Below are 72,089 nucleotides of genomic sequence, written 5' to 3'. Positions count from 1 at the left end.
CGTGTATTTCAGGGGTGCGCGGGAAGTTCCACACGCGAATAGCCTGGGCGCGCGTGTATTTCAGGGGTGCGCGGGGAGTTCCACACGCGAATAGCCTGGGTGCGTGTATTTCAGGGGTGCGCGGGAAGTTCCACACACGAATAGCCTGGGTGCGTGTATTTCAGGGGTGCGCGGGAAGTTCCACACGCGAATAGCCTGGGTGCGCGTGTATTTCAGGGGTGCGCGGGGAGTTCCACACGCGAATAGCCTGGGTGCGTGTATTTCAGGGGTGCGCGGGAAGTTCCACATGTGATTTGACAGTGTGGGTCCTCCCAGGTGTACCCTGTACACCCTCCACGGCCCCTGCAGGCAGCCCACACCACAGGGGACTACCCTGCATCCCTGGTCATGTCCCGCAGGCAGCCCACCCAACATGGGCATGCCCCCCAGCAAAGGCACATGTCTCCTTGAACTAATGAACACCAACTCATGTCCCCTTGCACCCCCACCCCCCAGCACTGTGGGGCACCTGCCAGCAGGCCCCCACCCATGTCCAACTCATGTCTCCCACCACCCCCACACCCCAGCCACCAGGGGCACCCTCCACCAGGCCCCCACTCATGTCTCCCACCACCCCCACCCCCCAGCAGTGCAGGGACACCCTCCACCAGGCCCCCACTCATGTCACCCACCACCCCCACCCCCCAGCCACCAGGGGCACCCTCCACCAGGCCCCCACTCATGTCTCCCACCACCCCCACACCCCAGCCACCAGGGGCACCCTCCACCAGGCCCCCACTCATGTCTCACACCACCCCCACACCCCAGCCACCAGGGGCACCCTCCACCAGGCCCCCACTCATGTCTCCCACCACCCCCACACCCCAGCAGTGCAGGGGCACCCTCCACCAGGCCCCCACTCATGTCACCCACCACCCCCACCCCCCAGCCACCAGGGGCACCCTCCACCAGGCCCCCACTCATGTCTCCCACCACCCCCACACCCCAGCCACCAGGGGCACCCTCCACCAGGCCCCCACTCATGTCACCCACCACCCCCACCCCCCAGCACTGTGGGGCACCTGCCAGCAGGCCCCCACCCATGTCCAACTCATGTCTCCCACCACCCCCACACCCCAGCCACCAGGGGCACCCTCCACCAGGCCCCCACTCATGTCTCGCACCACCCCCACACCCCAGCACTGTGGGGCACCTGCCAGCAGGCCCCCACCCATGTCCAACTCATGTCTCCCACCACCCCCACACCCCAGCCACCAGGGGCACCCTCCACCAGGCCCCCACTCATGTCTCCCACCACCCCCACACCCCAGCAGTGCAGGGTCACCCTCCACCAGGCCCCCACTCATGTCTCCCACCACCCCCACACCCCAGCAGTGCAGGGGCAGCCTCCACCAGGCCCCCACTCATGTCACCCACCACCCCCACCCCCCAGCACTGTGGGTCACCTGCCAGCAGGCCCCCACCCATGTCCAACTCATGTCTCCCACCACCCCCACACCCCAGCAGTGCATTTCAGGGGTGGTGGGAGACATGAGTTGGACATGGGTGGGGGCCTGCTGGCAGGTGACCCACAGTGCGTGTATTTCAGGGGTGCGCGGGAAGTTCCACACGCGAATAGCCTGGGCGCGTGTATTTCAGGGGTGCGCGGGAAGTTCCACACGCGAATAGCCTGGGCGCGCGTGTATTTCAGGGGTGCGCGGGGAGTTCCACACGCGAATAGCCTGGGTGCGTGTATTTCAGGGGTGCGCGGGAAGTTCCACACACGAATAGCCTGGGTGCGTGTATTTCAGGGGTGCGCGGGAAGTTCCACACGCGAATAGCCTGGGTGCGCGTGTATTTCAGGGGTGCGCGGGGAGTTCCACACGCGAATAGCCTGGGTGCGTGTATTTCAGGGGTGCGTGGGAAGTTCCACATGTGATTTGACAGTGTGGGTCCTCCCAGGTGTACCCTGTACACCCTCCACGGCCCCTGCAGGCAGCCCACACCACAGGGGACTACCCTGCATCCCTGGTCATGTCCCGCAGGCAGCCCACCCAACATGGGCATGCCCCCCAGCAAAGGCACATGTCTCCTTGAACTAATGAACACCAACTCATGTCCCCTTGCACCCCCACCCCCCAGCACTGTGGGGCACCTGCCAGCAGGCCCCCACCCATGTCCAACTCATGTCTCCCACCACCCCCACACCCCAGCCACCAGGGGCACCCTCCACCAGGCCCCCACTCATGTCTCCCACCACCCCCACCCCCCAGCAGTGCAGGGACACCCTCCACCAGGCCCCCACTCATGTCACCCACCACCCCCACCCCCCAGCCACCAGGGGCACCCTCCACCAGGCCCCCACTCATGTCTCCCACCACCCCCACACCCCAGCCACCAGGGGCACCCTCCACCAGGCCCCCACTCATGTCTCACACCACCCCCACACCCCAGCCACCAGGGGCACCCTCCACCAGGCCCCCACTCATGTCTCCCACCACCCCCACACCCCAGCAGTGCAGGGGCACCCTCCACCAGGCCCCCACTCATGTCACCCACCACCCCCACCCCCCAGCCACCAGGGGCACCCTCCACCAGGCCCCCACTCATGTCTCCCACCACCCCCACACCCCAGCCACCAGGGGCACCCTCCACCAGGCCCCCACTCATGTCACCCACCACCCCCACCCCCCAGCACTGTGGGGCACCTGCCAGCAGGCCCCCACCCATGTCCAACTCATGTCTCCCACCACCCCCACACCCCAGCCACCAGGGGCACCCTCCACCAGGCCCCCACTCATGTCTCCCACCACCCCCACACCCCAGCACTGTGGGGCACCTGCCAGCAGGCCCCCACCCATGTCCAACTCATGTCTCCCACCACCCCCACACCCCAGCCACCAGGGGCACCCTCCACCAGGCCCCCACTCATGTCTCCCACCACCCCCACACCCCAGCAGTGCAGGGTCACCCTCCACCAGGCCCCCACTCATGTCTCCCACCACCCCCACACCCCAGCAGTGCAGGGGCAGCCTCCACCAGGCCCCCACTCATGTCACCCACCACCCCCACCCGCCAGCACTGTGGGTCACCTGCCAGCAGGCCCCCACCCATGTCCAACTCATGTCTCCCACCACCCCCACACCCCAGCAGTGCAGGGGCAGCCTCCACCAGGCCCCCACTCATGTCACCCACCACCCCCACCCCCCAGCACTGTGGGGCACCTGCCAGCAGGCCCCCACCCATGTCCAACTCATGTCTCCCACCACCCCCACACCCCAGCCACCAGGGGCACCCTCCACCAGGCCCCCACTCATGTCTCCCACCACCCCCACACCCCAGCAGTGCAGGGGCAGCCTCCACCAGGCCCCCACTCATGTCACCCACCACCCCCACCCCCCAGCACTGTGGGGCACCTGCCAGCAGGCCCCCACCCATGTCCAACTCATGTCTCCCACCACCCCCACACCCCAGCCACCAGGGGCACCCTCCACCAGGCCCCCACTCATGTCTCCCACCACCCCCACACCCCAGCAGTGCAGGGTCACCCTCCACCAGGCCCCCACTCATGTCTCCCACCACCCCCACCCCCCAGCAGTGCAGGGGCACCCTCCACCAGGCCCCCACTCATGTCACCCACCACCCCCACCCCCCAGCCACCAGGGGCACCCTCCACCAGGCCCCCACTCATGTCTCCCACCGCCCCCACACCCCAGCCACCAGGGGCACCCTCCACCAGGCCCTCACTCATGTCTCCCACCACCCCCACACCCCAGCCACCAGGGGCACCCTCCACCAGACCCCACTCATGTCACCCACCACCCCCACCCCCCAGCACTGTGGGGCACCTGCCAGCAGGCCCCCACCCATGTCCAACTCATGTCTCCCACCACCCCCACACCCCAGCCACCAGGGGCACCCTCCACCAGGCCCCCACTCATGTCTCCCACCACCCCCACCCCCCAGCAGTGCAGGGTCACCCTCCACCAGGCCCCCACTCATGTCTCCCACCACCCCCACCCCCCAGCAGTGCAGGGGCACCCTCCACCAGGCCCCCACTCATGTCACCCACCACCCCCACCCCCCAGCCACCAGGGGCACCCTCCACCAGGCCCTCACTCATGTCTCCCACCACCCCCACACCCCAGCCACCAGGGGCACCCTCCACCAGGCCCCCACTCATGTCTCCCACCACCCCCACACCCCAGCCACCAGGGGCACCCTCCACCAGGCCCCCACTCATGTCACCCACCACCCCCACCCCCCAGCACTGTGGGGCACCTGCCAGCAGGCCCCCACCCATGTCCAACTCATGTCTCCCACCACCCCCACACCCCAGCCACCAGGGGCACCCTCCACCAGGCCCCCACTCATGTCTCCCACCACCCCCACACCCCAGCAGTGCAGGGTCACCCTCCACCAGGCCCCCACTCATGTCTCCCACCACCCCCACACCCCAGCAGTGCAGGGGCAGCCTCCACCAGGCCCCCACTCATGTCACCCACCACCCCCACCCCCCAGCACTGTGGGTCACCTGCCAGCAGGCCCCCACCCATGTCCAACTCATGTCTCCCACCACCCCCACACCCCAGCAGTGCATTTCAGGGGTGGTGGGAGACATGAGTTGGACATGGGTGGGGGCCTGCTGGCAGGTGACCCACAGTGCGTGTATTTCAGGGGTGCGCGGGAAGTTCCACACGCGAATAGCCTGGGCGCGTGTATTTCAGGGGTGCGCGGGAAGTTCCACACGCGAATAGCCTGGGCGCGCGTGTATTTCAGGGGTGCGCGGGGAGTTCCACACGCGAATAGCCTGGGTGCGTGTATTTCAGGGGTGCGCGGGAAGTTCCACACACGAATAGCCTGGGTGCGTGTATTTCAGGGGTGCGCGGGAAGTTCCACACGCGAATAGCCTGGGTGCGCGTGTATTTCAGGGGTGCGCGGGGAGTTCCACACGCGAATAGCCTGGGTGCGTGTATTTCAGGGGTGCGCGGGAAGTTCCACATGTGATTTGACAGTGTGGGTCCTCCCAGGTGTACCCTGTACACCCTCCACGGCCCCTGCAGGCAGCCCACACCACAGGGGACTACCCTGCATCCCTGGTCATGTCCCGCAGGCAGCCCACCCAACATGGGCATGCCCCCCAGCAAAGGCACATGTCTCCTTGAACTAATGAACACCAACTCATGTCCCCTTGCACCCCCACCCCCCAGCACTGTGGGGCACCTGCCAGCAGGCCCCCACCCATGTCCAACTCATGTCTCCCACCACCCCCACACCCCAGCCACCAGGGGCACCCTCCACCAGGCCCCCACTCATGTCTCCCACCACCCCCACCCCCCAGCAGTGCAGGGACACCCTCCACCAGGCCCCCACTCATGTCACCCACCACCCCCACCCCCCAGCCACCAGGGGCACCCTCCACCAGGCCCCCACTCATGTCTCCCACCACCCCCACACCCCAGCCACCAGGGGCACCCTCCACCAGGCCCCCACTCATGTCTCACACCACCCCCACACCCCAGCCACCAGGGGCACCCTCCACCAGGCCCCCACTCATGTCTCCCACCACCCCCACACCCCAGCAGTGCAGGGGCACCCTCCACCAGGCCCCCACTCATGTCACCCACCACCCCCACCCCCCAGCCACCAGGGGCACCCTCCACCAGGCCCCCACTCATGTCTCCCACCACCCCCACACCCCAGCCACCAGGGGCACCCTCCACCAGGCCCCCACTCATGTCACCCACCACCCCCACCCCCCAGCACTGTGGGGCACCTGCCAGCAGGCCCCCACCCATGTCCAACTCATGTCTCCCACCACCCCCACACCCCAGCCACCAGGGGCACCCTCCACCAGGCCCCCACTCATGTCTCCCACCACCCCCACACCCCAGCACTGTGGGGCACCTGCCAGCAGGCCCCCACCCATGTCCAACTCATGTCTCCCACCACCCCCACACCCCAGCCACCAGGGGCACCCTCCACCAGGCCCCCACTCATGTCTCCCACCACCCCCACACCCCAGCAGTGCAGGGTCACCCTCCACCAGGCCCCCACTCATGTCTCCCACCACCCCCACACCCCAGCAGTGCAGGGGCAGCCTCCACCAGGCCCCCACTCATGTCACCCACCACCCCCACCCCCCAGCACTGTGGGTCACCTGCCAGCAGGCCCCCACCCATGTCCAACTCATGTCTCCCACCACCCCCACACCCCAGCAGTGCAGGGGCAGCCTCCACCAGGCCCCCACTCATGTCACCCACCACCCCCACCCCCCAGCACTGTGGGGCACCTGCCAGCAGGCCCCCACCCATGTCCAACTCATGTCTCCCACCACCCCCACACCCCAGCCACCAGGGGCACCCTCCACCAGGCCCCCACTCATGTCTCCCACCACCCCCACACCCCAGCAGTGCAGGGGCAGCCTCCACCAGGCCCCCACTCATGTCACCCACCACCCCCACCCCCCAGCACTGTGGGGCACCTGCCAGCAGGCCCCCACCCATGTCCAACTCATGTCTCCCACCACCCCCACACCCCAGCCACCAGGGGCACCCTCCACCAGGCCCCCACTCATGTCTCCCACTACCCCCACACCCCAGCAGTGCAGGGTCACCCTCCACCAGGCCCCCACTCATGTCTCCCACCACCCCCACCCCCCAGCAGTGCAGGGGCACCCTCCACCAGGCCCCCACTCATGTCACCCACCACCCCCACCCCCCAGCCACCAGGGGCACCCTCCACCAGGCCCCCACTCATGTCTCCCACCACCCCCACACCCCAGCCACCAGGGGCACCCTCCACCAGGCCCTCACTCATGTCTCCCACCACCCCCACACCCCAGCCACCAGGGGCACCCTCCACCAGGCCCCCACTCATGTCACCCACCACCCCCACCCCCCAGCACTGTGGGGCACCTGCCAGCAGGCCCCCACCCATGTCCAACTCATGTCTCCCACCACCCCCACACCCCAGCCACCAGGCGCACCCTCCACCAGGCACCCACTCATGTCTCCCACCACCCCCACCCCCCAGCAGTGCAGGGTCACCCTCCACCAGGCCCCCACTCATGTCTCCCACCACCCCCACCCCCCAGCAGTGCAGGGGCACCCTCCACCAGGCCCCCACTCATGTCACCCACCACCCCCACCCCCCAGCCACCAGGGGCACCCTCCACCAGGCCCTCACTCATGTCTCCCACCACCCCCACACCCCAGCCACCAGGGGCACCCTCCACCAGGCCCCCACTCATGTCTCCCACCACCCCCACACCCCAGCCACCAGGGGCACCCTCCACCAGGCCCCCACTCATGTCACCCACCACCCCCACCCCCCAGCACTGTGGGGCACCTGCCAGCAGGCCCCCACCCATGTCCAACTCATGTCTCCCACCACCCCCACACCCCAGCCACCAGGGGCACCCTCCACCAGGCCCCCACTCATGTCTCCCACCACCCCCACACCCCAGCAGTGCAGGGTCACCCTCCACCAGGCCCCCACTCATGTCTCCCACCACCCCCACACCCCAGCAGTGCAGGGGCAGCCTCCACCAGGCCCCCACTCATGTCACCCACCACCCCCACCCCCCAGCACTGTGGGGCACCTGCCAGCAGGCCCCCACCCATGTCCAACTCTCCCACCACCCCCACGCCCCAGAAGTGCAGGGGCAGCCTCCACCAGGCCCCCACTCATGTCACCCACCACCCCCACCCCCCAGCACTGTGGGGCACCTGCCAGCAGGCCCCCACCCATGTCCAACTCATGTCTCCCACCACCCCCACACCCCAGCCACCAGGGGCACCCTCCACCAGGCCCCCACTCATGTCTCCCACCACCCCCACACCCCAGCAGTGCAGGGGCAGCCTCCACCAGGCCCCCACTCATGTCACCCACCACCCCCACCCCCCAGCACTGTGGGGCACCTGCCAGCAGGCCCCCACCCATGTCCAACTCATGTCTCCCACCACCCCCACACCCCAGCCACCAGGGGCACCCTCCACCAGGCCCCCACTCATGTCTCCCACCACCCCCACCCCCCAGCAGTGCAGGGTCACCCTCCACCAGGCCCCCACTCATGTCTCCCACCACCCCCACCCCCCAGCAGTGCAGGGGCACCCTCCACCAGGCCCCCACTCATGTCTCCCACCACCCCCACCCCCCAGCAGTGCAGGGGCACCCTCCACCAGGCCCCCACTCATGTCACCCACCACCCCCACCTCCCAGCCACCAGGGGCACCCTCCACCAGGCCCCCACTCATGTCTCCCACCACCCCCACACCCCAGCCACCAGGGGCACCCTCCACCAGGCCCCCACTCATGTCTCCCACCACCCCCACACCCCAGCCACCAGGGGCACCCTCCACCAGGCCCCCACTCATGTCACTCACCACCCCCACCCCCCAGCACTGTGGGGCACCTGAGAGCAGGCCCCCACCCATGTCCAACTCATGTCTCCCACCACGCCCACACCCCAGCCACCAGGGGCACCCTCCACCAGGCCCCCACTCATGTCTCCCACCACCCCCACCCCCCAGCAGTGCAGGGTCACCCTCCACCAGGCCCCCACTCATGTCTCCCACCACCCCCCAGCAGTGCAGGGGCACCCTCCACCAGGCCCCCACTCATGTCACCCACCACCCCCACCCCCAGCCACCAGGGGCACCCTCCACCAGGCCCCCACTCATGTCTCCCACCACCCCCACACCCCAGCCACCAGGGGCACCCTCCACCAGGCCCCCACTCATGTCTCCCACCACCCCCACACCCCAGCCACCAGGGGCACCCTCCACCAGGCCCCCACTCATGTCACCCACCACCCCCACCCCCCAGCACTGTGGGGCACCTGCCAGCAGGCCCCCACCCATGTCCAACTCATGTCTCCCACCACCCCCACACCCCAGCCACCAGGGGCACCCTCCACCAGGCCCCCACTCATGTCTCCCACCACCCCCACACCCCAGCAGTGCAGGGTCACCCTCCACCAGGCCCCCACTCATGTCTCCCACCACCCCCACACCCCAGCAGTGCAGGGGCAGCCTCCACCAGGCCCCCACTCATGTCACCCACCACCCCCACCCCCCAGCACCGTGGGGCACCTGCCAGCAGGCCCCCACCCATGTCCAACTCATGTCTCCCACCACCCCCACACCCCAGCAGTGCAGGGGCAGCCTCCACCAGGCCCCCACTCATGTCACCCACCACCCCCACACCCCAGCAGTGCAGGGTCACCCTCCACCAGGCCCCCACCCATGTCCCCCTGCCCCCAGGTCCTGACGGTACACAATCATGGCAGTAATGGGCAGCATACCCAGCACAAACACCCAGGCAAGGATTGCATCCACCCACATAGTGAATGCAATTACATGACACAACCCCAATGGCAAGTATGTAAATGAACACATGTCCGTCACACACACATACACAATGGCTGCAAGTGAATGTCAAAACCCATATCATGACATGTATGAAACCAAAGACAAAATAAGACAAGTGGAAGTAAAAATAAAAAATGTATTAAAGATTAAAAATAAGTAAACTAATCAAACATACAACTATGTGGATAATAAAATAAATGGTCCATGTTGGAGAACAAAAGTAAAAATCAAAAAACTAAAAAGGAATACAAAAACAAATGTTGACCAAAGCAATATCAAGTAGAAGCAAAAGAATGAAAAACCATTTCCACATGGTGAACACAATAATGAAAAAAAGAAAATGTTCCTTCAAAAAACAAACTAAATACAGGAATGTACCAGGGTCCATGAGCCCAACACCATAAAGGAAACCTACTACTACCTAATGAAAAAAATATATACAAAAAAGTGGCCATTGTCCGAGCGGTCCAAAATAATAAAAACAAATAAAGGAAACCTAACACTAACTAACTATATAACTATATACAAAGGCAGCGGGCAAGTCCTGCGGCTCACTTGTTGATGTTGCTGGCCAGGGCATCATCGAACTCCATGTCGATGTCCTGGAGGCGGGACTCTGTCCTGGCCCCGAGGTCTCGCAGGGATAACCCCATGTTCAGCTCAAACTCCCTGCCAGCTTCCTCGAGGCACTCAGCCCGCCTCAACGCCCGACCCATGGAGAACTCCGCCCTGACCATGGCGAGCCGCTCCTCTTCTGCCCGCTGCCGCTCCGCACCTATCCGCTGGACCAACTGCTCCCACACGGAAGACACCACCATCCCAGGGTTGCCCTGCCCTCCGGCCGATGCCTGCCCCTCTGATCTTGATGGCCCCGAGCCATGATGCCTCCCACGTCGAGCCCGCTGCTGCCTCCGACGCCACTGCCTCTGCCAGCACGACGGCATCCAGGCTGATGGAAACCACCGACGCCGTTGTGCACGTGCCCTGCCTGATGATGCTATCACATCTTCCATCTGCTGGGGTCCAGTTGCTGTGTTGTCCACCCCTGCTGGACCTCCGACTCCCAACTGTGGCAGGGATGGGATCCCCACCGAGCTGGCTGCATTGGTCGGGGCAGGTCCACAGGGGGCCCTGGTGGCATCTGGGCTGGAAGACGGCAAGGGGAACGACTGGTGGATAGCCTGCACAGAGGAGGAGAGGGCCGCCACATTGGCCAACACATGCAGGAAACCCCCGAACATGGCCGATCCCAATTGGGCCACGTCGGCACGGTGCACTTCGTGATGACGTGCGTGCTCCTCCCGGGAAGCACGCACGGCATCACAAATCACAGCCGTGCGCATCGCGACCCCAATCAGGACCTTCTCCGCACGGCCAGGGGTTCCCACGTCCGCAGGTGAAGGGGAGTCAGGTGACATGGACATCCCCTCTACCTGCGGACGGGCCTGGGACGGGGCATCCCTGCTGGTGCATGGTGGTGCACTCACAGGGTCAGGGACAGCGACATGCACAGGCCCCTCCACGGTGACCTGTGCTGCCTCCTGCCCCTGGCCCTGGACTGCACCACTTGCACCAGCAGGGATGCCCCCACCAGGCCCCATGTGTGCCCCAGTGGCGGCCTCCTCCTCCTCTGTGCAAACCACCAACCTGGATGGCTCCTCACCGTCTCCCACCGTAGCAGGCCCCTGTGGGGGCTCACCCACCCCTTCCGCTGCAGCCGTGGGGGCATCCCCGCCGCCTTGCTCCACAGCGCCGTCTCCGCCCTCTTCTTCACTAGCCGCTGCGTAGAGGGAGACAAAGAACACAAGCATCAGGGCACTGTACAATGGTCCCCTAGACAGGAAGCAATAGCAGATGAGCACCACTGTCAAAGTACACTTCCATCATGTCCCTCCACAACACATGGGTCAGTCCAGGCAAAACACACACAGTAACAGGCATGGTGCATGCCATGGACATTTCCATGCATGTCCAATGGACTCTTGAAACATTCAATGATATGTAACTCACATGCATCATGGCTCATGCCTATCACATGCACACACTTCACCTCAGTCACATCCATCTGGCCCCAAACACACCAAACACAGCGGATACAAGGGTAATTTGGCTGCTTCACTGAATCTGTGCATTGTCACACACATGTGTCATGCATCCATGGCATGCACAAGTCACAGACACGCAGGTCAGGCACACAGACATGGCTACCATATATGTACCTGGCATCAGCACCCATCCCTCACCCCCACCCATGTCCAGGTACAGAGACTGGCATGCTCTCATGTTCAAAATCTGCATAGGGCTCCCCATGCGGCATTTCAACACATGCAACAACCATGTGGATCACACATCACTGGTCGCACATGCATTACCATGATGTCCCTGCACACATACATGCATACATGGCCTATGGCACACATACAGGCAAGTATCATAGAACCAGCACACCGCAACATGCCCTGTCTCACACAGTAATGCTTGGACACTTACCGCTCAACTCCAGACGGGCCTCCCTCTCAAGGATCTGGGCGTGGAGCGCTGGGCGTACGCGTTCCAGGACCCTCATCTGGATGGTACTCATGCGGCCCCGGCCCCCCTCCACGAGGCGCCGGGCCTTCACAAGGGTCCTGGACCTCAAGTCCTCCCAGCGCTTCTTCATCTTCAGGACGTCGCGGGTTGCCACCCCATCCGCGTTGATGGCAACCACACAGTCGGCCCAGATCCTCTGCCGTCCTTCCTTGCTGGCGCGGGACGATCCAAAGAGGGCATCATACTGCCCCAGGACATGCTCCACCAGGACACCAACTTCGGTGACAGTGAAGCTGGTGCCCCTCTGCCCCTCTGGCCTGGGGTTGCCACTGGTGCCAGATGTGGAAGTGCCCGACATGGCAACCCCAGAGGCAGGTGTGGGTGGGCAACTGGGTCCTGGGGCTGGGCTGTGGAGCGATGTAATCCCAGTCGGGAGTCTTCAGTTCCAGCAGGGGTGGACACAGCAACTGGACCCCTGCAGATGGCTGATGTGCAGGCACCAAATGGCAGGGCACGGTGGCAGCAGGCAGGCAGGCAGGCAGGCAGGCAGCAGCAGATGGCACGTGGGAGGCTGCTCGGGGCACTGGGGGGCAGTAACTCGGCCTTCTGGGCAGGAGCGTGGTCTTCCGTGTGTTTTCGCGTGGCCAGCTTGATACGGAGTGATTTGGCACGTGAAAATCCTGCACGTCAGCGTGAAATCCGAGGAAAGGCCCTTAGCGCGTAAGCGCGTCAGCACGCATACGCGATTCTATTGCACCAGAGTCCCTCAACGCGTAAGCGCGTCTGTGACGTGACCCGCACGGGTGTTCCCCACTCAGCACGTGATGACGGGGCACACGTGGAAATACTGCACGTCAGAGTGTCATCGCGTGTAATTGGACAAAAGTGCGCGTACACGCGATTGGCCTATGTACGTGTATTTAATGGGTGCGCGGGCACTTACACACGCAAGTACGTCAGCGAACCTGTATCCCGTGGTGCGTGTGAATTTCCACATGCTATTGGACTGGGAACTGGATTCCAGGGGTGCGCGGGTCACACGCTCGCCTAGAACACGCGCAAAGCATAAATTTGCGGACTTTAACAATAACAAGCTCAGACGCCAGGATGAACATACCGTTCCTAGCAGCAGTGGCAGTGGGCTACCAAAGGAGGAGGAGGAGGATAGTCAGGGCCAGAATATTCACACCCAGAACCAGCCTTTTCGGGATGCCTGATGACCAGGTGTATGGGAGGTACAGGTTTCCACCACACATTATACTGGACCTGGTGAGTGAGTGGGAGGATGACCTCACATCACCCACCCTGTGCTCCCAAGCACTCAGCCCCCTGGAGAAGGTCCTCAATGTACTGCACTTCTTAGCCACTGGATCATTTCAGCGGACAAGTGCCATAGTGGGTGGGGTGTCACAGGCCACCCAGTCACGCTGCCTAAACCAGGTCTTGAACATCATCACTGCACGCCCATCAGTCCGCAGGCACATATACCTGCCCAGAACACCTGCAGAAAGGCATGCTTTCGCCCTGGATTTTTATGCTGTGGCACGATTCCCCAAAGTGCTAGGTGCCATCGACTGCACCCATGTGGCTCTACGTCCCCCCAGGGCATCTGAGCACATCTATAGGAACCGCAAGCACTGGCATTCCATCAACGTGCAGGTAGCATGTAATGCCAAGGGAATCATCACCTCAGTATATGCCAACTATCCCGGCTCCACCCACTACAGCTTCATTTACCGAATGTCCACCCTAAGCCAGGACCTAGAAGCTGGGCGGCATGGCGATACATGGCTGCTTGGTGAGTATGTATGCCACTGCACATGCATGCATGTTGGATACTGAGCAAGGTCACAACCCCACCAATGATACCAATCACCACCTCCACAGGGGACAGTGCCTACCCTCTCAGCCCACACATGATGACGCCAATTCGGAACCCCACCACGCCACCCCAGGTAAGATATAACACAGCCCACATTACAACCAGGGGCATAGTGGAGCGCACATTCGGAGTGCTAAAGTCACGCTTTCGCTCCCTTGACCGTTCTGGCGGGCAGCTGTTATACGCTCCCCCAGTAGTGTGCAGGATCATAGTGGCAGCATGTGTCCTGCACAACGTTGCAACACGCCGGGGCCTGGCCGTGGACATGGTGGTGGCCCCACATCCCCAACCACATGCACAGCCGCTGCGCATGGGAGGGGAAAGGGCACGGGGGGAGGCAGCCCGTACACAGCTAGTGGCTAATTACTTCACATAGAAATCACACCCCTGTGGAGTGCACACTGCCCTGGCACATTCCATCTGACAATCAATGATGACTCAACCTGACACTGATCCTGAATGTCTGGAGAATGAACCGGGAATACCATGTCAGCCTGAGATTGTTCACCTGGAAGTGTCACAATGTGTGCATCCCTACCCACACAGACACCACCAATGCAGTTTTGTGAAGTCACACATTGAAGCAGCTAAAATGAATACCCACTTGCAAAATGCAACAAGAGGACAGTGCCATGTCAGCCAACCCAACCCCAGCACCGCCACACGACACACCGTGCCATGTCATGCTAATTGCAGGTAAACAAAGTAATCCCCACAACATGACATCAGTCTCACTATGTACAGTGGCACTATTAGAAACCTGCAACACCTGAAATGCTCACAGCAATGCCGGACCAACAACATACTTGAGCACGTACTACCATTAACATGACATCACAAATGTTACATATTAGTAGTCTCACCACCTGGAAATGCCTGCACTCCCACCACTACCAACTGTGCAGTGTTGTCGCCATGTAGAGTTGTAGGTGCACTGCTGCCAACATGGACCCCATCTCCAGACTAGAGGTCCTTGTGTGGACATGAGGAAGGGACCTGCAAATTGGGAGGTAGACACAGAAGAAGAGTTACACATCAATGCAACATGCAGTGTACAACACAACAGCAATATGCACTAGGAATGTATACACAGTATTGACTACAGACTGCCCACACAGCTCATGGGAGTCCAACGTCACTGTGTAATTCACTGTCACTTGGGCACACCCTTTGCAAGCCCATGGAAACGGGAAGCAGGAGGGGTGTGTGTGACTCAAACCCAAGCATCTGAACCAAATACATTACAAGCCTGCATGTGCCCAGCCACAATGCAGCGTATGCCCACAGGAACCACGGAAGCCAACAGATTGTCCCAAAAAAATTGGGAATAAAAGAAATCAAAATAAAAATAAAAATAAGAAACAATCAAAAATGGCCATTGATGGGCCCGGGGGGGTTGGGGAGGCCACCCAGGAGGTCCGAGGACAGGATGCACACCAGAACCCACCTGCGTGGATCCTGGGAAGATAAAACACCTCCATGGGCTCATGGCCCACACGGCTACCCTATTGTGGGAGTATCACTGCTGTCGCTATTATCACCCTGTGCAGCTGCATCCGGAGGCGGTTGCACTATGGGAGGCAGCCCACGCAAGGCCCTAGTCTGCTCCTCCATGGCTGCAAGCATGCGGGTGTGGTAGGTCTGGTTCTGGAGGATGAGTGTGCGGAGGTCCCCATGCAACAACTCACGGGATGCCCGGACCTCCGCCCTCGTTGCCTGCATCTCAGCTGAGAGCGTACGGGTGAGACGCTCCAGCTGCTGTTCTGTCCTTTGGTGTGTTGAAGCCTCAAGCTCAACAAGAGTCGTCCTGAGGTGAAGGAGCTCCTGCCTCAGGGCTTCCCTGTGGCCATGGGACTCAATGGAGATGGCCTCCTGCAGAGTCGCCAGTGCCGCCCGCCTGTCCCTGTTGGACCCCAACATGTCCTCCCTTTGTGACTGGCAGATGGAGTCGGTTGCCTGCTCTAGTCGCTCCATCAGCCTTTCTGGGGGGACAATGGAAGTGGCCACCCTATCCATGGCCTGAGCCATCATCTCGGATGATGCAGCCTGTTGTGTTGCCATACCGTAAATGGATTGCTCCCATGCGGTATTGCCGGGTGGCGTACGGCCACCACGTCGGCGGGCACCACACCTGTCTGGGGCAAGGCGAACTGCGCCTTGCTGTGCCGGCACTGCCTGAGGCTGCAGGACTGCATTCCCCCTCTGATCTGCTGGCCCAGGAACAGGATCAGATGTCGCGGAGTGTGACCCTGCATCCGTAACCACCGAAGGCGTAGCTGCCAACACTGACATCCCCATGGAGGGTTCTGACCCTGGTGCAGGTGGGTGAGACAGAACAGAATCCCTCCCTGGAACACTCACCTGCGACGGCACGTAGGTCTCATCCGAATCAACACCTGAGTACAGCTCGGGGGAGGTGCAGCCAGAGACACCCCTTGAGAGCACGACCTGCAGCACTTGTGGGTTCTCCCCCACCACCACACCACGTCCCTCACTGGTGGTTGGTCGGCCCTCGGACCCCTCCTGGGTCTGCACCATCTCCACAACCCCAGCAGTATCAGGTGCGTCTTCCCCTGCAAAGACATGAAAACAAAGAAATGGAAACAGGCATTAGCACCATGGCACACAATGAGGGCTGAGAAGCAAGAGAACCAGTACTTGATTGACACATGTCCCACATGACTAAAACCCTCCCATGCATGCACCCTCACTGCGTATGAAGTGCAGGCAAATGGCACACACTGATGACACCAAGATGGAAGATGAACACATTTTCTGCATGCTGCCTGGCAGTGGCATCACACATTGGCCTGTGATTGCCAGGTGAAACACACATGCCATCACACAGATGGCATGTACCATTGCTATTGAGTGAAGATGGAGAGGAGGGCAGCACCTATTCATTCAGTCCAGTTCCCGCATGTAATTGCTTTTCTAATTCTAACAGGTCAGATTTTTCACCTGGAGCTGCCAGTCTGAAATGGTCCAATTGCACAGGGACATGTGTGTACAAATGATATCCAGGTAACAAAGTCACTCCACTTTACCATACCCATGTCAGACATGTGACTAGTGGACAGCGACATGCCTAGTGAAAGTGGTGGAATGCAAACAAACTGACTGAATGAACAGTGAAAAATAAGCAAATATGTTGTGGCAAGGTGACACTTCAAGGGCAACTGGCGTGCAGTTGGGCTAGATGTCTACTATTGGCAGAAGGGATACTGCTATGGCCAAATGCAGCTGCGCAGGAAGTATTGCATGAAGCACATGGCTGACCCATACGACTCAGGCGCACACACTCTCACCTGGCACACAAACAGAAGCCCTCACACACACACCATGCACATGTATGACACACACATGCATGTGCACTCACCGGACAATGCCTCGTAATCAGCCAGATCTCCCACGCCTTGGATCTGTTCCTCCGTGACGTAGGTCCCAGCGACTGACTCATGTGGAGTGAGTTCCATGTCTACTACTGGAGACCCACCTCCAGTCACTAGAGTTGCGGCATGACTTGAGGCCAGCTTACTCTTTGCCCTGCGCTTTAGGTCATTCCAGCGCTTATAGCAATCATTGGCTGTGCGCCTCACGATTCCAAGGGCACTTACGATGTCCGCAACGGTCTGCCAGTGTGCCTGGCGTTGTGCAGGTGTGGTCTTGGATCCTGCAACAATGACCATCTCGTTGTCATGTCCGGACACATACTCGACAAGTGCATTCAGTTCGTCATCCGTGAAGCTGGGCTTCCTGGACGGGCCAGACTGTGTAGCCGTGTCTGGGGCATCAGCCTGTGCCGGACGAGCACTCTTCCTCTTCCGCTTGGAAGGTGGTGGTGATCCTGAGTGTCCTGCGCCGCTCTGGACACTAGGGGCAGGAGCCCTGGTGGACTCTGTATCAGGAGTGTGGGATTGCACACTCAGCATGGGAGTTGGTGCAGGCATTGGCTCTAGTGTGATGGTGTCAGGGGGAATGTCAGCAGCATGGACTAGGACCGACACTGTCCTGGCTGGGTATGTGAGGGCTGGGGTGGATGGAGCCGCAGCTGCCCCTGCAGCCTCTCCGCCCTGCCTCCTTGGTGCAGCAGATGACCTTGCTGCCCCAGATCCACGTGGCATGATGGCATCAACGTGCACCAGCGCACGTGTCGTAGCCCTGCTGACCTGGAAGTCAGCCATGGAGTCAGCCAGGTCTGGTGCCACAATGGGCTGGTCCAACAAGGGCTGAGCATGGATGGTGTCAGCCACATCAGCCTCAATGGGAGGGGGGGAGGGGGGGGATTATGGGTGCCCGTGACTGGTCCTCCACACATGGGGGGACAGGCTCACCCTGCAAGTTACGACCACGTCCCCTACCGGATCCACCACGGCCACCACTTGTGGCTCGTCCACCTTTGCCACCCTTACGGAATCCTCGCCTCCCAGCCATGGCACTGATGTTAATGTGCGTATGGGAGTGGATGTAGACTATTGTCCTGGGCAATTGGGGGTCAAAGGGGTTGGGTACCAGATGGTAATTGTACCCTAGTGCTCTAGCAAGGCTGAATGTAACCCCTGGGGAAAGATGACGGGTCACGCAACGCACAGGAGGCCCAAAAAAGGGAGATGACGTGCACGCAACCCCTCCTAGACCACGTGTGCAGAAAGAAAAACCTGCACTACGCTGTGGCACCCAGAAACACAAGAATGAATGTATGCGTGTCACACGCAGCCTAGAATGACCTCTGAAGGGGTAGGCTACACACGGGGCAAGCACAGATGTTAGATACGTGCGTGACTCACCGTCTGCCTGGTAAACGAGCGTGAAAAAGGAGCACGTTTGGTTGGCAACACCCCCGCCAAAAGAAGATTTGTACGCTGTCTGAGGAGACAGGACAACAGTAGAAGGGAACACTGTTTGCGGGAACAGGCCCAGGTAAACCAGTAAAAGCGAAAAAAGAGAAAAAGCTGTCAGAGGTAACAGGGAATACGAACTTGAAACGCCGTGAAGTAAATCGCGTGTGAAACGACAAGAAGTACAGAATTCACCCACTCGCTCTCCACGAAAAGCACGTACAAGGAAATGGTGTTCTACGCGTACCTTTTATACAGGCCCACACGTCCAGCGTCACTTACGCGGCGTGTACGCGCTAGGGCCATTTCCACCAATTACACGCTTTGTCACTTCTGCGTGTAGGGACATTTCCTCCAATTACACGCTTTGTCACTTCTGCGTGTAGGGCCATTTCCACCAATCACACGCGATGAGACTCTGACGTGCAGTCTTTCCACGTGTGCTCTGTCATCACGTGGTGTGTGGGAAACACCCGTGCGGGTCACGTCACAGACGCGCTTACGCGCTGAGGGCCTTTGGTCCAATAGAATCGCGTATGCGTGCTGACGCGCTTACGCGCTAAGGGCCTTTCCTCGATTTTCACGCTGACGTGCAGGATTTTCACGTGCCAAATCACTCCGTACCAAGCTGGCCACGCGTAAGCACACGGAAGACCACGCTCCTGCCCAGAAGGCCGAACTACTGCCCCCCAGAGCCCCGAGCACGCTCCCACCTGCCATCTGCTGCTGCCTGACTGCCTGCTGCCCACGTGCACTGCCATTTGCTGCCTGCACATCAGCCAGGGGTGCTGTTGCTGTGACCACCCCTGCTGGAACTGAAGACTCCCGACTGGGATTCCATCGCTCCACAGTCCAGCCCCAGGACCCAGTTGCCCACCCACTCCTGCCTCTGGGGTTGTCATGTCGGGGCAAACACCATCTGTGACCACTGACAACCCCCGGCCAGAGAGGCAGAGGGGCACCAGCTTCAGTGCCACCGAAGTTGGTGTCCTGGTGGAGCAAGTCCTGGGGCAGTATGATGCCCTCTTCGGAAGTTCCCGCGCCGACAAGGAAGGACGGACTCGGATCTGGACTGACATCGTGACTGCCATCAACGCGGAGGGGGTGGCAGTCCGGGACTTACAACATGTCAGGAAGCGCTGGGAGGACTTCAGGTCCAGGACCCTGAACAAGGCCCGGCGCCTCTTGAAGGCAGCGGATGCCAAGGGGCGCCGGGGCCACTTGTCGGAAGAACAGATGGGGGTCCTGGAACGCATATCCCCAGCGCTCCACGTCCAGGTCCTGGAGAAGCAGACCCGTCTGGAGTCGAGCGGTGAGTGTACATGCATCCTGATTGTGAGCAGTGCGTGTGGTGATTATTCGGTATTGTGCAGGTTGCACATCTGTTTGTATGGGGTAGAGTATGTGTGGGGGTGTACATGGCCGTGGGGCTGACACATGCGAGGGCTGTAATGTGTGAGACATGGATGGTGCTTGTGTGTGTAGGCTTGCATGGCAAATGCAGTTGTGCGTGCACACATGTTTGTATGTATGTGTATGTAAGTAGACATGTCCGTGATGTCACGCATGTATGTTGTATTGGGCTGCATGTATGAGCACTGTGTACATGTGCATGTGTGTGTATTTGACAAGGGTGCAACAGTGATGCAACATGGATGCATGTGACTGCGGTATGTGTAAGCCTGATTGGCAGATGTGACATGGATGCCCGTCTGAACAGTGCGACACTTGGCAGAGGTGTACACATGCATGCAAGTGTGGTGGTGTGTGTACACGTGTGGTGCACTTCCTGTGTTGCATGTGATGTCTGGGTCACCTTTGGCTGCTCATGCTGTTGTATGTGTATGGATGGTGGTGGCAGTTGCGATATGGCTGTGGTATGGCTCATGTGTGCGAGTTGCAATGACATGTGTGTTGGGGATTGTGATGACATGTCTGAGGTTTGCCAATGCCACTCATGTGCAACTGTCATGTGTGTATGTGTCCATTGTACAGTGCCCTGATGCCTGTGTTTTGTTTCTCCCTGTCTGCAGCGTCAACTGATGAAGAGGGCGGAGAAGGTGCTGTGGAGCACAGCGGCAGGGATCCGACCGCCAGCCGGAGACGCAAGGCCCGGCTCCCCTCCCGTGTTGTCATCTCGTCGGGGAGTGAGGAGTCCGGTGCCGCATCCCAGGCCGCAGCTGCCAGGGGGAGGTCCAAGAGGCGGAGGTTGGAGTTGGACTCCTCGGCAGCAGAAGGGGCAGCTGGGACCCCACAGGGCCCAACAGGGGAAGATGGCACGGAGTCATCCAGGTTGGTGGGGGGTCTGGTGGAGGAGGAGGCCGTGCAAGCACCAGAGACGGGGTCTGGAGGTGGGGATCCCACTGGTGCTAGTGGTGCAGTCCAGGACCAGGGACAGGAGGCAGCACAGGCCGCCGCGGAGGTGCCTGTGTGCAATCCTGTCCCCGATCCTGTCCCTGCATCATCTTGCACCAGCAGGGATTCCTACGTCCAGACCCGTTTCCAGGCAGGGGATGAGCTGACGTCAACTGGCCTTCCTCTGCCTGCGGATGTGGCTATCCAGGTCCGGGTTGAGCCTGTCCTGGCTGGTGTGGCGTTGCGTCAACGGGCCATGCAAGGTGACCTGCAGTCTTTTCATGGAGAGACTGCACGTCATCTCGAATGGCTCGTTGACCACGTCAGCCTGCTGGGACAGGTCACCCAGACCGGATTCCTCCGTCTGATGGGGCTTGTTCCGACCCCCTCCTCAACTGGACCCCCTACGCGCCAGTCGTCCTCTGTGCCATCTTCCCACCCATCAGTCACTGGGTGCCCTGTGGAGCTGCCTCTGACAGTGCGGCCAGGCTGGTGGAGGAGGCATCCCTGCCACAGTCGGGAGTCGGACGTCCAGCAGGGGTGGCCACATCAACAACTGCACCCCAGCCGGCGGAGGATGTGCAGGCAGCAGGAGGCAGTGCACGGACAGAGGCAGAGCAGCAGCAGCAACATGGTGGGAGCCATGAAGGCTCGGGGCCTTCGACATCGGAGGGGCAGGCATCGGCCGGAGGGCAGGAGGACCCAGGACAGAGAGTGTCTTCCGTGTGGCAGCGGTTGGGCCACGCCATAGGTGCGGAGCGGCGGCGGGCGGAAGAGGCGCGGCTCACAATGGTCAGGGCGGAGAACTCCATGCGGAGGGCCCTGAGGCGGGCCGAGTGCCTCGAGGCAATCCGCAGGGGGTTGGAGGAGGACACAGCGTCGTCCCTGCGGACCCTCAGGGCCATAGAACTGGACCGCCTCCGGGACATCGAACAGGAGTTCGATGATGCCCTGGCCCGGAACACCACGGAGTGAGCCGCTGGACTTGCCCGCCGCCTTTGTATATAGTTCTTTAGTTTTAGGTTTCCTTTGTTTTTTCTTATGATTTGGAGTCGACGGACACTGCTCCACTTTTTGTATATAGTTGATATTTAGGTAGGTTTTTTAGGAGGTTTCCTTAGTTCAGTTGTGATGATGGACCCTTGTTATTTTTGTACATAGTTCTTTGTTGCATGGAGAGTTTTTACATTTCACTTTGGACAAAATTTTATGGATTTGATTTTCTACTTTTGTGTTTTTATGCGGACATGCAGCTTATTTTTTCACATTTACATTGTAGGTATTTTTCTTTCTTTACCATTCGTATTTTTGTCCAATACATTTTTTTTCCATTGTTCACTGTGTGGTTTCATCTCATTGGTTTCATGCATGTCATGTTGTGTGTTTTCCCATTCAATTTGAAAATCTGTGTGTGACGGACATGGGTTCATTTGCTTCATGAACATTGGGGGTGTAACATGTGTTTTCATTTCCATGTGGGTGAATGGGTTACTTGGTAGGGCTTTTTGGCAATGGAGGCTGACCATTACGCACATGATTGGGGATTGTGAGGACCTGGTGGGGGCTGCACATGGTGGCAGGGGGGTGGGGGTGGTGGGAGACATGAGTGGGGGCCTGGTGGAGGGTGCCCCTGCACTGCTGGGGGGTGGGGGTGGTGGGAGACATGAGTGGGGGCCTGGTGGAGGGTGACCCTGCACTGCTGGGGGGTGGGGGTGGTGGGAGACATGAGTGGGGGCCTGGTGGGGGCTGCCCATGGTGGCAGGGGGGTGGGGGTGGTGGGAGACATGAGTGGGGGCCTGGTGGAGGGTGACCCTGCACTGCTGGGGGGTGGGGGTGGTGGGAGACATGAGTGGGGGCCTGGTGGAGGGTGACCCTGCACTGCTGGGGGGTGGGGGTGGTGGGAGACATGAGTGGGGGCCTGGTGGAGTGTGACCCTGCACTGCTGGGGGGTGGGGGTGCAGGGGGACATGAGTGGGGGCCTGGTGGAGGGTGACCCTGCACTGCTGGGGGGTGGGGGTGGTGGGAGACATGAGTGGGGGCCTGGTGGAGGGTGACCCTGCACTGCTGGGGGGTGGGGGTGGTGGGAGACATGAGTGGGGGCCTGGTGGAGGGTGACCCTGCACTGCTGGGGGTGAGGGTGGTGGGAGACATGAGTGGGGGCCTGGTGGAGGGTGACCCTGCACTGCTGGGGGGTGGGGTGGTGGGAGACATGAGTGGGGGCCTGGTGGAGGGTGACCCTGCACTGCTGGGGGGTGGGGATGGTGGGAGACATGAGTGGGAGCCTGGTGGGGGCTGCCCATGGTGGCAGGGGGGTGGGGGTGGTGGGAGACATGAGTGGGGGCCTGGTGGAGGGTGACCCTGCACTGCTGGGGGGTGGGGGTGGTGGGAGACATGAGTGGGGGCCTGGTGGAGGGTGACCCTGCACTGCTGGGGGGTGGGGGTGGTGGGAGACATGAGTGGGGGCCTGGTGGAGGGTGACCCTGCACTGCTGGGGGGTGGGGGTGGTGGGAGACATGAGTGGGGGCCTGGTGGAGGGTGACCCTGCACTGCTGGGGGGTGGGGGTGGTGGGAGACATGGGTGGGTGCCTGGTGGAGGGTGCCCCTGCACTGCTGGGGGGTGGGGGTGGTGGGAGACATGAGTGGAGGCCTGGTGGAGGGTGACCCTGCACTGCTGGGGGGTGGGGGTGGTGGGAGACATGAGTGGGGGCCTGGTGGAGGGTGACCCTGCACTGCTGGGGGTGGGGGTGGTGGGAGACATGAGTGGGGGCCTGGTGGAGTGTGACCCTGCACTGCTGGGGGGTGGGGGTGCAGGGGGACATGAGTGGGGGCCTGGTGGAGGGTGACCCTGCACTGCTGGGGGGTGGGGGTGGTGGGAGACATGAGTGGGGGCCTGGTGGAGGGTGACCCTGCACTGCTGGGGGGTGGGGGTGGTGGGAGACATGAGTGGGGGCCTGGTGGAGGGTGACCCTGCACTGCTGGGGGTGAGGGTGGTGGGAGACATGAGTGGGGGCCTGGTGGAGGGTGACCCTGCACTGCTGGGGGGTGGGGTGGTGGGAGACATGAGTGGGGGCCTGGTGGAGGGTGACCCTGCACTGCTGGGGGGTGGGGATGGTGGGAGACATGAGTGGGAGCCTGGTGGGGGCTGCCCATGGTGGCAGGGGGGTGGGGGTGGTGGGAGACATGAGTGGGGGCCTGGTGGAGGGTGACCCTGCACTGCTGGGGGGTGGGGGTGGTGGGAGACATGAGTGGGGGCCTGGTGGAGGGTGACCCTGCACTGCTGGTGGGTGGGGGTGGTGGGAGACATGAGTGGGGGCCTGGTGGAGGGTGACCCTGCACTGCTGGGGGGTGGGGGTGGTGGGAGACATGAGTGGGGGCCTGGTGGAGGGTGACCCTGCACTGCTGGGGGGTGGGGGTGGTGGGAGACATGGGTGGGTGCCTGGAGGAGGGTGCCCCTGCACTGCTGGGGGGTGGGGGTGGTGGGAGACATGAGTGGAGGCCTGGTGGAGGGTGACCCTGCACTGCTGGGGGGTGGGGGTGCAGGGGGACATGAGTGGGGGCCTGGTGGAGGGTGACCCTGCACTGCTGGGGGGTGGGGGTGGTGGGAGACATGAGTGGGGGCCTGTTGGAGGGTGACCCTGCACTGCTGGGGGGTGGGGGTGCAGGGGGACATGAGTGGGGGCCTGGTGGAGGGTGACCCTGCACTGCTGGGGGGTGGGGGTGGTGGGAGACATGAGTGGGGGCCTGGTGGAGGGTGACCCTGCACTGCTGGGGGGTGGTGGGAGACATGAGTGGGGGCCTGGTGGGGGCTGCCCATGGTGGCAGGGGGGTGGGGGTGGTGGGAGACATGAGTGGGGGCCTGGTGGAGGGTGACCCTGCACTGCTGGGGGGTGGGGGCGGTGGGAGACATGAGTGGGGGCCTGGTGGAGGGTGACCCTGCACTGCTGGGGGGTGGGGGTGGTGGGAGACATGAGTGGGGGCCTGGTGGAGGGTGACCCTGCACTGCTGGGGGGTGGGGGTGGTGGGAGACATGAGTGGGGGCCTGGTGGAGGGTGACCCTGAACTGCTGGGGGGTGGGGGTGGTGGGAGACATGGGTGGGTGCCTGGTGGAGGGTGCCCCTGCACTGCTGGGGGGTGGGGGTGGTGGGAGACATGAGTGGGGGCCTGGTGGAGGGTGACCCTGCACTGCTGGGGGGGTGGGGGTGCAGGGGGACATGAGTGGGGGCCTGGTGGAGGGTGACCCTGCACTGCTGGGGGGTGGGGGTGGTGGGAGACATGAGTGGGGGCCTGGTGGAGGGTGACCCTGCACTGCTGGGGGGTGGGGGTGCAGGGGGACATGAGTGGGGGCCTGGTGGAGGGTGACCCTGCACTGCTGGGGGGGGGTGGTGGGAGACATGAGTGGGGGCCTGGTGGAGGGTGACCCTGCACTGCTGGGGGGTGGGGGTGGTGGGAGACATGAGTGGGGGCCTGGTGGGGGCTGCCCATGGTGGCAGGGGGGTGGGGGTGGTGGGAGACATGAGTGGGGGCCTGGTGGAGGGTGACCCTGCACTGCTGGGGGGTGGGGGTGGTGGGAGACATGAGTGGGGGCCTGGTGGAGGGTGACCCTGCACTGCTGGGGGGTGGGGGTGGTGGGAGACATGAGTGGGGGCCTGGTGGAGTGTGACCCTGCACTGCTGGGGGGTGGGGGTGCAGGGGGACATGAGTGGGGGCCTGGTGGAGGGTGACCCTGCACTGCTGGGGGGTGGGGGTGGTGGGAGACATGAGTGGGGGCCTGGTGGAGGGTGACCCTGCACTGCTGGGGGGTGGGGGTGGTGGGAGACATGAGTGGGGGCCTGGTGGAGGGTGACCCTGCACTGCTGGGGGTGAGGGTGGTGGGAGACATGAGTGGGGGCCTGGTGGAGGGTGACCCTGCACTGCTGGGGGGTGGGGTGGTGGGAGACATGAGTGGGGGCCTGGTGGAGGGTGACCCTGCACTGCTGGGGGGTGGGGATGGTGGGAGACATGAGTGGGAGCCTGGTGGGGGCTGCCCATGGTGGCAGGGGGGTGGGGGTGGTGGGAGACATGAGTGGGGGCCTGGTGGAGGGTGACCCTGCACTGCTGGGGGGTGGGGGTGGTGGGAGACATGAGTGGGGGCCTGGTGGAGGGTGACCCTGCACTGCTGGGGGGTGGGGGTGGTGGGAGACATGAGTGGGGGCCTGGTGGAGGGTGACCCTGCACTGCTGGGGGGTGGGGGTGGTGGGAGACATGGGTGGGTGCCTGGTGGAGGGTGCCCCTGCACTGCTGGGGGGTGGGGGTGGTGGGAGACATGAGTGGAGGCCTGGTGGAGGGTGACCCTGCACTGCTGGGGGGTGGGGGTGCAGGGGGACATGAGTGGGGGCCTGGTGGAGGGTGACCCTGCACTGCTGGGGGGTGGGGGTGGTGGGAGACATGAGTGGGGGCCTGTTGGAGGGTGACCCTGCACTGCTGGGGGGTGGGGGTGCAGGGGGACATGAGTGGGGGCCTGGTGGAGGGTGACCCTGCACTGCTGGGGGGTGGGGGTGGTGGGAGACATGAGTGGGGGCCTGGTGGAGGGTGACCCTGCACTGCTGGGGGGTGGTGGGAGACATGAGTGGGGGCCTGGTGGGGGCTGCCCATGGTGGCAGGGGGGTGGGGGTGGTGGGAGACATGAGTGGGGGCCTGGTGGAGGGTGACCCTGCACTGCTGGGGGGTGGGGGCGGTGGGAGACATGAGTGGGGGCCTGGTGGAGGGTGACCCTGCACTGCTGGGGGGTGGGGGTGGTGGGAGACATGAGTGGGGGCCTGGTGGAGGGTGACCCTGCACTGCTGGGGGGTGGGGGTGGTGGGAGACATGAGTGGGGGCCTGGTGGAGGGTGACCCTGAACTGCTGGGGGGTGGGGGTGGTGGGAGACATGGGTGGGTGCCTGGTGGAGGGTGCCCCTGCACTGCTGGGGGGTGGGGGTGGTGGGAGACATGAGTGGGGGCCTGGTGGAGGGTGACCCTGCACTGCTGGGGGGGTGGGGGTGCAGGGGGACATGAGTGGGGGCCTGGTGGAGGGTGACCCTGCACTGCTGGGGGGTGGGGGTGGTGGGAGACATGAGTGGGGGCCTGGTGGAGGGTGACCCTGCACTGCTGGGGGGTGGGGGTGCAGGGGGACATGAGTGGGGGCCTGGTGGAGGGTGACCCTGCACTGCTGGGGGGGGGGTGGTGGGAGACATGGGTGCGTGCCTGGTGGAGGGTGCCCCTGCACTGCTGGGGGGTGGGGGTGGTGGGAGACATGAGTGGGGGCCTGGTGGAGGGTGACCCTGCACTGCTGGGGGGTGGGGGTGGTGGGAGACATGGGTGGGGGCCTGGTGGAGGGTGCCCCTGCACTGCTGGGGGGTGGGGGTGGTGGGAGACATGAGTGGGGGCCTGGTGGAGGGTGACCCTGCACTGCTGGGGGGTGGGGGTGGTGGGAGACATGAGTGGGGGCCTGGTGGGGGCTGCCCATGGTGGCAGGGGGGTGGGGGTAGTGGGAGACATGAGTGGGGGCCTGGTGGAGGGTGACCCTGCACTGCTGGGGGGTGGGGGTGATGGGAGACATGAGTGGGGGCCTGGTGGAGGGTGACCCTGCACTGCTGGGGGGTGGGGGTGCAGGGGGACATGAGTGGGGGCCTGGTGGAGGGTGACCCTGCACTGCTGGGGGGTGGGGGTGCAGGGGGACATGAGTGGGGGCCTGGTGGAGGTTGACCCTGCACTGCTGGGGGGTGGGGGTGGTGGGAGACATGAGTGGGGGCCTGGTGGAGGGTGACCCTGCACTGCTGGGGGGTGGGGGTGCAGGGGGACATGAGTGGGGGCCTGGTGGAGGTTGACCCTGCACTGCTGGGGGGTGGGGGGGGTGGGAGACATGAGTGGGGGCCTGGTGGGGGCTGCCCATGGTGGCAGGGGGGTGGGGGTGGTGGGAGACATGAGTGGGGGCCTGGTGGAGGGTGCCCCTGCACTGCTGGGGGGTGGGGGTGGTGGGAGACATGAGTGGGGGCCTGGTGGAGGGTGACCCTGCACTGCTGGGGGCTGGGGGTGCAGGGGGACATGAGCAGGTGTGCAGGGTAGTCCCCTGTTTTGTGGGCTGCCTGCTGGGGCCGTGGAGGGTGTACAGGGAACACCTGTGAGGACCCACCCAGCCTAATTGCGTGTGATAATTCCCGCACACCCCTGTAATACACGTACCTGGCCAAATCGCATGTGAGAATTCCCGCGCACCCCTGTAATACACGTACCCAGCCGAATCGCGTGTAGAACTTCCCGTGTACCCCTGTAATACACGTACCCAGCCAAATCGCGTGTGATAATTCCCACGTACCCCTGTAATACACGTACCCTGGCCAATCGCGTGTAGAACTTCCCACGCACCCCTGTAATACACGTACCAAGCCAAATCGCGTCTGATCATTACCACGCACCCCTGTAATACACGTACCAAGCCAAATCGCGTGTGATCATTCCCGCGCACCCCTGTAATACACGTACCCAGCCGATTCGCGTGTAGAACTTCCCACGCACCCCTGTAATACACGTACCAAGCCAAATCGCGTCTGATCATTACCACGCAGCCCTGTATAACACACGTACCAAGCCAAATCGCGTGTGATCATTCCCGCGCACCCCTGTAATACACGTACCCAGCCGATTCGCGTGTAGAACTTCCCGTGTACCCCTGTAATACACGTACCCAGCCAAATCGCGTGTGATAATTCCCACGTACCCCTGTAATACACGTACCCTGGCTAATCGCGTGTATAACTTCACGCGTACCCCTGTATTACACGTGCCCTGGCTAATCGCATGTAAGACTTCCCGCGTACCCCTGTAATACACGTTCCCTGGACAATCGCGTGTTGAACTTACCGCGTACCCCTGTAATACACGTTCCCTGGACAATCGCGTGTTGAACTTCCCACGTACCCCTGTAATACACGTTCCCTGGACTATCGCGTGTTGAACTTCCCACGCACCCCTGAAATACACGTACCCTGGCAGCCTGGCTAATCGCGTGTATAACTTCACGCGTGCCCCTGATATGCACGTTACCCGCTTTGCGTTCCTTGTTTGGCAGCCCTGTAAACTGGTCCAGGGTTAGCGCAGCCCTTTGCGATGATTTAGCAATTTTGATGGCTTTTCCTTGCGCGAGGGCGTTCTTGGGGGCGTTACTGGCGCTGCTGCAGGGTCGCTGCGATACTCTGCGCCACGGCTGGTTTGGGAGCCTAAAATCCATGAATACGCTGTGCGCGGAAATCGGTTTTAGCGCACGTGCCTGGCGCAGACAATCGCACGCGGACACTCTGCGCCAGCCGCTTGCGACACTTTTCTGCGAAATTCTATGAATTACCCTGTGAGTGTTTTGTACCTTAACTTTGCTTTCCCACTTTATAGACTTTAACCTGTGGTGAGATTAACCTTAATTCATCATTTAAAACGTTTTTTTTAATATATAATATATTTGTGTGTATGTCTGTATATATGTATAAATTATACAAGCATGCAATATCGTTCCCACCATCCTATTTCTCAGCCCTGCACCCGAGAGTAACCTGTTGCATTACCACCCCCTCCTCCTTCCCATCCCAGGACTCCGTTAGTAATCTGTTGTATTTCACCCCTCCCTCTTCTTTGTCACAATACCTCATTAGTAACCCTTTTCATGATCCCTGTGTACCTCTTCCTCACTCCAGGGTCATATATGTAATCATATCAATTACTCATGTCCCTCTTGCTCGTCACCGCACCCAGTTGCCCCTGTCTCTCTCTTTCTTGTCCCTAATGTCCATTACCTAAACATGGCTATTCCTCCTCCCGGTACCCCATTACCCTCACTTTTCCAATTTCCAATGCCCTATTGCCTCTGTCTAACTCTTCCTCCTCCCAGTACACCATTAGTGTATTACCCAGCCTCTCTCTTTCTCAACAGAGTACCTCATTTGAAAGCATTTCCATTACTCTGCCGCCCTCCACCATGTCCCAGTACACCATTAGTGATCTGCTATATTACACCTGCCTCACTTTTCCACGTCCCAGTACGACATTGCTAATTTGTTGCATTTCCTCCACCTCACTCACCCTCATACAAGTACCCTATTAGTAATGTGTTGCATTAACCTGCCTCCCTCTTCCTCATCACAGTACCTCATAAGTAATCAGTTCTATTAATTCTGCCTTCTCTTCCTCAACCTAGTACACTATTGATAATAATCTATTGCATAACTCCCACCTCTCTTGCTCATCCTTGAACCACATTAGTAATTGATTGTTTTACCACTGCCTCCAACGTCTTTGTCCCAGAACTCCAATAGGCATGTCCTAGTACCCATTATTCTTATCTAACTCCTCCTTGTCCCAGTAGCCATTACTCTTACCTCACTCTTCCATTTGTACCAGAACCCATGTTACTCGTGGCTCACTGTTCCTCATCCCAGTACAGCATTACCACCACGTTCCACTTCCTTGTCCCTGAAACCCAGTAGTAATCCATTGCATTATCCTGCCTCTCTCTTCCTTGTCCCATAAATTATCTATTCCATTACTCCCAACACCCTCTTGCTCATCCGAGCCATTATTAATCAGTTGTTTTTTGCCTTGCCTCCCCTCTCTTGTCCCAGTAAATGATGAGTTGTCCCTTGAATTACACCCACCGCTCTTTCTCTTTTCAGCACTCCATTAGTGATATGTTCCCTTACCCTTGTCTCCCACTTTCTCTTCCCAAGACCATATTAGTGTCTCCTCATTTTTCCTCATTCTAGTACCCCATGAGTAATCTGTTGGATTACCCTGTCTCCTGCTTCCCTGTACCAGTACCACTTTAGTAATACATTGCATTACCTCCCTCACTCTCTTCATTGTCCCAGTACCCCATTAGTAATCAATTTCATTACACCCCCTCTCCCATACTCATCTAAGTGCCCCATTAGTAATCCAATTCCATGTCCCCACCCCCGCTTCCTCATCCGAGTACCACATTAGCAATCATTTGCATTACCCCCACCTCCCCTATCTCTTCCCAGTACCCTATTAGTAATCCATTGCATTCCCAACACCTCACTCTTCCTTGTCCCAATACCCCATTAGAAATGCTTTGCATTACCCTCCATCCTGCTTTACCGTTTCAGTACCTCACTGACCCTTCTCACTCTTCTTTGTCCCCGTACCACATTATTAAGGTATTGCATAACCCCTATCACCTTCTTCCTCCTCCCAGTACCACATTCCCCTTGCCTCCCCTTTTCCTTACCAGTAGCCCATTACTAATCCTTTGAATTACCCTGCCTCACTCTTCTTCGTCACAGTAGCCCATTAGTAATCTGTTGCATTAGCCCCATCTCACTATTCCTCATCCCACTACCCCATTATTGATCCATTGTATCACACATTCCTCCTTCTTCCTCATGCAAGTAGAGCTTTCCCCCCACCTTAATCTTCCTTGCCTCATTACCCTGCATTACTCTTTCTCATCACACTTCGCCATTACCATGGAATTATCCTGGCTTTTCTTTCCCCATTCCAGTGTCCCATTAGTAATCTGTTCCTTTGCTCCTGGCTCCATCTTTCTCATACCTGTACCACATAAGTAATCAGCTCCATTAAACTTGTCTCCTGTTCCTCATCTCAGTACACTATTGATAATCTGTTGCATAACACCCACCTATTTTCCTTGTACCAGCAATCCATTAGTATTCTGCTTCATTACCACCCTCTTCTTCCTTGTACTTCAGTAGTCCAATCCCCCTTTCTGCCTCTTCCTCCTCAGAATACCCATTACCCATGCATTACTCCTAAGTGTCCCAGTACCCTGTTACCCATAACCCCCTATTCCATGTCCCAGTACCCCCGTTACCCCAGGCTCGCTCTTCCACGTCCCAGTACCCATTACCACCACCTTCTTTTTCCTTGTTCCTGAACCCTATTAATAATCCATTGCATTATACTGTCTTCCTCTTCCTTGTCCTGGTACCAGATTAGAAATGTATTGCATTATCCCACCTCCTTTTTCATCATCCCAGTACCCTATTAGTAATAGGTTGCTTTTACCATGACTCCCTTTCCATGTCCCATTACATCATTACTAGGCTGTTGGATTATGCCCACCTCTCTTTCTTGTCCCAATACACCATTCATACAATGTTGCCTTACCCCCAACCTATCTCTTAATGGGGCCAGTAGTCCATTACCACTACCTCCCTCTTCCTCATCCCGAAACCCCATTAGCCCACCTCAGTTTTCCTTGTGCCAGTACCCCATGAGTAATCTGTTGCATTACATAATCTCCTGTATTTTTGTCCCACTACCCCTTTAGTAATCCATTGCATTACCCCCAGCTCCCTGTTCTTCACCCAAGTACCCCTCAGTAATCTGTTGCACTATCTGTGCTTTTGCTTTCTCATCCCAGTAACCCATTAGTATTCCATTTCATTACCACACCTCACTCTTCCTCATTCCCATTCCCCATTAGTAATCCTTGACTCCCTCTTTCTCCTTTCAGTACTCCGTGGACCATATTTACGCTTCTTTGTCCCAGTACCCTATTATTAATCTAGATCATCCCAACCTACCACTTCCTCATTTCAATAACTCCTTACCCATTACTCGCGGTTCCTCATCTTAGTACTGTCTGTTGTATTACACTTCCTCTGTTATTCACCCCAGTACCTATTAGTAATCCATTGCATAACCCCACCTCACTCTTTCTCGTCCAAGTACCCCTCTAATAATCTTTTGCATTACTCGGCCTCAATCTTCTTCTGGCCAATACATCATTGGTAATCTTCTTAATGTTTCCTGTGCCTCTTTTTCTCATTTCAGTGTCCCATTTTACATAACTCACTTTCTTTGTCATAATATCCCATTAGTAATCTGTTGCATTGCCCCAGCCTCCCATTTCCTTGTCCCAGTACTCCAGTACTGCACTATATACAATAAGATACATCAAATACATCTAGAATCATCAAAAGCATACCCTGCCAATATATTAAACATAGATCTATAAACATTGCCTCTCCACATAAACATGGTATATGGTGGGGCACATGGGAGTTGCAGTTCAAAATGTCAGTAAGAAGCAGGTTGTTGATCTCACCATATATTAGTGCAATCATGTATGTTTACAGTTCATACATAATGCACAGGACTTGCATCCATGTTTCTGGAGCTAGGATCTGCAAAATACAAAGTTATGTACATAGAATGTCCATACTGATCGAGGAAAAGGGCATAGCAGCATAGCGTATCTCACACAATGTAAACAAAGATGCAGCAATTTCTTCCGTTCTGCGTGCAGAAATGGCAAACAAGTCTCTCCAACTGAAATCTATTGTTGTTTTGAATCTTAAAGAAAATTAACTTCCTGATAGATTTTTTTCAATATGTTGACTACCTTAATGAGAATGAATATAACCTGAAATTCAGAGCAAATCTAAGCAAAGATAAAATGCAATTTTGCAATTTCTAGATTTAGAAATACAAGCAGAAGAAGACAAACTAATTACAAATGTATTTGTCAAACCCACTGCAGGCAATAGTATATTACATGCTTCAAGCAACCATCCAAAACACATCATATCAAATATTCCCTATGGAGAAATTCTACGGATTAAAAGGAACTGCAGCACAACTGAAACATTTAAGTCTAACCTAGAAAGAGCAATCACAAAATTTACACAAAGAGGATATGAGATGAAAAGAATCAATGAACCGATTAAAAAAGCTGAGAGAATTTCAAGAGAATATTTATTACAAGACAAACCCAAGCAAGTAAAGCCTCAATTGAACCTGGAATTCATCACAACATATGGCACAGATGCACCCATACTAAGAAAAATTCTCAAAAAGCATTGGAACATTTTAAAATTAGACGATACTCTTTCAAAACACATTGATGAAAACCCAATAAATTGAGCCCAAGCCACTTGAAATCCATCGAAAAAACAAATATCAGAGAAATGCTACAACAACAACCAATTTATGGCACATTCAAATGTGGTAACTGCAAATTATCCACATATTAAAAATGGGAAGAAGAACATTGAATTACCAAATGGAAAAGAACATAAATTGAAACATTTCATAAACTGTAACAGCAAATATGTGGTTTATACGATTGAATGTGTTTGTACTAAAATCTATATAGGAAGTACAATCAGAAGCTTGAAAATCAGAATCTTTGAACATTTGCGCACAATAAGAAATAAAGATTTGAAATACCTTCTTTCTTTTCATTCGATGACAGAACATAAAGGGCACAACATTGACAACCTAAAAGTTTTTGGATTGGACAAAATTGAAGAATGACCTATAGGAGGAGACAAGGAACAAATTCTCAGACAAAGGGAATCTAAATGGATTTGCATTATGGACACTTGTGATACCGGTTTAAATTCAGACGATGAATTTTGTAATTGGCTTTGAAAAAAGTTAAAAAGTTATTTCTTTTAGTTTTATTTTTAGGAAATGAGGTGTTAAATTAACAAAACTGAAATTTTGAAACTTTCAAATACAGAATCTATAGTTGTAATTCCAGTACCATAGTTCATATATTTTTTTGACCAACAAAAATAATTTTTTCTAATTTTTTCTTTTTTTCTTCTTTTTTCCCCCTTTTTCTATTATTTTTTAAAGATTTTTAAAGATTTGTTAACACCGAAACAATAGCCATTAAATCACAAATCTTGCCTGCAAAATAATAGAATTAATGAAAATGGCTGCCATGTAAAACGTGATGGCGTATCAATATAATCGTGTTCAAGTTAAAAGAAAGAGGGAAAGGCAATGAAAATGGCCGCCACGTAGCACGTGATGGCGTAATGACGTCATCGCATCCACAAAGAATGTGCGCGATGATGTCATACGCATAAGAAGCGTATATAAATGAGCGCAATCATAACACAGATCGCGCCGAAACAAGGAGCCAGGGAAAATTGCCTGCCACGCTAAAAAACTAGGAGGTAAGCTATTTAAACCTCTGATTCCTCTTTACATTTTTTTCCCCGTAACTCTAGACTATATCCTAACAAAGAGTGACCATTTAAAAATGGTAACCCTGTTCCACATTTTTTTCTACTCTAGACAGAAAAGATACTTTATCAATGAAATAATGAAATGGAGTGAAATATTAAATTCCTTTTTAACTGAACTTGAATCAATGGAACTTGGTGAGTGCCATAATATGATATTGTTGAAATGAAAAACTCAATTTTTGAAATGCTTTTGAAACAAATCTAATTATCAAATAATTTCAATTCTTTTGCTGTACATAGGATGTATAGATTTTGAATACTTTTCTTTTTTTCTTTGTTTTTCAAAAAATAAGAATGAGAAAACTCTCCTGATGATCACCTGTGACCTAAACAGGCGTGAAACATGTGTAGAGAGTGAGGAAAATGGCCACAACAGTATACCAATGCATTAATAAAATGGAGATTATCTAAATGAGAACGTGAAGGTCTTTTCTTTCAAAGACAACCTGGAATGGCACTCAAAAATGATAATTGATATTGGAATGTCACAAGTGGAAATGTAAACATTTGAAAGTCTTATTAACTACTATCTTTGGCAACCTAGATAATATTACAAAACTACAGCTGACGTCCAAAAAGAATTAACTGGAACAATTTTATTTTGGATCTCGCCCAGGGAAACAGTCCCAACAAATTGGTTGCAATCGGTGGATTAAATACATGTATTTCTTTATTGAACTATATTTAATTTGTCACCAGTGCAGTATAAGATCTGAGAAGCTGAGTAACATAATTTAATGGTATGAATGTTCAGAGCAGTCATACAGTGCATTCCCATATTAGTCCCAGACCCAGTGCAATCCATGACCACATGGAGCATCTCCTTAATGTGGGTATCATTCTTAAACAGGAATCTGGTGTTGTGACCTGCCGCCTCAACTTGGAGATGACTTCAAAGAGTTTCACCTTGATGGGAATATGCACAACCACAAGGTACCCAAGAAGTTGTGCCCAGATCAATTTAATCAAATTTAGGTCAGATGATTCCATGGGAGTTTGAACCCAATTAATTCCCTGCTTCTCAATGAAGGCAACTGCAGAGGGGTGTGTATATGTTCTTTGTCCTGATCATTGCATAATTAGTGGGTGCCCTCCAAATATTTCTACCATATGTACTGCACCATTCCCTTCATAAGTAGGATCTCATTATATAGTGTTATTAACACACGCCACTTTTAACACACACCACTTGTGTAACAAATTATGGTGTTCCAAGTTTTATAAATAATGTAAGATAATGCTGTAACCTGTAATTTGCTACCACTGTGCTGGACTGCTCATGATTGTAACCTCATGCAACAAGTTCTTAATGTAACCAATCTCTAAAGCTAAACGCACCTAGGTGCCTCTGGGTTATGTGAGCTATATAAATGACAAATTAAATATATAAATAAATATGGCTGTGGTTATTATGATTCAAAATAAATCAGGGGTTCTGGATCCTTCTTTGAGAAAGTGTAATTTCACCCTGAATGTCATCCTGCTGAATCTTTCATGGGGTTATGGTAGTTTCCGCCACAAACAGGACATCTTCAAAATCTTCCTCATCTCCAGCTTCATGTGGGCCACCTTCATTTGGGTCATGAAAAAGGTTATAATAAAAGAAAATAGCCCTGTGGGAGGGTGGGTGGAGTGTGCTAGAGAGGGGAGGGGAGGAGTGTGGTGAAGTAGAGAAGGTAGATTGGGTGAGTGCAAAGAGGTAGTGTGGGGAGAGGTACACTAGGGCGAGGTACAGTGAGGTGAGGCACAGTGGATGAGTGAGGAGAGGTAGATTGGGGAGAGGAGGGGTCCGGAGAGGTAGAGTAGATAACTGGAGTGAGTTAGCATGGTGCGATATAGAGTCAGTCAGTGGGTAGATTCAGATGAGGTTTACGGGATAAGAGGTAGAATGGGAGAATGGGTGAGGTAGAGTATGTGTTGGTTGTACAGTGGTGTGAGGAATAGTGGGTAAGTTTGGTGAGGTGGAGTGGGGTGAAGTAGAGTGGAAGAGTGGGGTGAGGTATAGTTGGTGAACTCAACCTCATCCACTAAAGCTAGAGTGTGGTGAATGTGGTGATGTAGATTGGGTTGAGCTAGATTATGTTGAGATAGAAGGGGGTGAGTAGAATGTTAACATGGGGGCGACGTGAAGTGGAGAAAGATAGAGTAGGTGAATGGGGTGAGGTAGAGTGTTCATGGTGGAGTGGGTGAGATACATTGTGCTCATGCCATTTGGGGTGATGCAGAGTTGGTGTGCTGGGTGAGGTAGAGTGGATCAGTGGTTAAGGTAGAATGGGAAGAGGTAGAGTGGGTGAATGGGGTGAGGTAGATTGGGGAAACATAGAGTGGGAGAGAGTGGTGAGGTATATTGGGTTGGGTTAGCATGGTTTGAGGTAAAGTGGGTTAAGGTAGAATGGGAGAGAAGGCTGAGGTAAAGTCGGAAGAGATAGTGTGAGTGAAGAGAGGTAAAGTGTTTGAGGTACAGTGGGTGAGGTACAGTGTGGTGAAATCAATTGGTGTGAGGCAGAATGGATGGGGTGGGTGTAGTAGAGTTGGTAAGGTAAAGTGTGTCTGTGGGCTGAGGTAGAGTGAGGAGAGGTAGAGTCATGTGAGGAACAGTAGGTGAGTGGCATATGCGAGTTGAGGAAGAGTGGGAGAGGAGGAATGGGGTGAGGTGTAGCTGGTGAGATAGAGTGGGGAGAGTTAGAATATTGTACAGTAACTGACCCACATTCCTCCACTTCCAGCCCAAAGCTCAGTGAGCATAGTAGCTTACACATATGCTGAGAGGACCTGACAGCTTACTTTAGCCTTCTTCTGGAGAGTATCACAAACTTCTTCCTTCCCTGGGAGATCTTGGTGCTTGTGCTCTTGTGTACACAAGACGTGCAACCCACATGGGGAAAGAGGGTTAGAGTACGTTGATTTCTTTTGTCCTGGATGGGTTGGGGACTATAGGATAACTGGAATGGGGTGTAGGTAGAGGTTATGGATAGTAAGGGGAAGTTGAGTAAAAACTGCTCTTCAGCTCTGCTGCAGCCCTCTGTGCAATGATTACACACACCACCAGCACATACACACCTCAGAATAGGGAGGAATAGCTCACTGAAGAGCTCGATGGGTCCGCCACTTCCTCTTTAAAACAGTAACAAAAGCAACATAAGAAACCAGTTGAGTTAGCACTGGCACACATCATGCACTTAATTACACATTGGGAAGTCATGACCCGCCTTTACATTAATGCAAACAGTGAGCTAGTTATAATATAAACATAGAAGCATTTATCTCGTATTCTTAGAGGTTCATGTATTGTATCGCCAATGAACACTAATCAGATCTGTCAGAGCACATGACAAATAAGGGTAGAAGTAAGCTATTGACCTCATAGCCTAATCCATGCTAATTGCTTAGCATACATTCCTTCAACACTTTCTTGTAACCAAGACAATTTCTTGTAACAGCGTCTCGATACCTCCGGGCTGTTAGTGCGCTTTATAAATCTAAATAAATAAATTCATAACGCTCAGCACGTCCAGCGCAATGTAATTAGAACAAGCACCACGGGTGGAGGCTGACACCTACTGTGTTCTGCAACCACTAGGACTTTCACTAGACAGTATTCCATGTATCTGTGGTCCGTTGCACTTATTTTATTAAACATGGGGCCTCAATCGGGTCTCTGCAAGCGATTCACGAACCTCCAGCAGGGTGCATCCGTCCTGGTTGGAAGCTTGAGCTGGAGGTAGCCTATATGGCCTACTTGCATACAGCATGCTCGTTGGGCGGGCCTTCCGTTGTGTAGTCTTGGCTCAAGGTCTGCAGGGAAGTGTAGTTCCAACTTATCTTGCAGATGTCCAGTGGCAGTTCCAGGTCCCCTGATGTTGGCATCTGCAGGCAGAACAAATATAACTCGTGGAATGCCCAGGCCAGGTCTATTGCACATGTTTGCTTCCTACCCTCCCCCCCTTCACACAGGGGCTACACTAAGCCCTGTTTGTGACCTCCTGGACCTTTTGGACCCCCAGTTGCTGACAGATGCTCACACTGATCTCATGATCATGCAAAAGGATTGCCTTTTGCCTCCAAACCATCCTCACATTGACTTGCTGCAGCAGCTTGTCTATGATCTTTCACAGATGCCTCAAGTGAAGGAAAGAAAAAGGGAAGGCAATGTACAGCACTATACTCTAAGGTTCCCAGACTTTCCTTAAACAAATATCTTCTATCGACGTTGGTCATCCATGTAGAGTTCTGTAAGGGTAGTCACCAAATGATTCACATATAAAATATGTATACAACTAATTTCACACAATCCCAGCTGTTCCTTGTGAAAATGGCTTTTCAGAAGGGGAATGAAAAACTCCTTCACTAAAGTCCCTTCAGCACTACACATCTCCACTTGGTGCAGATGTTATGGATGTTGGCGAAGCCTACCAGGCTGGATGGAGTGATTGCCCTAAGTACCCGTCACCTGCAGCTGGGTATCCCTGCTGACAACGCACACCATCCGGAGTGGTCACGTGAAGGATCATGTGGCAAGCCCTTCCAATCTTAAAATCAGTGATGCAAGGGTGCCCCTACCCTGGGCGTCCCGACCTATGGGCAACCTGTTTTAAGGGCAGTTATCATTCCACTTTGCTTCTGGCAGCTCTCAGCCCAGATCCTACACTCACAGTATTTTATTATCTGCTGGCATGGCTCCTCTCATGGGCTTATTCTATGTATTTTGCTCTCGGTTTTTCGCTTCCATGCCTTTCTTCGCACCCTATCATCCATCCCAAAACACTAGGGAAATTTCTAATCTTCAGTATCCTTCTTTTCAATCTACCCTGTCATGTCCACTTTCCATAGCGCTTTGGAATGTCCGTTCAACATTTAATGAATTGCATTCCATTCCATCATTTTTTCGTTTTCATTTTCATTTCCTTTGACTTAACAACACTTGGTTTTCACCTGAGACTACTACAACGCCTGCTTTTCTTATCACTCCTCATACTACTTGTGTCCTCTCCCCTCACCTACACGATAAAGGTGGAGGTACTGGTATTCTCTATAACTCTTCTTGGACACTTGCTCCTTCTCTACTCTCCCTTACTACCTTTTGTCCTTTGTATATCAGTTTTCGCAGTTTACTCACCTTCTCTGTTTCCTTCATTATTCTTTATCGACCACCTGGTCCGCTCACTACATTTCTTGCTGATCTTGACTTTTTTCTCTCTATTGTTCTTCCTCTTTCCTCCCCTTTCTTTTCATTAGGAGACTTCAACCATCACCTTACACCTGTAAACTGATCACTGCATGTAGGCCGTTCATCTCCTCACCCAATTGCATTACTCTTGCTAGAGCATTAGTCCTATCCAAGATAGACTATTGTAATGCCCTTTACTTAGGCACTAGCTACAAAAATATCAACAAACTGCAAGTAATTTAAAATAATGCCATCAGAGCTGCCCTCAACATCCCCAAAAAGATGCACATCTCGGAGACCAGACACAAACTACGTTGGCTTCCAGTCAAGCACAGAATATCCCTTAAAACTCTGGCCCTCACACATAAAGCCAGGGCCAACCTTGCACCAGCCTACCTCACCAACCAACTTGCACCTCACACTTCTTCAAGACCACTTAGAGCAGCACAAGCTAACACTATGTCCATACCGAGATTTAAACTTCATAACTCGGGTGGTGCTAGCTTCCCTGTACAAGCCTCTAAATTATGGAACACAATACCTGCGCTTTTGCGAGCAGAACCTTCATTTAACCTATTTAAACATAACACGAAGTGTTGGCTTCACAACATGGACTCTATGACAGCCTAACCGCCTGATCCCAGCATGATTGACTGTCACTGGCACACTTTTGTAATTAATGTACTTATACTAGACTATGTATATATGCATTTGCATGACTAAGTTTGTACCCACCTGTAACTACAATGTAACGTAACCCTTATTGACTGCTTTCAATTGTAACTGTAACCAGATCTAACTTATGCGCCTGTATGCCCCTGGGCCTGGGTGCGCTTTATAAATGAATAAATACAAATAAATACAAATACATCACCTTGTGTCTTCCCTTAATAATTTGCATCTGTCACATCCTCCTGTTGCCCTCTCACATTGGCATTGCACTGGCTCCTCTCTTGATTTAGTCTTTACTTCTCTTGTCTGTGACTCTCCCGTTCTAACCGATCACATTTACTCTTCTGATCATTTCCTTCACTCTTCCTCTCCCTCTATCCCCCTCACAGCTCACAGCTTTCCCCTCCTCTTTCTTTCCTATGTAATGATTTTAATTCGTTAAGGTCAGTCAGCCTTCTTTTCTTCCCTTTCCTCGACTTTGGACAGATTTTTCTTCTCTTCCTCTGATGGGGCCTTCTCTCATCTAGACTCTGCTTTGCATTCCACCCTTGAACTTTTAGTACCCATCTCGCCCTTTCACCCCCTCTAAGAAACCCCCTCAACCTTAGGTCTCTCCTGACCTTCTTACTCTCTGCTGGTCCCTATGCAAGGCCGAACGCTGGTGGAACGTCTAATGCTCCTAATGATCTTTGCTTGCTCTCCTCCCTGCATTCTTCCTATGACACTCTTTTACTATCTGCTAAAAAATATTAGTACCCGGTGAGGGCGCAATCAGAATGCAAGAGCCATTCTGATTGGCCCTCGCTGAGTCATTACCAGGCCGGGAATCCCTCCGTCAGGATTCCACGGCCTTTGTCCCCGGCGGGGGGCGTGGCAGCCCCTCAGCCAATGAAGAGGCTCGAAGCGGGCCATCCCCGCTCCGAGCCTCCTCGTGGCTGAGAGGCTGCCTTCACCCCCCGCCGGGGACTCGGGTAAGTCTTTTTTTTTTATTCCCTTCCCTCCCTCCCACTGCCCCCCGCCGAAATTACCTTCTTGTTCCTGCGTCCCTGGCGGGGGACTAGGGAAGCCTCCAGCCGTGTGGCAACCCCCGCTCCGTGCCTCCGCACAGCTGGAGGCTTCCCTCATCCCTCGCCGGGGACGCAGGTATGTTTTTTTTTCAACCACCATCCCACTCCCACCCTCCCAACCCCACTTACCTTCTTTTTGATCCTTTTTGGGGAGCGGACACGCTGGGAACAGTTGTGTTCCCAGCACGTCCGCCCCCGATGGCCTCCATGGAAAGGGAAAACGGACTCCGTTTTCCCTTTCCATGGTGGTGGCCATTTTCTTGCTTTTTTTTCTCCCGAAATGCTGCAGCGTTTTGGGACAAAAAAAAAGCTTTTAGTGCCCCGGTCACGCAGTTTTTGCAGGCCAGGGTACTAATAGCTATGTGACCCTCGCGGCGGAGGCAATACCGACTCAGGTAATGCCCAGGGGCCTTCGGTAAGGTCCTCGCTTCACTTGGGGCCTATACCTATGGGCCCCGGGGCATTACCTGAGTTGGTATTGCCCCCGCCGCTCGGGTCATATTGCTTAAGTAATTCAACCTTACTCTCTCTATCTTTCTCACTACCCCTGCTATCTCTTTCAAATACTCAATAATATAATTTCTGTCTGTCCTCTGGACGCCCCCCTCTCTCCTGCCCTTTGCAGACTTTTTTACATCGAAAGACTCTACTCTTTGCTTCTCCTTCCCTTTAGCTTCCCCTCCTTCTTATTCTTCCTCTTTCTTCTTCTTTTTCTCTTCCCGCTCCGTGCCCTTTTCTTCCTCCCCTCTCCCATCCCTCTCTTCCTTCTTTTTTGCACCTAATAGACACCAATATTTCTAGCCACCCTACAGTCGCCACCTTTGCCCCTATTCCATCTGCTTTAATTTTCTATGTGTATCCACTTCTTGTCTCCAATCTCAGTTTTTCAATCAAAAACTCCCTTGCCTCTTCTATCTTTGCCTCTTTGCTCAAGCATGGTGTCATCATTTCCATTCTTAAGAAGCCTACCTTGGAACCCTCCTTGCCTTTTAATTTCTGACCCAGCTCTCTCCTGCCCTTTCTATCCAAACTGCTCAAGAGGGTTGTACACTCCCAAATCTCCTCCTATCTCCACATTCACTCTCATCTTCCCCCTCTTCAATCCGGCTTTCTTCTCTTCCGTGTCAATAGAATCTGTGATAATGTAGAATAACTCCACAACAACCAGAGATAGAAAAAACAACCTGCTAGGGAAAAAGGCTATGTGCACCCTTTTACACTTTTTCAAGAAGAACAAGAGCTTTATTTTGTATACAAAAAGGAAATGGCGGCAGGTTATTATAAATCTACTGCGGTAGAGCTCTCTCCCCTCTTCAAAATGGTGTTTGTCTTATAAACGTACAACTCTTCATTCATGAAGTACTCGATATACATTATTAATCACACACCCTCATTGGCTGCCGCCTATTTACATGCTAATAGTTACATATATCCCCTTTTACAATTAGTCACGTTGTCTTCTCCTCCATCTTCACCACAAGTGGTAACAGCCTCTTCCATCTTGAAATGCTGCAAAGCAATTGGTTAGACTCGAATGGCACCACCCTATCTTTACTCCTAACCACCTGACATGCACCTGGTCATCAACATGAACTCGACAGATAACTTCGAGGTCATCCTGGTCCTTGCAAACAAAGCAAGTGTTCTCTCAACCTAGACACGCCGGCGCCTACATCATGCCCCCTTGCTGCAATCTTAAAATTGTGGCATCACCCTTTGCTTTCTCTGGTACAAATCACGTGCCTTGTTGTTATCTGCTGCCCCCTGTATCAGTTACCCCTCCCTGAAGGAAAACCCTGTGTCCCACTAATCCATCCAATTCATGAAGGATTTAAGACCGTTTCTCCTGCACATCTGGTAGTTCAAATGAACTGACCATTATTCTGGAGGGCGCTAGTCCCCTAAATCTCAATTACTGATTTGGCAGCTCAAAAGCTCTGCTCCGGCTCCCATAAGTATGGCCTTTGGACTGTGCAGCAGCCCTTCTCCCATTTGGCTGTTTGCATTCCTACCTAATATTTCAAAGGCCTAGCTAGATACACTTATGTGTGGGTGTACGTGCATGTTCCCTACTGTGCCTGGGACTTTGGATGTGGTATTCGAGCAGGAAATGGGGCCTCATTGTTCTGTTTCTCCAACATGGCCTGCAAGGATTCAGGCATACCCTTAGGTGCAGTGTTAATTCATGCTTTAAGCATTGCGCTCATGCAATGTATTCTACCTAACACTTTCACAAAGGCATTGGTTGATTTTCCCTGGAATAATCTTTCCAAAATACACATGCCTCCAGTCATTTGTTCCCATCCGTATCATTCCTCCCCCTCCCCCATACACCGCTCCATGCACACTCTCCACGTGTTAATACATTTTCCACAGTCTAAATCTTTTGGATGGGGAGTGTCTGGATATGCATCCAACCATTCGCCCCTTTCGTTAATCCTTTATTAACTAACCCAGTTAATTCCCTTCTTCCTTAATCATCATCTTTGGGCACCCATACCCTATGTACATGATGTAAAAATCCCCCATCTTTGGCATATTTTATCTGGAGTACATGTGACGTACAGAGCATCCCTATCCTCTGCTACATCAACCCAGTGCTCTACATAGTTTTCCGGGTCTGATGGGGTGAAGTTAATGTTCCCGGGGATCTCTGGGCCCCTCAATCCTAACCATTCGTGACTTATTTGGGTTCTCTGTCTGAACCTGCCCATCCTTGCCCCAATAGTAACCATCATATAATCATTGCACTGTTCGGAATAGTCTTAGCACAACATTGAAGCATCATCTGGCACATGCGAAACAATACCAGCAGGAGCAATGCCCCAACTGCCATGCCGCTAAACTCCCCCAATAGTCCCTTACCGGCTTCGACGACAGTGCAGATAGCACCTCCACCTTGACGCAGCATGCAAATAGCGGTCACCGCTAATAGCGGTGACCATTAAATAGCGGAACCGGAAACAGCGTCATCGCATAGGAACGGGAAAGAGCATGGCGGCCAGCTTTAAAAACGCAATCCATTGCCATCCTCTGCCCCCTGGACCTGTTTGTAGGACTTTGCTGTTGGAAAATATCTGGAACACCCTTACCATGCCCAAGGCTCTCAAAAAAACAACTGACCGCCAGCGGAAAGAAAAGTTTTCGACTGAGGAGCTACTAATGCTGACACAGACCCTATCTGAAAATGCTGCAGTGGTCTTCGCAAACGACATGCGGCGGGAGACACTCCTAAAAAAAAAGCAAGCAATCTGGGAGGAAGTGGCACTGAAAGTAAGTGCTGTGGGCACCAGCACCCGCTATGTACGTGAGTGCCGGAAAAGATGGGATGACCTTAGACTCCGGGTCAGAATGATCTTGGCAGAAAATCACAACATTGCCACAGCCGGTGAATCAGGGTCGCCAATCAAACTAAAAGAATGGGAGGAGACATGTGCCACCCTCATAGGAGTTGAATGCATCGAGAGAGTCGGGAGGATGGAGCATGGCGTGGCAGGCACTTCGGATGGAGGTAAGTGTACCAATGAAAGCATGCAATGTGAATCTACTGGTCCCCGCAAATGTCAGCCCAGAATCACCTCATGGATGGCCAAACAGTCACACATGCATCCCACCCTGCCCATGTCAGTGCCAGACCCAAACACACACACAGGCACACATCAACAGAGACAAGTGCCACACACAACACTGCATGGGTGAGCCACTGAACTGACACATCACCTGCATCCTTCACAATGTAGTCCAAATGCCCACAACTGCATTGATGATGTATCCTGCATTAAGTACATCGAACCGTAACCAATGCCATCCCCCTTCTTGTCCTCAACAGGGTCACATACAGACAGTGGCGATGGTGGGAATGCATCCCAGGCACCCCCTGCGCAGAAGAAAAAAAGGCCACAGCCCACAGAGGACACCCCCACAACATCCAGGGGAAAAGGCACAAGGCTCCATTTGCAGAGTCTCAAACATCGGTCGAGCGCCACTGCCAAGGCCACACCAAAGCCAACTGCCCCACCTCCGGAGGTCCACTCACCACCACCGATCACAGTCACCGAGGGACCACCATCAGCTGCAGCCAGTTCAGCAGGTGAGGCGGCAGCCACTGCTCTATTATCTGATGTGGAGGACCCAACAGAATTCGACCTGGGCATGCACACCCCAAGCCCCCCTGCAACCTCCCAGCCATCACCACCACACACACCTGGCTCCAACGTCACTGGTGATGAGACCATGGGAGCTTTCAGTAGCCCCCCAGTGCCTCCATCTGTTCACCTTCCTGCACCACAATGCACACCAGCCACACCACCAGAGCCCGACACTGCCCTTGACCTAGCCAGCATCAGCCAGCGGCAACAGAGTCTCACTGTGCTGGTTGGGCAGCACGTGGAGGAGGCTGCCCGTCTCAGGGAGGAGATTGCAGAGACATCCAGGCAGTCCAGGGAGGGGATGGAGTCATGCACAGACAGGCTGTGTGGGGAGCTCATCCGAGTTTGTGAGGTCCTCACACGTATCGCGGATGCTATGGACCGCCAATTCCCACCACCACCACCATCTGGACAGTCTGCCCCTTCTTTGTCCGCCAGTTCGTGGCACCCACCACCAGGCACAGCTCTAGGCAGCCTCCCAATGCTGGTTTTGGCAATGACCAATAGGGAGTTAATGTTCATGCTTCTGCGTGCATGCCTGGACGCATACATTGTTGAAGACACATGAGGGACTGTTGTGGGGGGTGGGGGAAAGGGTGTGATGGGCCTGTTGTGGAGGGTGGGGCAGAAGGGTGTGATGGGACTGTTGTGGGGGGTGGGGTGGTGAAGGGTGTGATGGGACTGTTGTGGGGGGTGGGGGGGAAGGGTGGTGGGATGTTTGGGGACATTCACATTTTCCTGTTTAAGTTCATTAATACACTGTTGTTTGAGCAAAACACAGGCCTGGGCTCCTTCATTGTGTATGTGTACTTTATTGACGCCAGGGTCCATTGTGAGCACACGAACAGACACCAGTGCATTACTAGCCATATCCAGGTGACAGTACGTGAACATGTTACTCAGACTATTTGGTTGATCAGATGCTGTCTCACAGCACGTCCCTCCTGGCCATCCCCTCTTGCATGACCTGCATCCCCTTCACCTCCATCCTCATCACCATCATCATCCTCATCAGGTGCCTCCATTTCAACGTCAGGGGGCAGTGGCACATTCCGTCTGATACACATATTGTGCAGCATGACACATGCCATGGTGATCTTGGCCACCTTGTCATGGCCATACAGGAGAGCGCCAACAGACCTGTTAATGCACCTAAACCGTGACTTCAAAAGTCCAAAAGTCTGCTCGATCACAATGCGGGTACGGGTGTGTACACAATTGTATTCCTCTTCGTGCCTGTTCTGTGGGTTCCGTACAGGTGTGAGGAGCCACCTCTTCAGGGGATAGCCGGCATCACCTATATGGGGGAAGGTATGGGGTCCTGTTACTGTTCACCTCAAGTGTGGCCTGTTCATTTCACAAACATTGACTTGGCATTGAGATTCAAGTACACAATCAACAGCATACATGCAAATGGTCTGTGTAACTGCAATGTGCAAAGGTGGGTTCAACCCTGCAAGTAGACATGCCCCATTAATGCCTCCAACAGTAATTGACATGTCCTGTGTGAGGCCAGGTCTTAGGTGTCCCTGTGCCCAGGCAGATTTGGTACCACACTGGTGGTGTACTGCCCTTCCAACATTGACGTTGCCATGCTGAGAGGCATCACTTCAGTGGTGCTATGGGTTCGTGGTGCATTGCTATGGCTAGTGGGTATCCCTTAGCATGCATTGAAGGGCACATTGCATTATTGATTTCGTGCTGCACAAATTCAGCATGACTATGTTGACAGCATGGATGATATTTGTGTATTTTGTGGCGTGGAATGTTGTGCAGTGTGGATGTGGTTTGATGTTTGATGTTTCTAAACTTGGATAGTAATCTGTGTTGTGTAGCATATACATGCATGTCCGTTCATCTCAAGTACGTTGCGACCCTCTCAGATGGACATTGGCTTACATCTGTATGTGCATTTGGACGACGGACTACAGGCTACACCCAGTTGGAGTATCTATCTCTCCCCCCCTCAAGCACACCCAGTTGGAGTATCTATCTGTCCCCCCCCAAGCACACTGCCATGTGATTTGCCTGCTGCTCACCAAGTAGCCATGATTGTTGTCCCGTTTGTCGCTCCATGTAGCGGGTGATAGTTGAGTTCCGCAGGACCATGGAATCATGGGTTGATCCGGGAAATCTGGCACAGCAAAGTGTGATTATCTTGTTGGCGTCACATACCATTTGGACATTGATGGAGTGGAATTGCTTCCTGTTTCGGTACACTACTTCATTGATTTGTGGGATGACCAATTCCCCATGTGTACAGTCGATGGCCCCGATACAACTTGGGATGCCTGCCAGTGAATAGAAACCGACTTTGGTGTTTGCAATCTCCTGGGCAGTCCGTGGCATGTATATGTGTTCGGGTGCATGCTTCAGGAGGGCATCGAATACCTGGTTCAGTGTGCGTGAGAATACTGGTTGGGAGATGCCATGCATCTGCCTCACTGTATGCTGGTAGGTGCCTGTGGCCAGGAAGTGGAGCACAGTCACCACCTTCAGTAGAGGCGGGATGGCAGTTCTGATGTCTATGAGGCTCACAATGTCGTGGTGTATCATGTCCACGATGCTGGTGATGGTATCCCGGTCCAGATGGTACAGGGTGTGTATCTGCTCAGGTGTTAGGTTCAATGGACTGGCTCTGATCCTGGGTGGGTGCCTCTGTGGTATGATTGGGTGCCGTGGTGGTGCTTGCTGTGCCTGCCTTGCCCTCCTCCTCCTCCTGCGTCTCCTCTGTGCTGCCTGTTGTTGTTGCAGCTGCGCTGCAATCAGGTTCTCCAGGCCATGTAATGCTGCTAGTATTGGAACCATCTTGGTGTGGGAAGGGGTGTGGGAACGGGTGTGGTGTGCTCCTTTTGAGCAGCCACAGTCTCCATTGCCTCTACCTGTGCTGATTGTGGCCACCTGTGGCAGGTGGTAACACTGCACAGTTCTTTTAACGGGTGGTTCGCGATGGCGGTATTAGCGCCATGCCGGTAAGGGGTTTTGGGAGCTTTTCCATGCCGCTATTGGCACGTCCGCCTGGCTTGTGATGATGTGCTAATAGCAGCATGGTGTAAATTACGGACGTGAGGGTCGCGCACCCGGGGACTGGCCGCTATTAGTGGCACCGTACTTAGTGGTGCCGCAAATAGCGGTGAGCAAGGTCATAATCTGGATGGGGATTTAGCGTTACCGGTATTCCATTACCGGTAACGTTATATCCCTACCGCCTACCATGTAATGAGGCCCAATATCTCCTGCCTTTGGAGGCCCAGACATTTTGGGTGCCCCAGAAGCGTGAGTGTGAGGGAGCAGACATAACAACTCTCGTTATACCTCTATTTCCCTACCGAGTTCATATGGCTGTACAGCATGTTACTAAATTCTGGGTGGTGCACATCAGACATTCGGGGTCATTCCGAGGTTGGAGTTAAGGTAAAAACGATGGCAGTAAAGGATTACCGCTACGGGCTATTCTGACCAACCAGATCGCTATTTACGGCATCGTACTTTACGATGCCGTAAATAGCGGTCCATGCGTGCGTGCGACACAACATGGCGGCATTACCGGCATGCCGTAAACCGGAGCTGATCACAAGCCATGCGGACATGCAAATAACGGCCTACTGGAACCCAAAAAGCACCTTACCGGCATGGAGTAAATACCGGCATCTCTGAGAAGGTGTTAAGAACCCTGAGCAGTGTTTCCAAGAGCCACAGGTGCACACAATCAGCACAGGTGGAGGCAATGGAGTCTGGCACAGCACAAACGGAGCACCCCCACACACCACACCCCTTCCCACACCAAGATGATACCAATAGTAGTAGCATTACTGGAGCTGGAGGCCCTGCTTGCAAAGCAACAACAACAACAACAACCATAGCCCCCACATCAGAGGATACACAGGAGGAGAAGGAGGGTGAGACAGGCCCAGCATGCCCCACTAGTGCAGCCACCGTTACCACGCCAGCAGCCCCCAATCTCTCGCATCAGAGCCACCCCCTTTAACCTAGCACCAGAGCAGATCCTCACCCTGTACCGGCTTGACCGTGACACCATTACCACCATAGTGGACCTGATACATGACGACATAGTGAGCCTCATAGAAATATGCACCGCCATCCCCCCTCTACTGAAGGTAGTGTCTGTGCTCCATTTCCTTGCCACAGGCACCTACCAGCACACAGTGGGGCACATGCATGTCATATCACAACCCTTATTTTCCCGGATACTGAACCAAGTGCTGGATGCCCTCCTCAAGCACACAAGGGACTACATATCCCTACCACAGACACCCCAGGAGATATTCGATACAAAAGTTGCCTTCCATGCACTGGCAGGCATGCCAAATTGTATAGGTGCCCTCGACTGCACCTATGTGGAGTTGGTGGTCCCGCATGCCATGGAGGTGGAGTATCGCAACCGCAAGCAATACCACTTCATCAACGTGCAGATGGTATACAATGCCAGCAAGGTCATCACACATTGCTGTGCCCGATATCCAGGATCAACTCATAACTCTTTGGTCCTGTGGAACTCCACGCTATATGGAGTGACATGCTGGACGACGTGCCTGGCTGCTTGCATGACTGGTCATTGCGGTTGTGACGTGGGTGGCTGCATACTCCACCTGGGTGGGAAGGGGGGGGAGATGCATTCTCCACCTAGGTGAGAAGGGGGGAGATGCATACTCCACCTGGTTGGGAAGGGGGGGAGATGCATACTCCATCTGGGTGGGAAAGGGGGGATGCATACTCCACCTGGGTGGGAAGGGGGGGATGCATACTCCACCTGGGTGGAAATGTTGATGCCAGTGCACGATGTGCACCACACCGAATACTGTGCCCCAGCACATGACTACCAAATCCCACAGTGATGAAGTAAGGTGACACCTAACACTACATGACTAACAGTTAACCAGGCCACATCCCACAAAACGTGCACACCATAAACCATCTTGAAGATGCTACCCCCTCCATCATTCCATTGTACAGGACACATAGCGGGGCCAGAAATGGGGTCAATGCATCCAGAGACATGTGCATATGGGCAGAAATCACCTGCTGCCATGTAAGATTAGTACAGTTGTCCGCCATGAATGTATGAACACCTACCTTCATTTCTCTCTCATGCAGTTGATGGTGGCTATCCCTTGAAGCCGTGGCTCATGACCCCTGTCCGAAACCCACAGAGCAGGCACGAGGAAGACTACAATCATTCCCATACCCGTACACGTGTGGTGATTGAGCAGACTTTTGGCCTGTTGAAGGCACGATTTTGTTGCCTCAGCCGGTCGGGTGAGGCACTCATCTACAGCCATGAGAAGGTGTCCAAGATCACCATGGCATGTGTAATGCTGCACAATATGTGCATCCGTCGGAACGTGCCCCTGCCCCCTGACATGGAACTGCTACCACCTGATGATGATGAAGGGGAGGAGGAGGAAGAAGTGGCAGGACAGCATCACGGTGCCAATGCACAGGAGGGACATGCCGTGCAGCAAGCATTGATTGGACAATGTTTCCGACACACAAGTCAGCAGAGGGTGTGAGGATGTCAGGACATTGGGCACTGGGTGTGGGGATACATGTACAATATGCACTGTGCAATATTAAATGACACATGCGCAATGATGAATGTCCACTCTGTTTTTTTTAGATGAACAACCGGTGTATTTAAAGTGAAAATTTCAAAATGAAAAACAAATCCTCCACCACCCTCCCTCCCCCTCCCACCACAACTCCCAAACACACCCTCACCCACTCCCCCTCCCACCACAACTCCCAAACACACCCTCACCTCCCCCCTCCCACCACAACTCCCAAACACACCCTCAGCCCCCTCCCGCCACAACAACCCCACACTAGTCCCATAAGGTCCACATAGGCCACATGTGAATGGCAGTAATATCACTGTGCGCTCCTAGAGCCAGGGGGAGGCATGTCCTGGCGGTGCAGCGTTCGGAGCGACCGACGGAGCGGGCTGGTCTGGGTCGAGTTGCTAGTTGAGGGGGTGTCCTCATGCTGGGTCTGTAGTGCTGGATGGGAAGCCTCCAGAGCATCGGCTATGCGGCCGAGGACCTCACAGAGCCTGTTAGTGCTGTCCGTTATTACCTTGCCCAGTGCCCTAAATTCATCCCACCACTCCTCCCTGGCCTGCCGATTGTCCTGCATAAAATCAGTGATCAGGGCTGTGAGCTGCTCAGCCCGCTGTCCATCTGCGGCTGATGTTGTGGCCCTGCTGGGGATCGGGCTGACATGTCCTGCCGGCGCTTCCTCAAGGGAACTGGCCACAGGACTGGCATGTCCCTGTGTTGGTCGTTGGCCAGATAGCTCAGGTGTGTCGGTGTCACCCGAGTTACTAAAGGAGACCTGGGGGTTAGAGTGGGCATCAGGGGTGTGGACGACATCAAATGTTTCCTCCTCAGTAGCTCCACAGATGGAATTGGGGCTGTCGGCAACATCGAGGGGGGCCGTAGCTGCCACCTCCCCAGCCACACTCGACCCCCGCGGAGTTGGGCATGTGTCTGCAGCCAGTGCAGGGAGGGCTGGGGGTGGTGCACCCTCAACGGGCCTTGCTGGAGCCAGTGGTGTGCGTACAGGTGTTGTCTTCCTCGCTGGGAGACGGCGGCCCCTGTCTTGGCCCCTGGAAGTGCTGGGGTGGTTGCTCTCCTGCTCCTCGCTGTCATGCTCACTGCCTGCGGGGGTGGAAGAGAGGGATGGCATGAGTGATGATTTCAGAGCCAGCATTTATACATGGTACAATAGCACATTCAGATATTTGTGGGTTATCGGCATTTAGGTGGGTAATGGCACATAATTCAATACTTGGGTGGTAAATGCATGCATATTTCTGTGTTACTCATGTTGGCCGGGTACTGCGCTGTCTAACATGCACACTGTTTGCATCAACTGCCCTGTGCGCCTCATGGAATGGGCCACTTCGTGTGGTATGTGTCATATGGGTTACGGCCTCGCACATGGCACTAGCCTGGGTGTCACTTGCTTCATCATGATTTAGGTGGGGGTGTGGCAAACCATGCCGTGACTCCTTGGCCAGACCTTAGCAGTGACTTTCATAACATTGGCGTTGGCAGTATTGACTTTGAACACTCACCTCCATCAGCGGATGACGTTGCACCACACTCCATTTCCCCAACCCCTTCAATGGATTCGGGGCCTATCATGGCCGCACATGTCTCCTCCGACGGCATGAGTTTCATGGGCGAACCTGGGCCTCCTCCAGTCTCCAAGGCCTGGCTTCGATTCGCTGAGAGGATGCCCCGCACCCTCAGTCCTTTGTGGTGCGGGGGGTGTTGCCCACATCGCTCACCTACTGCGCCACTAGTGCCCAGATGTCTTTTTTTTAGCACCGCCACCCTCCGCATGGCGTGGCTGAAAACAGTGTCAGCAAGCACGTGGAGGGTGTCCACTAGCATTTGCAGTTCGTCAGGGCTGAACCGCTCCTTTCGGAGGCGGGCAGGTCCCTTTTTTGGCGCTTTGGGCATTCCTCAGTAGCGGTGGTAACTCTCCGGTATGTGAACAATGTGCGAGGGGCCCTGTCTGGTGAGGCTGGCAATGGATTGTGTTTTTAAAGATGGCCGCCGTGCTCCTTCCAGTTCCTGTGTGATGACGCTATTTCCGGTCCCGCATTTTAATGGTGACTGTAAATAATGGTGACCGCTATTTACAGTCACCACTAATGCCGCGTTGCTCCATGGCCGTAGTGTTCTCTACGGTGTGGTTCATGCTGGTAGGGGGTTTTTCGGGCATTTTTGCGCCATGGCGCCACGGTCATTACCGGCATGGCACAAAGCTTGTGTCCGCGAACTCGTAATAGTGCGCTTTTAGCGGTCTATTGCCAGCTCGGACACGCTATTTGCGCCGTGCCGGTAATGGATGGAACTTACCTCCACACTCGGAATGGCCCCCATTGTATCAAAAACGACACCTTTTTACTCATTGTATTCCTTTTTTCATGTAAACCCCTTTTGACTCATAACTTTAACTTCCATATTATGGAATCTTGTATCCTAATTCGTTTAAAATTCACCACTGTGGTCATCATTTGGGGTAGTAGCATCAAGAAATTGATTGTTGTCAAAAAATATATTGCCTGTATCACATCTCTATTAGATCCTCATCCCCTTTACATGACCTAACCATATAACTTCACTAGACAAGTATAAAAATAAACCAAGAAAAAATCCACATAAAAAAGGAACAACTATTCTCCTACTGAAATTCTTAAACCATATCACTTTTGTTCCATCAAACAATTGAAAAACTCGCAAATTCATGGTAGAAAATATCATTTAAAAAGTTGAAACCTTCAACCAGTAAAATGTAAATATTCTTCAAAACAAAATGCAGAAAATACTATTTTTACCTACAGAAAAAAACACCTTGTTTAAAATACTCAGATAAAATGCTTGTGGTTGGTGGCAATGTTTGCGGTGCCTTCCTAACATCAGACAAATGCACTCAATACTGTAGTTCCTTAAATTTGACCGCAAGAAAAGTAGTATATACCACGGTATACGTTCTGTCGTATCAAGGCTCGCTCCTGTTGGGTGTCCTGACCCACGTTTAAGCTATCATGCCACAACGTTTGGTGCTGTGGGCTTAGAAAATTCAAGATGGCGGAAAACCCACATGTGCGCCGAAATCCAGGAAAGCTGCGCAGTTTGTGCGCACACCAAAATGGTTGCCTCACTTGTCACCCACCAGTGCGAGAATGAAAGGCCGGGTTGCCATGAGGGAAATGGGTTGCCAAAGGAAAAACAGTAGCGCCGGTTAGCTTCAAAGCGCTTTAAAATCACCATTGGACTACCCGCACAGTAGTCTGAAACCATTGGGAATGGCAATGCTGATTGCCAAATGCAACCTAGAATTGTTGGGAATTCATTTTCTTAAATCCCAAAAATGGGTGCAGTACCAGTACTCACCACTATCCAAAAGCCGGCAGTTTAAAACCACCCTGTGTTTCTCTGAAGGCAGGCTCAAACTGTCTATTTTAAACATTGCAACACATCTAAAAACTCACTGGACACCAGCAGACATTTGGTAGAATGGAGTGTTGTGTGCCTACAAAATCTGGGAAATGAAGAGCCCAAAACAATGCTTATAACAAAACTGCTATGGAGTCAGCAGTTTAAGTTGCACTGGATTTAAAGACACTAAAATCGAAAATGTTTAGATTAAATGAGTGACCTATGTTTGGTGTCACATGCCTTTGTAACTGTTTAAATGTCATAGTTTTAAACTTAGAATCAGCCTTCTAGCTGCATATGTGAAAATGTTTAGTTTTATTTGAATGCAGAAACTGGGGAACAGAAATGACAGCTTAAAGAGATTCCAATTTGCCTGGCAACTACCCCCATCAGGAGTGAAACTTGAGTCACAGCTGTGTTCCCAGGCCTAGCTGCCCTTTTGCTGCTCACACTAAGGATATGCCATCTATCTGATAATTGAATTACCTGTGCTCTGCAGGAGAGTGAACAATGCAACTCCCTTCACCCAGGCAGAGGGTTTATTGAGAGGATCATAAATGGCTTCCTCTTGAACAATGAGCCTCTCCTGACTCAGGCAAAGGTTTTATTACAGCAGTCGTAAAATGTAGCTTCCTCTTGGCAGAAGCTGGGAGGAGCACTGCCTGTGAGAGCAAGCTGGCTTGGCAGAACTGGATAAACCAGTATTTCTACCTTGTGCTGAGAGGAAACCACACCCCTTTGGAGCCAGAACATAACTTTAAAAAGATGGATCATTCATAGAGCGGACATGTGAACATTTTATAAATGATACCATAATTCTTGTGATTTTTCTGCCCACATTTTAAGAGGTTTTTCGACCCGGTGGCGTGTTCAGGGGGGTTTTAGCGGAAAAGTGGATATTACTCTAAATGTATGCATGTTAAAAATCTGAAACTTCATCAGTTAATGTCCATACTCCCTGCGCACATGTATGTAAAGTTGGGTCAATGTCAGAAATTGAAAAATCAGTTAAAAAGTCAATTATGTGCCATTTCTGAATGCAAGCTCTTAGAAACAGCAGATTTGGACAGAGACATGGCTAAATTCAGCCACACCATGTATATGTAATTTCAAGCAACTGTGTAACTGTGAAATATGTCTTTTATTATCAAATATAGAATATGTGCAATCTGACAGAGGAGTGTCCTATCTGCAAGCCATAAAATGACATCACGCTGACACACACTTCCTTCCCCAATCAAATGATAAATGGAAGTTTGACCAATTAGAAGCTGAGAGAGAGGTAGGGTCAGTGATGCTAGAACACACCCACATTCTAAACACATAAAAGCAGACAGACAGGACAGATAGGGACCTTCAAATCCATCTGCCGCTGGAAGCTCTGCCGGAAAAATCCATACTTTACCTCCATCAAACCTCCAGAGAGCCAAACTAGAGACTTCAATCTATCCAGAACTAGAGACCCAGACCAGAGAACCAGAGAGAGCTGACCCAGATCACTGTGAAGTGCAGAGACCAGAGGCGAGTCTAAAACCCTGACCAGATCCGTGATGAGGCCCATTTCACTCAAGAATATAGTGTGAGTACCTAGAAAACTGTGCAGAACCAATCTCTTAGTTAAAATAATATAATTCAATCTATTTAATCTAAGTAGAACTGCCTCCTAACTGTCACCTGTCATTTGTAAAGCTGTCACTTGTCATTTCCTAGTTGCAAGCTGCACTTGTCTTTTTGAACTTTAAAATTTCAAATCTGAAAAACGACCTTTATTTAATCGCTCATATCTCCGCGACCGTTTGTGCTAGAGACTTGCAGTAACTTTCATTTGAAAGCTTAGAATCTTAGCTTTGAATCGCACCAAGAACCACATTCCGACCCCTTATAGTTTTACCGCAATCGCGGAACACGCATTCGCGAATTTTACCGCGATTTGCAAATTTCTTCACATGTAAAAACTGCTGCTGCTTGCCTTCCATTTGCCAGAAATTCGTTTAACCTGCTAACTATCCCTGCATCATTGCTAGTGTGAGCCTGGACTAATATTAACTAGATACCACTCACCCTGAACCTCTGAAAGGGAATTAAAAGCATTTCCAGCATATTTCTCATCCATTGCTAGCACATATCAAAGCATTTTGCCCGTGTTTTCAAAACTCCTATCTGTTTTCTGTAGTGTAAGCTTGCTGGGGTGAACTGATTTACATTGATTGCATTTCTGAGAACTGTGTGTTTTCCTTCCATTTCCTTGCCTTGCATCAAGGGGGGGAGGGGATTGCCAGAGAAAAGTGATTACATTGTTTGGTTGAAATCATATTGAGTATTTTCTGTACTGCATTCATTGAATATTGCATCCACCTGAGCTTACATAAAGCATCCTCTACCACATTATACTTTTGTTCCTATTTACCAGTGTGCTACCTTATCCATTTCATGTCAACTCATTAGTGATTATAAGAAGTGTGCTAGTGCCAGATTCTCCGTTGTTGATCTTTATCATATCAGATTAAGTGTGCTATTCAATTATTAATTTATTATAAAGTGTGATATATATATATTTTAAATTATCAAATAAACCTTTTAAACTTGCAAAACAGAACTACTTCTTGGCTCAGTGGGGTCAGGGGGATTCCAAGAGAGGGGTGTTATATAGGGGTAGTCATCCAGAACGCATGAACTGGACATAAAGATATATCAATAAGGGTTTTCATTCAGTATTCTAGACTAGGCGTTAACTTAGCTGTAGTGCTGAATTGAATCCTCTTACAAATTGGGGGCTCGAGCCGAGACGTTGGGTTAGATTTACCACTTGTGCAGCTTAATACAGTGTGCTAACTGACGGGATACATACATCCGGTCGGATCACCACGCTGCATTACGCTGTGAAGCATTCCTCAAAAGGGACACTCCAAGAAAAGTTCTGTTCTGCAAAAAAATAAAATACTAACTTCTGTAAGTCAGGACAGAGACCAATCTCTAGAATGACGACCTTGGTAGATATGAAAATAGCCAGAGAGCACTTCTTACATAAACTATTTGTGAGAGGTGAATGGACCGAACAGGGCCAGGATGCCTGGTTGCAGGCCATCACGCGACAGGTCAATGAAACAGGGTCAGACTTATGGAGAGATCAGGGTCCATTACATGTGGCCCTGAGTGAACTATATATGGCTCCTAAGGCCAAAGATGAACACGACAAGATTGTTAGGATAGCGGCATACCTGTACCTATATATGGGAGACATGCAGGATAGATGTGCTGAAAGCCAAAATCTGGCAAATAGGCAACAGATGGCGTTAGAGAAGGTCCAATCTGACCTGGTCTCTTCTGAGCAGAGGCTGCAGAGGAGCCAGGAGTCAGAAGATGACAGTAGGCAGCACATCATTAAAATAAAGAAGGATATGGATGTGCTGCAACAGGAAAAGGTAGAACAGGATACCAGATTTCTGGCCTTGCAGAAGGAATACCAAGAAGGTTTGGACTCCCTACTGCAAAACCAGAAAAAGCTGGAGCAACAACTGGACTTCAACAGGGTATGTGCTGAGCAGGTAGTCACCCTGCAAGGCCACCTAGATAGAGTGAAGGCAGAGAGCAACAAACTAATTCTGAAAGACCTGGATACCCAGGCAGAGTTTGATCAGGAGCGCCAGAATGCTGGTGCCTTCCAAAGGCAAAGGGACGACCTGGCGGCACAGATGCAGGCTCTTAGTCAGGAAAGGGATACCTTAGGCCAGGAAGTCTGCCATTTAAAAAGAAAAATGGAAGAAAATCACCTGGCCCACCAGGGACTGTGTGACCTCCAAAAAGAACACCATAACTTGCTAGAGCACACCAGGAGGGTGGAGGATGCTCTAGCAAGAAAGGAGCAGGCCAATAGGGACACAGCTCAGGAGGTAACCCTCCTGCAGCAAAGACTGGCCCAGTTCTCCAGGACCAACCAGGAAGTACAGAGGGAAAATGAGGCTCTCTGCCAGCACAATGAGAGGCTCCAGCAACAGGTAGCGATGCAGGAGAAACTGATAGAGTCGAGTAAGGCCTTAACAGAGGAACTGAAAGCACAAATGCAGGCTCTTGCATTGCAACAGGGAGCAGGGGCGGATAGAGATGAGGTCCGCTGGGAAAGAGAGACTCCTGACCATAACCGCAGGAGCCCTAACACCAGGGGCCTTCATCTCCCCCAGTCCCTGGACTCTACCACCCCCATGTCCCCTGGCGCACGTGAGCACAGGGCCACAGGGATGGCAGATTACTATCCAGCTAAGAGTATGGGGCTCATAGGCCAGTACCACCCAGGAATGGAGGGGTGGGCATCCGGGTATGGGCACCCAAGTACAGTACAGTTCAGTGGGGAACCCCAGGAGAGTAGGCCCCTTAGGGGCATCCTGAAAACCTCTGCCCAGTTAGGTCAGTGGGGGGGGGTACCCATCAAATCCTGGCAGCAAGGAGGAATCTGAAGACTCCTCTGAACTGCGCAGGACACAGGAGACCAGGTCCCCACATTCTGCCAGCCATTCCCAGGCTCGCAGAATCCGGGAAAACCTGGAAGAACAGATGGGAACCTCTGGGAGCAGTGCCTCTGAGTCCGAGGACGATTGGACCAGGGTTACCCGGACAAAAAGGGCCAATAAGACAAAAAGGGCCTTGCTTAAGGACCCTTTAAAGCAGATTAAGGCGATCAGGAGCGTCATCACGCCTTACCATAAGAACGCTAAGTATTCTGTTTGGGAGCACTTAGAGTTGTTTGAACAAATGATGGAGACTTTCCATTTGAAGGACAGCCAAAGCTGTATTCAATATGTAAAGTGGACCTTCTCCCCGGAATACTCCAGTTTCTTTGCGGGGCTGGAGGACCAAAATCATTTAAGATGGTCCACCTATAAGGCGGCCATCTTGAAACATTTTTCTGTTCACAGAAATCCTCAAGAGGCTCGCAAGGCAGCCTACAATTTGCAATGTGGGGAGGATCAGGCCCCACAAGAATTTGTGCAGGAGTTAAAGCGTGCTTTTGCACAGACCACAAGAAGGGTGCGCACGGATAGCAGAGAATTTATAAATACGTTTTTCCATGCCTTGCCCAAATACATCATGACCCAGCTCGTGAGGGATTTTCACGAGAAAAGATCCTTAGATTGGGTCATTGAACAGGCTACCCGGATCTATGAGGTGCAGAAACCGATAGATAGCAAAAGTAATGCCCAGAAAAACCCCAAAGCCAACAGCACCCCTGCTGCTGCCAAGGTGGCAGAGGTAAAGGTCACCCCCGTTTTGGATTTGGAGATGGGGGGGCCTAAAAACCTACCTGCACCTAATAATGCTAGGCCCAGGAGGTCCTCGGGTCAGTCACAGACAGGGAGCCAAGGAGGCAGCCCCACAAATGGGGTCCCTTGCTCTCCTGATTATGTAAGTCCCCGTTACAAGGGAAATCGACCCATCCTGGGTTATGTGTGGACTCCTCCAGCCCAAGGGGGGGGATCCAGCCAAGCACCTAACCCAGGGAACTTCCCTCCAAACTTCCCACAGGAGGGCAGAAATTTACCAAACCCTGGGCAGAACTTTTTCCCCAGATATCCACCCGACTTTCAGCCCCAAAACCATCCATCCTTCTTTCCCCAATTCCCTGAGCCCAGACCACTGAATCCGGGAGAGGGGAGGCCAAGGGTGGAGGGGTACCCAAATCTTCCCAACCCGGGGTATTACCAGAGGAGGGACAGCTACCCTTCCCGGGATCAGCCCAGGGGAGAAAACAGGGCCCCGTATCAGCCTGAGCGGGTTTCCCAGTTAGAGCGCCAGGTTCAAAACATGGCGCGGGATCTGGGTCACATACTGAGGGCTCAGCAGAACCCTCAGATGGGCGTGCCGGCGCAGAACGCACCCAACTCTGGACCTGGTGCTCCAGAACAATGACGGGGGCAGCACCCCGATAACTCACCGGTTCCCAGGGAGGAGGCACAAAGGGAAGGGGGGTGTAAAGCCTTGGAGGAAGCTTCCTTCCTCACTTATAAACAGCCCCTGGAAACCCAGGAACCGGAAACGAAATCTCTTGCCCCTGAAAGTCTGCCTCCTAAGGAGCAGAGGGGGGGTAGGAGAAACAAAAGACCCAAACAGACTCAGTTTGAGGAGGAGGTACAGATCTTCCAATTTGAGGGAGAGGGATCCTCAGAGGATCCTGGGAAAAGGATCTTCTCCTTCAGAGAGGGGGGAACTCCTCCCAAAGAAAAATGGGTCCCTAGGGATGAAAATCCAGACTGGGGAGATGTGGAGACTGAGCTACCGCCGCCCACCATCTCATCCCAGAACCAACAGCAAGAAAATCCCCTGGTTCAAACCCATCCTGGTGACTGCCTCCAAAAAGGGGGGGGCGGCCCAGAACCGGAGCCAGGGGAACCCACAATGGCTCTGATCTCCAGTTGCCAACTTTTTCTTTCAGATTCCCAAGGCTCTCCACAGAATTCTGCCCAAAATTCTTCTCTCGCGATGTCCAAAACCAGAAAATTAGCCCACCAGTTGTCCAAAAATGTACATTATCTGTGCCCCCTTGAGGAGAAGGAGGGAAGATATTATGCCCCGGTACAAGTACAGGGGCAGGGTACAATCTCGGCACTGGTGGACACTGGATCTCAAGCTACCCTTCTGTCCAGAAGGGCCTTTGATGAACTGAATGCAGGAAGGGGAGAGAATTACCGAATTCCTCTCACCTCTCTTCCTGGACAACTCCAGAACTTCGACGGGAAGGAAATTCCCGTTGAGGGGACGGCAGATTTGGACATAAAAATTGGGCGACATAAGTTGAAACACCCGGTCATAGTAGTGACCCCAGAGGGCACCCCTTGTTTACTAGGGAATGACCTCCTGAGAAGGTTGTCACCCCTAATAGATTGCGTAAACAAGGTCCTCTGGACCCAGACTAGCCGACCAATAAAATTAAAACAGAGTGTCAACCATGTTAGTTTAAACGGCACCTGCCACATGGTTGAACAAAAATCTGACCAAGTAAATTTCACTTCCAGAATAACCAAATTCCAGACGTGACAGTAATAGCAGTAGGACAACAGACTGGTGATGGGGGGTCCTCTCTATTTCTGAAAATCAACCTTCCTTCCAGTTTAAGGTGGTATTCCACACTGGAAGGAAACACTCTGAAATTCTATACTAATCCACAATCAGAAACTACCACTTCTATAGTCCAGGAAGATGTGAAATCAGCTCAGAGCCTGGCTGATATTCAGCAAATTGGAGAGCAGTTGTTCATCCCTGTCCAGTTAAATGATGGGAAGGACTCTGTTCTCGCTCGAGTGTGTGTGAACAACGGTAAGAGCTTCATCAGCGAAGCCATGTTCCGCCAACTCCCAAAAGATCCAGCCATTCCCACATTCAAACTGATAGACAAATGGGAAATGGACCTGGAAGCACCTAATTCCAAACAGCTCCTGCCAAGCAGGTGTATGCTCAAAATCTCCATTGGCAACAAGAGCATAGTCCACAATTGTTGGGTCGTGTGAGACGTCCCTGCCGCCTTTTACTTAGGCAGCGACATTCTCAATCGCTTTGCCATTAGTTTGGACCTAATAAACTTCAAAGCTTGGTCCCGATTAGCGGATAATCCCATGGGCTTTGATGATCCAGAAAAAGCATTTAGGTCAGCTCAATTGCTCCCTTATGCAGTTGAAATTCAGGTTAAAGAGGAAGTCACCATCCCAGAAAGGACCCGACAATTCTCCCTGGAAGTGAAAGTTAAAAGGGGACAAGAGTTGAAAAACCCTGATGCTTACATACATCTAAACGCTTCTCTCCAACAGCAAGGGTTGGGGGTAAACCCAACTCCATTAGTCAATATAGAACATGACACCATTCTAATAGAGGTGGATAACAGCGACTTAAAGAGTATTACTCTAGCCGCAGGCACCATTATTGGAATGGCGGTTGATGACCGACATTTTTCCATCGACTTAGTAAATGAACTGTTAGGACCAATCCCCAAGGACTGTTTTGACAGTGACAGGGATGACAATACAACACCAGACAGGATTTTTACCCGGCATGGGGGGAACTTCCTGGTGTACACTTCTTGCCCCTATGGTAAGGAAGATGTGACTTGTGACTTCAGGAGGGATGAGGTGATTTTCCAGGTCCATGAGGGCTGCCTTTCCCACCTGAAGCCTCCAGTCCAAATCAGCACTCTGACCAGGGACTTCTCCACCCAGCTGGAGGAGGCCGCTGAGATAGCCAAACCAGAAGTCTTTCCAGGCTTCAGGCAGATGGTGGAAGAGAGAGTCAACCTAGCTGATGCCTGTGTGACTCTGGAACAAAAGCAAAAGTTGAAACAAGTTTTCTTGGATTTCCAAGACCTCTTTGCGGTAGACTCATATGACTGTGGTCGCACTGACATCCACACAACAACAATCCCCACGGACCCTGGCATGACTCCTGTGTTTGTGAAGCAATATCGCTTGCCTCTCGCATCAATGGAGTCCCTTACCGAAATAATTAAGAACCTTGAGTCCCGGGGAATAATCCGTCCCGTCCACAGCACCTTCAATAATCCGGTGCTGGGAATATTGAAGCCAAACGGCCAGTGGAGACTCTGCGCCGACCTCAGGGAGCTCAACAAACGGGTCCATACTTCCCGATGGCCTCTGCCCTACATTGACCAAGGGCTGGCCCAGATCCAGGTGTCACAGGTATTCACTGCAATAGACCTGACCAATGGATACTGGACTGTGCCTGTCAGTAGGGAGGACCAATACAAGCTGGCTTTTACCTTTGGGGGCCAGCAGTACACATGGACCCGGACTCCCTTCGGATACCTCAACTCCGGCAATGAATTCAATATTTTCCTACATAAGGCCATGCCCGACCTGGGTGCGAGGGGTAACCTGGCTTATGTAGATGATGTCCTCATCAAAAGTTCATCTGTGGAGGAACATATAGCGGAGATCTGTTATGTTCTGACACAGTTGAGGGCCGCCAGAGCAAAACTTTCCTTTCAGAAAGCACAGTGGTGTAGAACCCGTGTTAATTTCTTGGGGCATGAGATTACTCCTCAGGGTCTCTGTCCCCAGGAAAAGAAAGTGGAAGCACTTCAGAAACTGAAAGACCCCACAACTCTGCGGGAACTAAGGAGCCTCCTTGGACTGACTAATTACAGCAGAAAGTTCATTGAGGGCTACGCAGAGATCACCAGACCCCTGATTCATCTCCTGAAGGGGGGGGTCAAGTGGGAATGGGGTCCAGAACAAGCCGAGGCAGTAAAACAACTCAAAAGAAGCCTCTCACAAGCGCCTTGCCTAGCTTACCCGGTCAGAAACAAGGAGTTCTTCCTGGAGACAGGGTTCTCTAATACGTGCTTGACGGCAGTATTATATCAAAAGCATGACAAGGTCAATAAAGTAATCTCCTATGTGAGCAAAACTTTATCCTCTGTGGAGGAAAAATTCAACGATTGTGAGAAGGCACTCCTGGCAACGGTGTGGGCATTGAAGAATTACCGCCCGTTTATCCAGGGGGAACACATCATAGTGGAGACTCCACACCAGCCTCTGCAATATCTCCAAAGTGACAGAATCCGGGCCGGAAATGTGAGTAATTCCCGAATTACTTCCTGGATTCTGTCAATGCAAGGCTTTCCTGTGGAGGTCAGATATGGCCAAAACAAGAAGAGTCCCCTCGCGCAAGGTCTTGCTGACTTGCATGATTGTGCCAGAGAAAACTGTCTCGAGGACGAAAGTCTAAAAATAAAGGACAACATGGAGGCATACCTTAATTCCCCACACAAAGTCTTTGAAGAGGACAAGTGTGAGGGAATGCCCACTGTCTATGTGGATGGATGCTCTTACCATGTTGACAACAACGGGGAGAAAGAACTGGTGGCTGGCGTAGGGAATGCATGGGTGAATGAGTCCCCAGAACCCTCCGCTGGATACAAAATTGGTCCCCGAAGTAGTCAGGTGGCAGAATTGATGGCTGTGCATCAGGCCATCCTCACTGCTGTCCAGCATCAACTCCACGAACTGGTCATAATCACAGATTCGGATTATGTACGGAACGGGTTCGTGGAGCACCTGGTTAATTGGAAACACAGAGGCATGTTATGTGCTAACAACAAACCCTTGAAACATGGGAAGTTGATCCAAAACATTGATGATCTGGTCACATCGAATGGGATGACCATCTACTGGAAAAAGATTAAGGGTCATTCCAAAGTAGAGGGACCAGACAAAACTGGAAATGACTTAGCTGATCAGCTGGCCAAAACCGGGGCCATCCAAGGGGATCTAATTGAGATTGAGTCCCTATTGGGGGAAATCCAGGTCACTGCTATCACTAGGTCCCAGACAAATGCTCACAACGACCTTTCAATTGCACAATGGAGCAAGGAGACCCCTGATGCTGATTTGATTACCGCTCAGAAGGGGGATCCAATAATTGGTAAATTTTACCAGCACCTTGAGGACCCTGAGAACTTTCCCCTGACGGATACCGATTATATTGGGAAAGAGGACCTAAGAGTGTTGATGAAATGTCCAAAAATGTTCCGGATCCAAGACGGTTTGTTGGTAAGGAAATCCAAAGCTGGCCACGATCAGTGGGTGGTTCCTACCTCATTCCGAAGCCTGATGATAAGTCACGCCCATGATGCGGCCACAGCCGGTCATAGGGGGTTTCACACAACATTGGAAATCTTAAGAGAGGTTGCATACTGGCCACACATGGGGCAGGACCTCGACCAATACTTGAAGGGGTGTCTTGTGTGTGCACAATTTCAGCCATCATCCCTTACGCACCGGGCGCCTTTACAAAAGAGGGGAATGACACTGCCATGGTCAGATTTACAAATCGACTTTGTAGGCCCTGTGATTCGCTCGGCTAGGGGGAATAAGTACATGTTGACTGTGACATGCTTGTTTACCAAGTGGGTGGAATGTCTCCCAGCCCCAAACTGCAAGGCAGAAACGGCAGCTGCCTTGATGATTAACCACATCTTTTCCCGTTTTGGTCTACCTCAAAGGATTGAGTCAGACAGAGGTAGCCACTTCACCAGTGAAGTAATGACAAAGATGTGGGAGATACTGGGGGTCAAGAGAAAGCTGCATATTGCTTATAGACCAGCTTCTTCTGGGGCAGTAGAGAGATATAACCGGACAATTGTGAGCATATTAAAGAAGTTTGTGGCAGATTCTGGGCCAAGTTGGGATATCCGATTACCTCTGGTCCTAATGGCCATCAGATCTACCCCTTCATCTGCAACCAAAATGTCACCATTTGAGTTGATGACTGGACGCAAGATGGTGCTTCCTCAGCATTTGCTCTATAGGACCCAAGAGCAGACTCTGATAAATGCCTCCACTACTCATGAGTATGTGGAGAATTTAAGGAAACACCTCCAACATGCTTTTGCTTATGCTCAGCGGAATCTAGAAAGATCAGCTGATAGCATGAAGACCCACTATGACCTGAAAACTTCCAGGAAGGAATATCAGGTGGGGGACCGGGTCTATCTATACAACTTCCAAAGGAACCAGGCCAAGCAGCGCAAATTTTTGCCTACATGGAAGGGACCCTTTGAGATCGTCGATAAGATCTCCCCTGTGGCCTACAAGATCCGCATCCCCAAAGGCGGTTCGGCAGAGGGGGAAGACAAGTGGGTCCACATAAACCAGTTGAAATGTTGCCATCCCAGGCACACTCTGCAACAACTGGAGGAATCCTCTGGAATCCTAGCGGGTACTGTCTCAGACTAATTCAGTTCCAATCATAAAACATACCACATCTAGTCTCTAAAATATTGTGATTTGCATGAAACTGTCTCTTAGTTATACTGTTTTTATTTTTTCAAAATAAGAATGTAATGTTTCGTGATGATGAAATGCATATGCTGCCCCACTATCTCAACAGTGGTGGAAAAAGTCTATGAGTAGGTATTGCCGCTCTTCCTTTGTCGTCCTAGGAGAAAGAAAACCTGAAGACGGGCCAAGGAGGATGATACGGAGACCGGGAACGAAGATCCAATGGGCCCAGTGGACCGCCCAATATTCCCATCAGGACCGGCGAGGAGAACTGATCGATCAGTACCGGATGGAGAAGAAGATGCTGAACTATGCCATCTACAGAAGAGGAAGAAGATTATGCGGACAGACTGGTGCGTGGGTCAAAACCCTTGGGCACGCGACTCCCCATCGACTCAAATTCAAAGTGCAGTCGCGTGGGGGGGCTTGTTGGGTGTCCTGACCCACGTTTAAGCTATCATGCCACAACATTTGGTGCTGTGGGCTTAGAAAATTCAAGATGGCGGAAAACCCACATGTGCGCCGAAATCCAGGAAAGCTGCGCAGTTTGTGCGCACACCAAAATGGTTGCCTCACTTGTCACCCACCAGTGCGAGAATGAAAGGCTGGGTTGCCATGAGGGAAATGGGTTGCCAAAGGAAAAACAGTAGCGCCGGTTAGCTTCAAAGCGCTTTAAAATCACCATTGGACTACCCGCACAGTAGTCTGAAACCATTGGGAATGGCAATGCTGATTGCCAAATGCAACCTATAATTGTTGGGAATTCATTTTCTTAAATCCCAAAAATGGGTGCAGTACCAGTACTCACCACTATCCAAAAGCCGGCAGTTTAAAACCACCCTGTGTTTCTCTGAAGGAAGGCTCAAACTGTCTATTTTAAACATTGCAACACATCTAAAAACTCACTGGACACCAGCAGACATTTGGTAGAATGGAGTGTTGTGTGCCTACAAAATCTGGGAAATGAAGAGCCCAAAACAATGCTTATAACAAAACTGCTATGGAGTCAGCAGTTTAAGTTGCACTGGATTTAAAGACACTAAAATCGAAAATGTTTAGATTAAATGAGTGACCTATGTTTGGTGTCACATGCCTTTGTAACTGTTTAAATGTCATAGTTTTAAACTTAGAATCAGCCTTCTAGCTGCATATGTGAAAATGTTTAGTTTTATTTGAATGCAGAAACTGGGGAACAGAAATGACAGCTTAAAGAGATTCCAATTTGCCTGGCAACTACCCCCATCAGGAGTGAAACTTGAGTCACAGCTGTGTTCCCAGGCCTAGCTGCCCTTTTGCTGCTCACACTAAGGATATGCCATCTATCTGATAATTGAATTACCTGTGCTCTGCAGGAGAGTGAACAATGCAACTCCCTTCACCCAGGCAGAGGGTTTATTGAGAGGATCATAAATGGCTTCCTCTTGAACAATGAGCCTCTCCTGACTCAGGCAAAGGTTTTATTACAGCAGTCGTAAAATGTAGCTTCCTCTTGGCAGAAGCTGGGAGGAGCACTGCCTGTGAGAGCAAGCTGGCTTGGCAGAACTGGATAAACCAGTATTTCTACCTTGTGCTGAGAGGAAACCACACCCCTTTGGAGCCAGAACATAACTTTAAAAAGATGGATCATTCATAGAGCGGACATGTGAACATTTTATAAATGATACCATAATTCTTGTGATTTTTCTGCCCACATTTTAAGAGGTTTTTCGACCCGGTGGCGTGTTCAGGGGGGTTTTAGCGGAAAAGTGGATATTACTCTAAATGTATGCATGTTAAAAATCTGAAACTTCATCAGTTAATGTCCATACTGCGCACATGTATGTAAAGTTGGGTCAAGGTCAGAAATTGAAAAATCAGTTAAAAAGTCAATTATGTGCCATTTCTGAATGCAAGCTCTTAGAAACAGCAGATTTGGACAGAGACATAGCTAAATTCAGCCACACCATGTATATGTAATTTCAAGCAACTGTGTAACTGTGAAATATGTCTTTTATTATCAAATATAGAATATGTGCAATCTGACAGAGGAGTGTCCTATCTGCAAGCCATAAAATGACATCACGCTGACACACACTTCCTTCCCCAATCAAATGATAAATGGAAGTTTGACCAATTAGAAGCTGAGAGAGAGGTAGGGTCAGTGATGCTAGAACACACCCACATTCTAAACACATAAAAGCAGACAGACAGGACAGATAGGGACCTTCAAATCCATCTGCCGCTGGAAGCTCTGCCGGAAAAATCCATACTTTACCTCCATCAAACCTCCAGAGAGCCAAACTAGAGACTTCAATCTATCCAGAACTAGAGACCCAGACCAGAGAACCAGAGAGAGCTGACCCAGATCACTGTGAAGTGCAGAGACCAGAGGCGAGTCTAAAACCCTGACCAGATCCGTGATGAGGCCCATTTCACTCAAGAATATAGTGTGAGTACCTAGAAAACTGTGCAGAACCAATCTCTTAGTTAAAATAATATAATTCAATCTATTTAATCTAAGTAGAACTGCCTCCTAACTGTCACCTGTCATTTGTAAAGCTGTCACTTGTCATTTCCTAGTTGCAAGCTGCACTTGTCTTTTTGAACTTTAAAATTTCAAATCTGAAAAACAACCTTTATTTAATCGCTCATATCTCCGCGACCGTTTGTGCTAGAGACTTGCAGTAACTTTCATTTGAAAGCTTAGAATCTTACCTTTGAATCGCACCAAGAACCACATTCCGACCCCTTATAGTTTTACCGCAATCGCGGAACACGCATTCGCGAATTTTACCGCGATTTGCAAATTTCTTCACATGTAAAAACTGCTGCTGCTTGCCTTCCATTTGCCAGAAATTCGTTTAACCTGCTAACTATCCCTGCATCATTGCTAGTGTGAGCCTGGACTAATATTAACTAGATACCACTCACCCTGAACCTCTGAAAGGGAATTAAAAGCATTTCCAGCATATTTCTCATCCATTGCTAGCACATATCAAAGCATTTTGCCCGTGTTTTCAAAACTCCTATCTGTTTTCTGTAGTGTAAGCTTGCTGGGGTGAACTGATTTACATTGATTGCATTTCTGAGAACTGTGTGTTTTCCTTCCATTTCCTTGCCTTGCATCAAGGGGGGGAGGGGATTGCCAGAGAAAAGTGATTACATTGTTTGGTTGAAATCATATTGAGTATTTTCTGTACTGCATTCATTGAATATTGCATCCACCTGAGCTTACATAAAGCATCCTCTACCACATTATACTTTTGTTCCTATTTACCAGTGTGCTACCTTATCCATTTCATGTCAACTCATTAGTGATTATAAGAAGTGTGCTAGTGCCAGATTCTCCGTTGTTGATCTTTATCATATCAGATTAAGTGTGCTATTCAATTATTAATTTATTATAAAGTGTGATATATATATATTTTAAATTATCAAATAAACCTTTTAAACTTGCAAAACAGAACTACTTCTTGGCTCAGTGGGGTCAGGGGGATTCCAAGAGAGGGGTGTTATATAGGGGTAGTCATCCAGAACGCATGAACTGGACATAAAGATATATCAATAAGGGTTTTCATTCAGTATTCTAGACTAGGCGTTAACTTAGCTGTAGTGCTGAATTGAATCCTCTTACACTCCCACTGCGGACAAAATTCTTAACAAACAGTTTATGACCAGGAAGCAATTATGATAGTGGCGAGCTAGCAGATTCTGGTACAGCATTGTTTTCACCTTCTTCCGACCGCTGTGGAGCAATCTGTTGAGAAAGGTATTCAATACACCTTGTACAAATTAAACTCATCCCCCAAAATTGTCACAGCCTTGTGAGCATGAGAAGCACTATGCACAGGAGATAATAGCACTTGCATCTACCCATCACTATTTCATTTGGGGAGAGGTCATGGTCCTTGCAGGGCTGAGTCTTCAAACTGAACAAGGTCAGTGGGAGGCAGTGCACCCAGTTTTTTTTTAGTGTAGCAGAGAGCTTAAAAAGCATAGTCCTCAAAAACCTGTACATCCTTTCCAGAATGCTGTTGGCCTGAGGTGATCAATGGAACACATCTTGTGTTTGATTCACAAAAGAGCTGCAATTTACTTGATCAGCTCATTAAAGACGTGAGTGTTATTGTCACTTCAGGGCAACACTTCTCTCACCAAAAATGTGGTGGCCGATTTGGCAACAGGATGCGCACATAGACCAGCCTCAATCCAACGGGACAAAGGACATACCACAACTATGAAGTAACGGAAAGTATTACATCTTTCACCCATATGAACTACGGTTCCTGAGGGCGTTCAACCTACAAGCGCTTTGAGGTCATACCAATGATATGTAAGGTGCTATATATATGGCAAGTAACATAACATGACATATCTGCAAAGTCAATGTGGAGGTCTCGAAGGGGGCCAATTGGGCATGACATTGTTCCTTGTAGAGTTTTTAATGTCTGCCCAGTACTATATGTCTGACAGTCAACACAATTTGATGTAAACATAGACAACTTCTTAATATTGGACACATACCAAGCTGCTTGTATGTCGTGGCAAAATGCTGTTCGGACATATGAGTAAGATAATGAAGTTGGTCAAACGCTACTAAAGCTAAATCCTGGGGCATTATCACCTTTCCTGTACTAGTCTGTCTCCACACTAAATCACTTGGTGATTGCGAACACCCCCTTCTATTCCACAACAACTTCTCACTTCGCGGTGCCTGACCTTGTATCGCAATTATTTCGGTGGCAGGAAGTACAGTATATGGGACCTGCAAAAGCATTTTGACAAACACTGGATGCTCAGGAAGTCTGGTACTTGCAAATATGTGGCCTACCTCACTGCCTTGTCTGCTGATTCGTTCCCAAGGGAGACGGAATCTGCACCACTTGTGTGGGTGGCACACTTGATGACTGTGGCAAGCATAGGATGTGAAAGAGCATGAATTGATCAATTCCAACTGGGTCACATGTTGCACCAGAGATCCATCTGCTCTATGAAATCCTCTTTTCATCAATCTCGACAACCCTGAATGAAAAGTTCTCTTAACGTAGGCCAAGCAAGAATACGCTGTCACGATGCCTGCCCCCGGGAAACCAGGTTTGGCCCAGCTACCCCGGAAGAAGGCATCATGCCATTTAATGCAATCCCATGAACCCCAATTAGGGGCTATTTGGGTGATTCATAAGTCCAGAATCAGTCCTGGTGCCATGGGCGCCAGGCTCATGGTCATGGACTTACCTGAATCAGACCATGCTGCTAACTTACCTGAGGCAGACCATACTGCCAGTGACCAGAAGTCAAATGAGGCCTAGGAGGGA

Source organism: Ambystoma mexicanum, chromosome 2q, assembly GCF_040938575.1.
Source record: "Ambystoma mexicanum isolate Mex_15411 chromosome 2q, UKY_AmexF1_1, whole genome shotgun sequence".
Lineage (NCBI taxonomy): Eukaryota > Metazoa > Chordata > Amphibia > Caudata > Ambystomatidae > Ambystoma > Ambystoma mexicanum.
Note: the sequence above shows the minus strand (reverse complement) of the source record.